Source organism: Myxine glutinosa, chromosome 13 (genome assembly GCF_964187855.1).
Source record: "Myxine glutinosa chromosome 13, kmMyxGlut1.1, whole genome shotgun sequence".
NCBI lineage: Eukaryota > Metazoa > Chordata > Myxini > Myxiniformes > Myxinidae > Myxine > Myxine glutinosa.
The window spans coordinates 49,756,698-49,817,645 of NC_136273.1; the positions used below are offsets into that span (position 1 = coordinate 49,756,698).

Sequence of the window (60,948 nt, forward strand, 5' to 3'; positions counted from 1 at the left end):
CGTCCACTAATGGAACGCCTCTCGCTTCCCAGATCGAGGGCCACGTGGTCAGGAGAACCTCGTCCCTTCCGGTCACACTTTGCCTATCGGCCGGCCTCGAAGACCGAAATTGTGACGGTGTCACCCGAAAAATTTGAAATTACGAAATTTGAAAAAATTTGAAAAAAAAAATTACGGAATTTCAAGTGGCCCAATATCTGAAAATGTTCGCAACATATTAATGTACATTTGTGCCAAATTTGGTGCTTGTTTCACAAAATGCACAATTCTTTTGAATATTTGGGCTAAGCCGCCCCACTATACATCAATAGTCCAGTTGCCAGGACATGAAACCTGGAAATTGTCAGTACTAAAATGTTTTTTGGTGGATTCGTATAAATGGTTAAGGGCAGGGGCGCCGTAAGGGGGGGATAAGTTAGGATGATTCCAAGGGCCCTGCACTGACAGGGGCCGTAAAAATTATTGGAACATTAGAGAAAAATTCTCAATATTAAATTATTAACCTATCATCTTTAATAGAATAATAGACCCATAAAACTAACAGTTCTTTTTCTTTTCTTGTTTTTGGTAAAAAGTAAACATCCAGAGAGCCTCTGTATTGCCCAACTCCCCCCCTCTATTTACATGAAATGGTTTGGTCCTGCCCCCAAACCAGACCCGAACGGCTTGCTAGCAGACAGTGAATTGAGCGTGAGAAGTGCCGGTTCAGGAGCGTCAGGTCTCAGCTAAAAAACAAATCTCGGTGTCAAAAAAGAAAAGAAAGACAGGAGAGAGAAAACGATTTATATAAACGATTATATTATTTAAACGATTTATATAAACATCCGTTCAATCATATCACACGCAAATCATCAAAATCTAAACAGTATCTTTAGAATTTCAATAAAAGCCACATCACTGTGCTGGTGTGCACCTGTGTCACGTCCTTGTTCACCAGATCTGTATTCCGCGGACTGCCTCCGAGACTGGTGTGCAGCTGTGTCACATGTCCTTGTTCACCAGATCTGTATTCCTCAGACTGCCTCCGAGACTGGTGTGCAGCTGTGTCACGTCCTTGTTCACCAGATCTGTATTCCTCAGACTGCCTCCGAGTCCGAGGCTGGTGTGCAGCTGTGCCACGTCCTTGTTCACCAGATCTGTATTCCTCGGACTGCCTCCGAGACTGGTGTGCAGCTGTGTCACGTCCTTGTTCACCAGATCTGTATTCCTCGGACTGCCTCCGAGACTGGTGTGCAGCTGTGTCACGTCCTTGTTCACCAGATCTGTATTCCTCGGACTGCCTCCGAGACTGATGTGCAGCTGTGTCACGTCCTTGTTCACCAGATCTGTATTCCTCGGACTGCCTCCGAGACTGGTGTGCAGCTGTGTCACGTCCTTGTTCACCAGATCTGTATTCCTCGGACTGCCTCCGAGACTGGTGTGCAGCTGTGGCACGTCCTTGTTCACCAGATCTGTATTCCTCAGACTGCCTCCAAGACTGGTGTGCAGCTGTGTCACGTCCTTGTTCACCAGATCTGTATTCCTCAGACTGCCTCCGAGTCCGAGGCTGGTGTGCAGCTGTGCCACGTCCTTGTTCACCAGATCTGTATTCCTCGGACTGCCTCCGAGACTGGTGTGCAGCTGTGTCACGTCCTTGTTCACCAGATCTGTATTCCTCGGACTGCCTCCGAGACTGGTGTGCAGCTGTGTCACGTCCTTGTTCACCAGATCTGTATTCCTCGGACTGCCTCCGAGACTGGTGTGCAGCTGTGTCACGTCCTTGTTCACCAGATCTGTATTTCTCGGACTGCCTCTGAGACTGGTGTGCAGCTGTGTCACGTCCTTGTTCACCAGATCTGTATTCCTCGGACTGCCTCCAAGACTGGTGTGCAGCTGTGTCCCATCCTTGTTCACCAGATCTGTATTCCTCGGACTGCCTCCGAGACTGGTGTGCAGCTGTGTCACGTCCTTGTTCACCAGATCTGTATTCCGCAGACTGCCTCCGAGTCCGAGACTGGTGTGCAGCTGTGCCACGTCCTTGTTCACCAGATGTGTATTCCTCGGACTGCCTCCAAGACTGGTGTGCAGCTGTGTCCCATCCTTGTTCACCAGATCTGTATTCCTCGGACTGCCTCCGAGACTGGTGTGCAGCTGTGCCACGTCCTTGTTCACCAGATCTGTATTCCTCGGACTGCCTCCGAGACTGGTGTGCAGCTGTCACGTCCTTGTTCACCAGATCTGGATTCCTCGGACTGCCTCCGAGTCCGAGACTGGTGTGCAGCTGTGTCACGTCCTTGTTCACCAGATCTGTATTCCGAGACTGGTGTGCAGCTGTGTTACGTCCTTGTTCCTGCTTCCGATAGTCCTCGTCTAGGCGAGCCTTCTTTCTTGCAACAGCTTCCTTGGACGTTTTCGTTTATTAGGATATCCGTTTGGGAGGCATTTTACCGGTTTATCTGAAACGGTACCCGCCCAGAAACATGTACCAGAGAAAACAAATCGTTTGGGCAATGGCCTCTCCGATATTTGATGTGTTCATGGTTTGAATTACGTAACGTAACGTTTGTGACGATGTTTGTGTTCTCGTTTTTATTTTCGTAATCGTTTAATGTACGTTTAATGTTTAATGAACGTTTCATGTTTAATGAACGTTTAATGAGCGTAAGAATAATGTTTAATGATCATTAAATGAATGAATGAATGTAATGAATAATGCCATGGCGTCGCGTTGGCAGCAGTGACAAGTATAATGGCGATACAACAATTTTTACCGCTTTGCTATGAAGAACGGAAATGAAGGGGGAGGAGCGTGTTAATATGTCTGGTTGAAGGCTTTGGGTGGTGAGGGGGCTTTAAGCCAGATTTTAGTCTTACTGCCGCCATGTTGGTGCTCGCCGTCATGGCGATGCAAAGCGAAAGACGCCTCAGAGCTGTCACATTCACAATCGCTATGTCGTATGTACTCCCGATACGTGTTTCCTTCATTATAAAAACTACCAAGTCAACAGTTAAAAGGATTTTGAGTCGATAAGCCTAGTAAGTTTAGATAGGTCTACTGACTACTGATCTGGTATTGATAACAATGTCGCGAACTGACTTAAGATGCTAAATTGGACACTATTGTGTAAATTGGTACAGCCGAATAGTTGACACTATTGTGAGCAGCATTGAGCAGCGGTTTGACAGATCAGCAACATCAACATTGTATGCTGATCTCTCACTTCTTCACCCAAGGAACTTTGATCAAGTGCCATCGGGAGCTATGGAAGAGCTGCATAAACATTTGCTGAGATTTGATGATGGTGTCACTGCGGAACAACCACGAAAAGAACTGCGAAGCCTTGGAGAACAATGATCAACACTGAAACAATCAGTAGCAGATGCTTATACAGTGCAGGAGGACAGTGAGTCTGAACAGGACAGTAAGACTCTGCCAAGTACTTGTAAGTCATGTAAAGCCTGTCCTCTCTGCTGATACAAGGTGCTCCTCAAGTTGAACCTCTTCACTGATGCATACAAGAGCATTGGGCTTGCCTACAAGCTGCTGCTAATGCTGCCTGTGTCACAAGTGGCATGTGAACGGTCTTTCTCTGCTTTGAAGAGAATCAAAAGCCTTCTGCGAAGTACAATGACACAAGAACATCTTGAGGCGTTCATGTTGATGTCTGTGGAAAAAGGGATCCTGGCCAAACTTGAAACTAAGGATATCATTAATGGTGTGGCTGCCAGAAGCAGCGAACTGCGCAGGCACCTACTCTCTTAGACATGACATGTGCTTGTGTTACTGAAAATAAATTTAATTTTTCGAGGATTTTATTTAGTTTTTTTTTTCAAGCATTTTGTCTATTTTCTCAGATAAGCAACATATTAATGAATAATGGGCCGACCTAGGTGAAGGATGTGTGGAAGTGTAACTCAGTGTAACTTATTGATTGGCACTGGTAACTCATTGATTAAGACTGGTAACGAAGCAGATAGACGATTTCGTAAATGAATGCCAAGAATGTGCACGAACATGGTAATCTCTTGTCCACCTGGTCACAGCCCCAGGCTGGAGCACCCCCCTATTGTTTGGTAAATGGAACTCGCAGCAGGAGGGGAGCGAGCTGGTGCCAGTGGGGCGAGCATGCATGACCTCGGGGCATTTGCGGAGAAGGGATTAGCGCGACAAGGCCCATATAAACCAGAGCAAACTATGAGTCAAGAGACTTGTCACCAGAAGCTCTGACCTACGGAACGGAACCCTGTGAACAGCGCTGAGAGAGGACCGGCCAAAGAAGAAGAACCAACGACTTGAATTAACAATCCGTTTAGCTATTGTAGTCTTTATTGAATTGAAACAAGTGACTTACCAAATTATAATAAATCCTTACTTTATAAAGCTGTTTCGGTCATATTGGAGTCTCCTGAGTCTTAACACATTCTCCGACAACTTGGTGGCTACCGTACGTGGATCAAGTGGACATCGACAAGGTCGCCAAGGTAAGCATGGCTTCTTGTGGATTGACCATTATGATATACGAACCTGTGTATAGTTATTTTGTATGTATATGGAGAAAGTGGTGTTTGGGCTTCTCCACGCACTATTGGTGCAGGAGAGCCCTCAGAAGGAAGATATAGATGAGACCTTTTGGCTCCGGTGATGTGCTCGCGACACAGAGATCCATTTGAGTTGGTCTAGGGTGCTGGGTAGTGGATCACAAAGAACCATTGCTGAGCTGGTACTCCCGGGTGCTGTGGCTACTACCCAAAGAACCATTTTTTGTATGATTAAGATGTAACGATTTTAACGATCGTCCGAGGTAACGTCCTACAAAATGTCTGCTCGTTCTTTTTCCTTTGAGTCGTAATCCTGTTGAAATCTCATTTACAAAAGCGGAAGTTAGTACGCCGGGGAATGATCGAGGTCCTTGATGGCAAATCAGGAATAGTGAATAAGCGGACAAAGTCACGGATGGAACGTTTTAAACGATTGTAGCTATTATTCGTGTTTTTCTAAATGATTTCTGTAAATACTTATTTTTGCGCTGTCTAAATAAAATGCGCCAGGTCGACGCTGGTCATTAAGGGCCTTACTGTGACCTGGGAGCAAACGGGGCATGAGTGCACCATGCGACCATTTGCTCCCAAGTCTTGTAAGGCCGGTACATTTGTTTAGCACTTGAAAACGTACCCCTGAGCTGTCCGCTCAAGGTGTGCGATTAAGACGACAGGTCCACAGAATGTTTTTTTAGATAAATTAAACGAAATTGTGTAGGACCAAAGCTGTGGGTACAAGGTTTCCCGCCATTTTCTAAAACACCTAAAACTCGTTCGATCAACAAATAAATTCATGACAGACAACCCCATCTCATACCGGTCCAGAATTATTATGAAAGATGGCGATTGGATGAAAATTGCATCAAATTTTGTCCAGGTCCATCACTAAGCCTTTGAGACATGCTTCACGGTTGAATGAAAGACAATAATTAAGTGCTTTTGTGGAAAAGCAATGGCAAACCACCCAATGTCACCACTTTCATGAGCTCAGAGAAATAATAATTCCAAATTCCACTCTGATGGCTCAGTGGAAATCGGCAGCAGAATGAAAATCAACAGACAATGGAACAGCTAGCGACGAGTGTTTGTGAGTAACAACCACCCTCTGGTCGAGGCTCATAGGAAAAGTGATACTTATTTATTCGGCACGCTTACAATAGATATTAATGGTGAAGGTTGTGGTTGGTTCGATTTTGCGAAATGAACGTTCTTTGAACAAGTTAAATGGAAAAATAATGAAAAAGTATATAATTGTTTACTCTCTGAAACTGGGTATTGTATAGAACTCTGGGTATAGTTCTCAAATCACTCTGGGTTGTTCCTTGAAGAATGAATTGGAGTTGTGACAAGGTATAGACAGATGGGAGGTTGCGATGCTGGTACTGTGGATTCTATGAGACAAAGTACAGACAAATTTTGTTTCACTTCTAAAAAGATTTGTGGACAAAAGTGGGTGTAAGGATGTAAGGATGTAAGGATGTAACGATGTGAGGTAATATTGAGTTATGGAATTAATTGCTTTCAACAATGCAAAGGGTGACAAGATATGGGATTTTAATGGGATTTTAATGGGATAAATATAGAAGATGTTTGTTTTTATCAAGAGAAAGTGACAATTGGCTGAGAAGTCACAGAGGCCGGGTTTTGGGCCTTTGACAGCAGAGAAATTGTGTTTTGACAGCAAAAGACCCAAATAATGTTGTTGTAAGACGTTTCCACAACGTCGCTACAACGTTTCACTTTCGTTGTTGCAACGTTTTGCTCCAACGTTTTGGGAACATTCAAATGTTGTGGTTTGCTGACGTTTCCACAACGTCGCTACAACGTTTCACTTTCGTTGTTGCAACGTTTTGCTCCAACGTTTTGGGAACATTCAAATGTTGTGGTTTGCTGACGTTTCCACAACGTCGCTACAACGTTTCACTTTCGTTGTTGCAACGTTTTGCTCCAACGTTTTGGGAACATTCAAATGTTGTGGTTTGCTGACGTTTCCACAACGTCGCTACAACGTTTCACTTTCGTTGTTGCAACGTTCTGCTCCAACGTTTTGGGAACATTCAAATGTTGTGGTTTGCTGACGTTTCCACAACGTCGCTACAACGTTTCACTTTCGTTGTTGCAACGTTTTGCTCCAACGTTTTGGGAACATTCAAATGTTGTGTTTTGCTGACGTTTCCACAACGTCGCTACAACGTTTCACTTTCGTTGTTGCAACGTTTTGCTCCAACGTTTTGGGAACATTCAAATGTTGTGGTTTGCTGACGTTTCCACAACGTCGCTACAACGTTTCACTTTCGTTGTTGCAACGTTTTGCTCCAACGTTTTGGGAACATTCAAATGTTGTGGTTTGCTGACGTTTCCACAACGTCGCTACAACGTTTCACTTTCGTTGTTGCAACGTTTTGCTCCAACGTTTTGGGAACATTCAAATGTTGTGTTTTGCTGACGTTTCCACAACGTCGCTACAACGTTTCACTTTCGTTGTTGCAACGTTTTGCTCCAACGTTTTGGGGACACTAAAATGTTAAGTAAATCGGATAAGAATTCACGAGTTATTTAATTATTAGCGATTAATGAAGTACTTATTTAATTAATTACATTTCTTATTAAATTACAGTAATTACATTACAGTAATTACCTGAGGTAATTACAGTAATTACAGTTCCGGTAATTACAGTAATTACAGTAATCATTACAGTAATTGCAGTAATCTTATTACAGTAATTACATTACATTAACTCAGGCACCTTTTGAGTAAGGAAGCTGATATTTGGACATGACACTGACCAAGTGATGTGGCTGTCAAGGAAAATTTTGATTTATTGATTAATCATTTAATAAATTAACTCGTTGATTTATAAATGACTTATTTAATTAAAAGTCCTCAGAGATACATCTTCGGATGAAATACTTGCAGATTGGTTATGCTATGAGCCAATTGATTAAGGAAAATATTTTGTGATGGCCATATTGGCAATTTCGTGGCCATATTCGTGGCAACTCAGTTAGTGCCACTGCACCTTTAAAATGCATCCCTGCGTTCATTTTTCGATCGATTGAGTTGAAATTTCGAACAACCGGATCTGGACTGTCGTTATTAACGACTCTAGCACGCACCCGTCCAATCAGGATGGAGCGGTATGGTCCCCGGATTATCACTGCCAGCAGTTTTAATTAGTTTTACTTTTTCTCTTGGTCATATAATTTTGAAGACATGCATGTCATGATATAGGAAATGTTTGTTCTGTTGAACGGAATAAATGTTGTTTATTTTTGTGGGTGTGTATTTTTGTGTATTTTGGATATATTTTCACGACTAATTCCAGTTAACATCCTGCAAAATTTGCTCGTTTGCTGGCCGAGTCGAAATTGCGTTGAGTTCCTATGGCATGCGCCATTAAAAGCGCTGTGTAATGGTTGAGCTCCCTTTATTTCGTTTTGGTCATGCGGATGAGCAGACAAAGTGACGAATGCTGCGGCTGGAGCAGTAGAAGCGATGTTTTTAATTGAAACGATGTAATGAGTAATTAAAAGTGGGAGGGGGCAACACCACGCATACCTCTTTTAAGGTGTGTATAAACCCTGGAATAAACGTGGGAGGGGGCAACACCACGCATACCTCTTTTAAGGTGTGTATAAACCCTGGAATATTTCAGCAATCAATACAATGCTGAAACTATGTAAGTTAAGATAATGAGTAATTTAATGAGTAATTTAATGAGTAATTTAATGAGTAATTTAATGAGTAATTTAATGAGTAATTTAATAAGTAATTTAATGAGTAATTTAATAAGTAATTTAATGAGTAATTTAATGAGTAATTTAATGAGTAATTTAATGAGTAATTTAATGAGTAATTTAATAAGTAATTTAATGAGTAATTTAATAAGTAATTTAATGAGTAATTTAATGAGTAATTTAATGAGTAATTTAATGAGTAATTTAATGAGTAATCTAATGAGGAATTTAATGAGGAATTAAAAGTGGGAGGGGGCAACACCACGCATACCTCTTTTAAGGTGTGTATAAACCCTGGAATAAACGTGGGAGGGGGCAACACCACGCATACCTCTTTTAAGGTGTGTATAAACCCTGGAATATTTCAGCAATCGATACGATGCTGAAATGATGTAATTTACTGTGTAAGATGGTCGACCTTGGGTTTGTTTGGGTTTTGTTGTTTATTTTTGTGGGTGTGTATTTTTGTATATTTTGGATATATTTTCACGACTAATTCCAGTTAACATCCTGCAAAATTTGCTCGTTTTCTGGCCGAGTCGAAATTGCGTTGAGTTCCTATGGCATGCGCCATTAAAAGCGCTGTGTAATGGTTGAGCTCCCTTTATTTCGTTTTGGTCACGCGGATGAGCAGACAAAATGACGAATGCTGCGGCTGAAGCAGTGGAAGCGATTTTTTAATTGTTCAATGATTATTCGATATTGTTATGACTTATTGTCAATAGGTATACTAAGTGGCCATGAGGTAGCCTGTTGCTATGTACAGTTTTATTCTATTGTTGATTATACCACATAGCTGTGGTGATAAAGGAAATGTTCGTTTTAAATAGATGATTATGATAGGACCATGACTATAAAATCATGATGATTATTATGAATGATATCATAGGGTTCAAATGCAGAATGATTGCATTAACTTGGGAAAGAACTTTCAAGCCCTATGGGATAAATTGGGTGTTACAAGCGATGGAGTTTCAAAATTTAGCATGATTGAAGGAATTTTACAGTCTTATTTCAGGAGTTTTACGAAATTTATATTGCCAAGAGATTTGGGTACTATTAAAAGAAAAATGATGAGATATTTTTCCCAAAGAACTTTAATATCTGCCATCCATTTTGGCGGTCTCAAGAATGAAGGATGAGTTGCCTTTAGTGGTTGCAAAGAAAATTTGTGAAGACCAGGCAAAATGGAAAAAATAGGTCAGATATGACCCTAGGACAGAACAGTGATTCGTCAATTGACATGAGGTATGAACCAGAGGTGACGACCGATGAGCTTCGATCTCAGTCAATAGATGGACCTGTCCTGACATCATTGGGGAAAGGGCTTATGCAAGGAGTCATCCAAAATGATTAATTTGATTTATTGATGAATATTGATGAATTAATTGAAATTGAATAATTGATTGAATTGTTGATTGATTGAATCTAATTGAATAAATTTAATTGAATAAATTTAACTGAATAAATTGAACTGAATAAATTGAATTGAATATATTGATTGTTTGATTGATGAAAATGCGGTCTCAAGAAAGAAGCTTTGATATCTTTGTGAGATATTATCAATGTGAAGACAACCTTGGAAAATTGAGCAAGGTGGTGAGTTTATATATAGATATATATGTGCGGTTACCATTGTGTGATTTCCCCTTCAACAGAGCGGACACCGGAGGATTCACCCATTTCATACTGACCCTCTGGCTCATCTGCAAATACTGATCTATGAGATTGGATTGTGCAAAAGCCACAGGTGAGAGAGATTCTCTGGAAATCACCGTTTGAACAGGTGGAGAGATCCTTCCTGGAGGTACGAGTGAAGCTTTAGAGGAACAAACTACAACACATCCAACGCTACTTTGATAAAAGGCAGAATGGGAAATGGAGCCTGCAAGAATACACAAGGACAACCAGAGATTCCACAAAAAGGTACTTGTACACATCATATGTACGACCGTTATGGTGCCGAAGCTATAAGGCAGGTCGAGAATTGGTATTTGTGGACAAAGGGACATGATGAGGAGTTTCCAAGAGATGGTACATTTGAGCGAAGTCGATTGGAAAGATTGGAACAAAGATTGAAAGCCAGGAAGAGACAGAATCTAACGGTAGACTGGCTTGCATTCCATCTTTGGGATGGTGAATCCAGACAACGGGAACAGCAAGAACGGATAACGGATCTAGAACTTAAAATAAAAAGGATACAGAATACAGTGGAGGAGACAAATGCACAACTGCCCTCGAAATTAGGAATGAAAGGGACAGTTGTCCCATCTGATTTGCAGTTGTCTCCCCAAAAAGGACGGTACAGAGAATTTTTTCGTGTTTCGGGAGATAACGAGAGATTGCAGTGGCAACTCAGGGATGTAGAGATGCAGCCCAGCAATACAAGTGCACAGGTGCACAGACCAGGCAACGACAGAAACCGGTGTTTCAAGTGTGGACGGATGGGACATTGGAAAAGAGGATGTCCGTATACCAAAAGGAAGACAAGTTCATAGGGTAAACTAAGATCAAGGGTACCAGTGCTGACCGATACCTCAGACAATGATTAGGCGTTCATTGCGGCAGGTCCCAAATGACGATTGGCCTCAACAGATTAGATTACTGGACAAACATGAATAACTGTCGATGATTCTTGTGTCTGAAAAGGTTTTCGGAGCAAGAATTATTCATTTTTTCTTTTGCTTGTAAGCAAATTAGTAATTAATTGATCAAATGCCGAAATTGGATCTTTTATGTTGGGCACAAAATTTTAAATTTACAAAGTTGGAACAATTGCTTTGCAAAATTTTGAAACCAAGTGACAAGAGTCACATGATGATCAGGTGGGAATTTCGGACTAGTGTTCCGCATGATTGATAGGTCAGTGGTCGACTGACATGCAAATGGGTGTGTAGTCAAATTTGGATAAATTATGGTGGGAACTGAAAGGGTAATTTCAATGTGACATCATAGGGGTTTTCTAAAAATAAACTTTTTGGTCCATTTGCGTATTAGCATTTATAAAATTGAAGGACAAATTTTATGAAAATGAAATAAAACTGACACCCAACCTGATCTGTAAATAATGGTTCCAACGCAAACAAATATGCATAATGCATGCGTGTGTGTGTGTTTTGTGTATCAATGTTTGTGTTTGTTGTTTTTGTTTTTGTGTATCAATCTTACAAGATTGTTGACACCGACAGTGTGCCTTGTCTGAAAAATAGATAGTTCCATGGGGATGGGATCGCATATCGAGAGAATTCATAAAAATAAAAATAAAAAATAGAAATATAATTTGATTATGAAAATTATCACTTTTGTCAAGGGAGATGGAGAATAAAGATTTGATTTGCTGAGTTATGAGCAGCTATTCATTAATAGTAAAAAATTGGAAGTAATCTTGGGATTCCATTGTGATCGAATTTATATGAGAATCAAAGCTATTTATGGATATGAGCTTCATAAAAATGTGGGAGTACAAAATGAGCCAAATTTTGGAGAGGTCTTACACTGACTTCCCAGAGTACTCTGCTCATGGATTTTTATATATATAAACTTGAATTTTATCAGCATATAAATTGTGCTGTATGTATGGATGTGGTTTAGGCATAGATGATATGGGAAAATAGTAAAGAAAATTTTGCTGGTTTGAACTATTGTGGGTTTTCAGTTCTGGAGTTCAAACAAAGTCACTGGTTAACAGATGAGAAAGGATAGTAAATAAATTATTCGATGCTGGGCAAATTAAGTACGATATTACTAAGACTTATGAGAGCTATTGTTCTTCCTTACAGCAGTGGAAAATTATTGGAAAAAAATTAGATCCAACATAATGAATCTATAAAAGAATGTGATAGGGATAATATCCTCAATTTGTACTAATTATTTGATTGTGGGTAAAGGAATTAATTTATCGTAGTGGATTGTTAACAGCAGCCTGAAAATGTCCTGAGAGTGTGCATCCATGTAATCAGAAATCCCAGATTTGTTTTTACAAACAACATTTTGGTCGAGATCTTGTGTGGACGAGCACTTCCTTGGTAGATAAAGAACGGTACTGCATGCTGGCAGCCACTTTTGCGGCCAGCTAGGCCAAACAAATTGAGAGGAAATTGTAGTTAAATAGGTAAGTTACACATGGCTATTTGTAAAAAGGAAATTTGTTGAGATGGGAAACATTTTTCGAAGGTTTATTAAAGTGTTATAATATGACATGTGGCAAGGCAAACTATTGGATGGGAAAATTAGATCTGGCTATAGAATAAATTTATTGACCCCTTGAAGTTAATTCTTCGAATCATTGTTTCACTGGCATTTTTTTGTTCAAATTGGAAATAGTTTGGTAGAGCTTTGGTTAAAACCTTTGGTTGCGGTATCTTGGAACGAAATGATAAACCATAGGAGATTGATAAGAATAGAAACAAATATGGACCCAAAATAGAAAGTTGGATTCATGCCTCTCATTGCAAGCAAGCACATGGGGCTAAGGTGGACGATCCCACAGAAAATGAGGCTGCACCTAGCAGCCCAGCAGAACATTCAGTGGCAGATAAATGATAGTCGTGATTTACAGTCATTTGAATTACATTTTAACACCCCTTGCATTGATAAACATTACATTTTCAACATGTGATATTCCTACTTGGGATAGTGACATTTATTTGCCTACATGACATACAATTACCTGCTGATATTAATACAACATGAGTAAAAAATGTATCACAACTACACTCATGATCAGGGGATTGAGTTCAACCCCGGGAGATAGGGGGATCAGGGTAAGACAAATAATCTGATTTATGTTACATATTAAGGGATTTTCTTTATTTACCTTTTAGGAAGCTTGTTAGTTTGGTATATAATGTTGAATGTCATCGACATATAATTATGTCATAGGTATGAATATATACAAGGAGTAGCAGACTTGTTTGTTGGTTTAGTAGTTATATTGGCAATTGTTTTAGTGGTGGCTTGCTTGAAAGCCTTAGTGACGGTGTGTTTTAATAAGGTAACCAACAACACGATGATAACGCATGAAGTGACAAATGAGGAAAGAAATGTGGAACCAGAAAAGGAAGACTTTAATGGCGCCATAAATACTGAGATTAAAAGATTAAATCAAGTGATGTTGCAAATGAATACAGTAGAATTAAGATAATGGCATAACGACAATGTTATGAGTTGTGTCAATTACAATATCAGTGAACTCATATCACCACGAGTGACACACTGTTAAAAAAAAAAAAAAAAAAAAGGGGAAAAGAAAAAGTGGAGAGGAATTATGGTAATAATACATTATGCTTAATTTGTTGGTTTGGGAAAATTTTTGTTTGGAATTAGATATTCCTGTTTGTGATTGTAATCATATACAATTTATTTTCTTAGAGTAGTGCTAAAATACCTGCACAAGTTAATTTTTGAACTATATTAACCTGAAAGCAATTGTGGATGCTATTCTTAGTTTAGTAGTAAAATACATACCTGATTGAATATTATTTGTGTGACGCATATAAATGATTATAACTTTTTGAATGTTGTAAGGGAAAACAACAAATTGTTGAATGTGAAACTGTCGGAAGATATACATGATTATGCTGATTTCATGGTAAGATGTACCCTATCTGATTCAGTGTGTGTGGAAAGCAGATTCAGATGTGACTGAGCATAAGGATAAGATGAGATCACATTTTGAAGGGAGTGCTAACGGAATTGGGAAGAAGTTCGAGAAAGAAAATTTGTGGCTAAAAAAATGAAGTTAATCGTGGCATACACCCTCTTTCTCAAAGAATGATGAAGACATTCTCCCGTGTAACTTGGAGATGAATGCTTACCTTCACCAAGGAAATTTATGTGACCATTTGCCTGGATCACACTGCAACATATGAAAGAAAGGCGATCACTTACTCTTGTCCGAAGGCTTCGAACATTCATCACATCAGAAGTTGCAGGACAACGACATTTTACCTGCAACCTCTGTGAAATGCGGGGACATATGTTATTACTTCACCAACGTCCGGGGAACCAGCATGGAGCTGCAAAAAACGGCTGTGCCCTTGTCACAACAGCTGTGCACGATTCTGCTGGTTGCTCCTGGTAAGGACCATGAATGACCTGAACACCATGGTCCCAACATCATTGTGGATGCATCCGGCATCCCTGTTCCACATCTTGCTGGCCAATCAACATTACACCAACACTTGCTGCCCACTCATAATGAGGGAGGAGGCAAGTCGACTAAAACTGGGCGAAGGCCTTGTTCAAGGAATCATTATGGTTCACAGCAAGAGTGGCAAGAATGCTACATGGAGAGCAGGGTCAGTCTATGACTCCGCACCGTTACCACAACAGCGAAATCCTACACGAAGTAGTGCAGGTGTTCATAAAGACAGAAGAAAATGTTTCATACCTGAATTCAAACACAAGTGATCAGCCCTTCCTTTCAAACAAAGTCAACATTTGTGTGGAGGCAAACGTTTTTGCCAGATGGTGCAGATGCTTTACAAAACTTGAAAATGAAGAGAAATTGTTGTATCTTGGTGATGGTGAAGTGTTGTTTTGAAAAGATATTTGTGATGCAAATGCAATAGATTGAACAATATGGAAGGAGCCATGACCAACGAAATGTTTTGTGATTCTTGCAGGATGACGGTGTATGCCTAAGGGAATTTGATTACCAAAGTTATGATTATTTACTTATACTTGTAATGATGTTTACTTGCAGTGATTGATTATTTACTTATACTTGTATTGATGTGTACTTGTAGTGATTGATTGTTTACTTATATTGATGTTTAGATTAATGGTTAATATAAACAAAAACAAAAAGATGAGGGAATTGTGGAAGTGTAACTCAGTGTAACTTATTGATTGGCACTGGTAACTCATTGATTAAGACTGGTAACGAAGCAGATAGACGATTTCGTAAATGAATGCCAAGAATGTGCACGAACATGGTAATCTCTTGTCCACCTGGTCACAGCCCCAGGCTGGAGCACCCCCCTATTGTTTGGTAAATGGAACTCGCAGCAGGAGGGGAGCGAGCTGGTGCCAGTGGGGCAAGCATGCATGACCTCGGGGCATTTGCGGAGAAGGGATTAGCGCGACAAGGCCCATATAAACCAGAGCAAACTATGAGTCAAGAGACTTGTCACCAGAAGCTCTGACCTACGGAACGGAACGGAACCCTGTGAACAGCGCTGAGAGAGGACCGGCCGAAGAAGAAGAACCAACGACTTGAATTAACAATCCGTTTAGCTATTGTAGTCTTTATTGAATTGAAACAAGTGACTTACCAAATTATAATAAATCCTTACTTTATAAAGCTGTTTCGGTCATATTGGAGTCTCCTGAGTCTTAACACATTCTCCGACAGATGCCCGGGCCGGTTTTAAGACCCAGTCCGCTACTGCTTGTGTGGGTATCAGTCTTGCATCAAATAGTGAATTCCATGCTGTATGCAGAAATATAAGCATTGTTTCAACCTCCTAGCAAAAATGTCGTGGAAAAAATGTGTGCGCGTGCTTCATAGGGTCCCATTGTGATATCTTTTCATGGGGCCCAAAATCCCTGGCGGCGCCCCTGCCAGCAGTAGGCAGATTCATCCACATCACTTCCCATTCCGCCGAATCGTTCTTTCGTGTCCAACCGAAATTTGCTGGGCTGGGCAGGTGTGGCGCTTTTAGCAGGGTCTGACCCCATACGTGGCCAGCCTGATATCCCACTCGAAGCAGATGTTGAAATAGAACATCCTGTGTTGGTGGTATATTTTCTATGTTCCTGGCTTTTTGTATGAACAGTCTGTCTGGCCGTGTTTACAATTGTCATCGGAGCTTCCACGGAGTTGATTTCCATGGAGCAGAGTTGCCTAGGTCTGCAGACATGCCGAGCACACGGTCATGTGAAACAGGCAATCCCAGCCTATAAAGTGTATCAACTAGATCTCGAGATCTTGTCCTTGAGTAGATCAATGCTCCGAGAAAGAGTGGAAGTGGCGTCTCACGCTGTTCGGTATGTCTGGTTTCCTGTGATGTTTGTTGTCGTCGATGCACACAGCTGTTATATGTCATCAATTGTGATAGGGACAAAGCTGGCTGCGCCAAATAGTTTTCTTGGTTCTTATTATTTGGCCCATACATGATCATTGTGACCAGCATCAGCAATGAGTGAGGCATGGAATTTTCTTGACAATCTTCTTTGAATGAACCACTGAACGGTAAGCATTTCATTGTCAACATGTCTCTGCGAACAATTTTGCAGCACGGGAGAGGAACACTGCTTCACTGTCACCATCGTGCTGGCACGAACTTTTTAGTGATTTACCGATATTTGCATTGGCCACAAGAAGCACAACCTGGCCTTCAGTGTGCGCCTCCAACTCAGGAAAGTAGCTTAGAACTTTGTTTTTGAATCTTGTGGAGTGAACTACAGAGGAGCCCTCTCCCAGCTGATCAACTCTATCAGTATAAAGTTCTTTTCAATACAGATAGTTGGAATACAGGGGCAATGTCTTCATTCTCAAGAACACCTTGCATGTATGAAATACGTTCAGCAAATGCAGTGCTATGAGCAATGTTTGTGTTGCATTCGTCATGTGATGCTGTGGGTTTATCTCGATATTTGTTGTACAACGACGCAAGGCATTTGATGTGGTACTCAGCCTTTGTCGCGATTAAGTCTCCTTCACTGAGCTTAGCTAACAAACGTTCATCTTGTAGCTTAATAGCACACTGCCGCACACGAGTGTCAAGGCCAAACGTTGGGGCTTTACGGAGAGGTAGGGCATCAGATGCGGGCTTCTCACAAAAGAAAGAATTGCCAACAGCATCATCAGTTCAGAAGACCTTTTGACGTGTGAACTTTTCCTTCGTACTAGAAGAGGAACTCCCATCCGTGACACACATCTCCCGCTTAGCTGCACGTTTGAGTTCGTTTTGGTTGAATTTAAGACTGTATGTTTTATGGAATTTTGCTTTCCTATTGAAGAATATTTTCTCCAGTCCATCACCATCGTCCATTCGAGTCAGCTTTCGCTTTGATGGCAAGCAACCGAAGTCGTGGAATGCTGATAAAGTTTGAACAATAGACGTATAACCAGCTCCTTGGAACCTATCCGCAAAGTCTGCTGGGCACGTGAGTTTCTCACTGGTGTCTTCCTGGCAGAAGATACACTTATTCCAGTCCATGTGTGTCTTGTCCTCCTTCACGGACTTTGTGATGTCACTGCTTTCAACTAGCGTGAACACTTTCTTCATTGTGATAAGCAGTCGATTATATTAACACTCGCCACAATCTGAAACAAGCTACAATAACAAGCATTCTGAGTATTGCGCTGCAATACATGTCTCCTACCGGCAGTCTGTCGTCCGGAAAACTGTTGGGGAAATTCCCAAAGTTCAAAGTGCCATAACTTTGTCAAAAATGATCGAAACGTCGTGAAGTTCGAACTTGATCTGTAACTTATCATGAGGAAACCATGTGCGAAGTTTGAAATCATTAGCATGAAGAGTTTAGAAAAAGAAAGTCCGGAAAACTGTTCTTTGCGTGACGGACTGACAGACGGAGGGACAGAGTGCAAACCTATAGGTGCCTCCGGTGTACACCGGTAGGGGATGTAATGAAATTGTACCTAAGTTGAACCCAGGTGTTATGCTCTCTCTAACCACTGAGAGGCGTCTATAATAACCCAGACTGCCATCACTCCGGATCATTCCTGAGACATGTAATCAGTGACAGCGTAGACTTGAATGGTGCGTATATTCAGATGATCATGGCTTGCTTGCTCTGATTGATAATTGCTTGACTTCTCCTTTATTATAATCCTGATATATTGCATGATCGTATTTTACAGGTGTTGCCAGAGTTCGAATTTGTATTAAACCTATCATTGGGCAATGTTGTGGATTTGACTTCTTACGACAATTAATACATTCGTCTCATCGTCTTGAACGAGAACGGAACCCGAACGAGAACGACATGACTCACAAGATGATCCAAGTGCCACTCTTTGCCGCGGACCCTTAGGCGGCGGACGCAGCCGCAGAACTGACACATTGGCTGAAAGTCTTGGAAAACCAGTTCAAGGCTCAGGAGGCCGTCACCAACGTAACAAAACTCGAAGTGCTGCAAGCAAAGGTGCACCATAACGTGTACATGGCAATTGAACACTGTGAGACGTTTGATGCAGCTGTGGCGGAGCTGAAGCGTATTTACATAAAAAAACGAAGCGTGGTCTATGCACGACATTTGCTTGCGACGCGACGTCAACAGCCCACGGAGACTCGAGACCAATTTGCTCGAGACCTCCAACGCCTACTGAAGGAGAGTACCCCGGAGGTACGCACTCGTGCACAAGTCTGTGATGACCTTGTACGCGATTCTTTCGTTGCAGGATTTAGGTCTCCTGTCGTCAGACAGAGACTGCTTGAAGAAGCCGATTTGACACTAGCCGAAGCACTCCAGCTATCTCACGTGTATACCGAAGCACGGGAACAACTCGACGCGTATGAACGCCAATACGTCACTGCGGGGACATCTCAACAGATTTGACCCGAGAGAGCTACCGCCGAGGCCGAGGATGCAGCCTCGTCACCTCCGCCGAAGTTGGAGACCCCAGCCACTCTCGAAGATCCCGATCCGGGCTTGCGGCTGGACCGCTGCGGCTGGACCCAAGTCCGGAAGTGAAGCTACGTGCTATTTCTGCGGGAATCGGAATCATACCAAGTCAGTTTGCCCTGCTAAAGATGCGAAGTGTCATTTGTGCTCAAAGCTGGGACATTTTGCCGAGCGTTGCGGAGCAAACGAGCCCGTTCGACGATGAATGTGTTTATCGCCGGGCTGGTGGCACGAACGGCGCGCAGTGCACCTCACCCGACTTTGATGGAGATCGCCCCTTTCCGTGGGCCCCGAGCTGCAAGCTCGACCTTGGTGAGACACGCCGCGCCGACTAAACAAGTGGCGCAAACACTTCAGTACGTGGGGCGATCGTCCTTGACAGGCATTCTTTCGACGCCCTGCCAACTTTCGCGATCGACCACCCGATCGGCTAATGCTGGCTTTGAAAATCCACATGCGGCTCGAGCACCCTACGGAGGCTGCATGTATGATCTACAAGCTACTTTCACGGCACGAAAGCAGGGAACTTCACGCGTGGCACGTGCGCCCTCTGGAGGCGGCACGACTGGCCTACAAAGGACTTCAACGGCATGAAAGAATTTAGCTGGCGTTGGATCCACACACGAGGCACGAGCGCCTCGCCTTGACGACTCAATAACTACAGGTCCACCTGGCCTGGCTCGTGCTATAATCCCACTCATGATCGAGGGTATTTTTGCTGATGCTTTGATCGACACGGGATCCACGGATAGTTATGTTGATTTTCGACTTGTGCAGAAACATGGATGGCCGATTCTTGGGACAAGACGCCGAATCTTTATGGCGTCTCAGGGGCTATGGCTTAGCACAAAAGGGGAATGTCGACTGAAGCTTGTGATTAAGGGTCGAATGTTTCCGGATGTGCATCTGATGGTCTTACAAGCATTATGTGCAGAAGTTTTGCTTGAACATGATTTCCTCAAGCGACATGGACGTTTGGAAATGGAGTTTGGTGGTACTGATACACTTGCTGTGTGTGCTCTTGCAGGGATGGAAAGTGAGCCACTGTCGCTGTTCCCAAATATGACAACGGACTGTACACCTGTCACGATTAAATCGCGACGCTACTCACGAGCTGACGCACAATTCATTGCGGAAGAAATGGCCCAGCTACTAAAGGAAGGTGTCATAAAACCTAGTCAGTCGCAATGGCGAGCCCAAGTTCTGGTGGTACGAAGCGAATCGCATCGCAAACGCATGGTAATCGACTACTCGCAGACTAAAAATCGGTTTACACAGCTGGACACCTACCCACTCCCGGGAATGGACTCCCTGGTTCGACAGGTGGCCCAGTATTCGGTCTATAGCACTCTCGATCTGCGTAGTGCGTATCATCAAATCCCCATCTCTGAGGCAGATCGCATCTATACAGCGTTTGAATCGAGTCAGAGGTTATACCAGTTCACCCGGCTTCCTTTTGGGGTAACGAACGGGGTCGCCTGTTTTCAGAGGGCTATGGATGACTTCATCGCTAAGGAGAACTTGATCGATGTCTTTGTTTATCTGGATAATCTTACGGTTTGCGGGTATGACCAGGAACATCATGATGCTAATCTGAAACGCTTCCTCAAGGTCGCGCAGAGGTATCGCTTAACTATGAATGAGGCTAAATGTCGTTACTCTGCTCGCACAATAGACCTTTTGGGGTACACCGTGACCCACGGCTCTGTTGCTCCGGATAAGGAGCATCTGCGACCCTTGCTCGACATGGCCCCGCCCTGCGATCGTGCTTCGTTGAAGCGTGACCTCGGGCTGTTCGCTCATTATTCTAAGTGGGTGCAAAATTTCTCCGTGAAACTCCCGCCCACTTGTGGACTGCGACACGTTCCCCATGAGGCTTGCCGCCAAGGCCGCCTTCCATAACTTTAAGTCTGACATCGCTGGCACCGCTGTGGCGACGATTGATGAAAATAAATCTTTTGTTTTGGAAAGTGATGCGTCGGATCATGCGATAGCTGCAACTCTCTCCCAAGGGGGGTGCCCTGTGGCCTTCTTTTCGCGAACTCTCTCCTCCGCTGAGCGGAGACATTCATCTGTCGAAAAGGAGGCGTATGCCATCGTCGAGTCGATTCGGCGTTGGCGTCCCTATTTTCTCGGACGATGCTTCCAAATTATCATGGACCAACTGAGCGTTGCGTTTATGTACGACACCCAGCATGCTCAAAGCATTAAGAATGAGAAAATCACTCGCTGGCGGATCGAACTCGCAGATTTCTGCTACACAATCAAATATCGCCCTGGGAGGGATAACCTAGTTGCCGACGCCTTATCGCGGCCGGTGACGTGTGCGGGTCTCATATCTTTTGAGGATCTGCACACTTTGCACGACACCTTGTGCCATCCCGGGGTGACGCGTTTCGCTCATTTTGTGCGTAGTCGTAACTTGCCCTACTCGGTTGAGGATGTTCGTCAAATCTGTCGCACTTGTTCTGTATGTGCTGAACTCAAACCGTGCTTCGACAACCCTCCTATGGGAACGCTAGTCCGAGCGACTAGGCCGTGGGAGAGATTGGCGATGGATTTCAAAGGGCCACTGCTGGCATCACCGGCTTTGAGTAACTCTCGTTACCTGCTCACAATTGTTGATGAGTTCTCGAGATTCCCTTTTGCTTTCCCGTGCGTAGATATGACAGCCGCCACGGTTATCCGGTGCCTGCAGAACTTGTTTTCTATGTTTGGGAATCCAGCCTACGTGCATACCGATCGAGGCGCGGTGTTCCTGTCCCAGGAAGTGAGGAACTTCTTACTCCATCATAATGTCGCTTCTAGCTATACCACTCCGTATAGGCCGCAGGCGAATGGACAGGTCGAACGCTTCAATGGAATTATATGGAGAGCCGTTACACTGAGCCTTAAGTCCCTCAGCCGAGGCCTAGACAAATGGGCCTGCTCGCTGCCTGCGGCACTGAACTCGATCAGGACTTTACTGTGTACGGCTACCAATCAAACTCCCCACGAACGGATGTTTCTTCACCCGAGGAGTTCAGGTAGTATCCGATCTTTACCTCGTTGTCTTGTAGAGCCGGGTCCGGCTTACCTCAAACGGGCTGTCCGCATGAGTAAGTATGATCCGCTAGTGGATAAGGTGCAGGTACTCCAAGCTAATCCCGAACATGCTCGAGTGCTGATGTCAGATGGACGCGAGTCAACAGTCTCCGTACGCCACCTGGCCCCTTGCGGGGAAATTGATGAACCAATTTACGAGTCCATTAACTCTCCCATTGCTCCGCCTGTGGAGTATCTGCCGGCCATCTCACCACTAAGCAAACCCCAACCTGTAGACTCTGTAGTGCCACCTCCGTCACCTGACTTAGGCGGCTACTCCGACGCAGGGGACTCCGGCCTTGGGGACGTAGCACCCGGTAGTTTCCGGACCCGTGCCGGAAGGGAGATTCGTCGCCCCGATCGCTACGGATGGACCGACTGACATGGACTGACCATTGCTGCCCCTACTATTATTATGGCTGCATGCTTGATTCCTGCCTTAGCGGAAGTGTAGTTTTAACGGCGGGGAGAATGTAATGAAATTGTACCTAAGTTGAACCCAGGTGTTATGCTCTCTCTAACCACTGAGAGGCGTCTATAAGAACCCGGACTGCCATTGCTCCGGATCATTCCTGAGACATGCAATCAGTGACAGTGTAGACTTGAATGGTGCGTATATTCAGATGATCACGGCTTGCTTGCTCTGATTGATAATTGCTTGACTTCTCCTTTATTATAATCCTGATATATTGCATGATCGTATTTTACAGGTGTTGCCAGAGTTCGAATTTGTATTAAACCTATCATTGGGCAATGTTGTGGATTTGACTTCTTACGACAGGGGACTAACAAGCATTCTGAGTATTGCGCTGCAATACATGTCCCCTTCCGGCAGTCTGTCGTCCGGAAAACTGTTGGGGAAATTACCAAAGTTCAAAGAGCCTGGTGTTGGGCTAGCGGCTAGGGTGCCGCCTTAGGATCCTAGAATCCTGGGTTCGAATCCTGGTTGATCGCTGAATTAACGCCAGGGGGGTTGACTCAGCCTGTCATCCTTCCGAGGTCGGCTAATTGAGTACCAGTTCACTGGTAATTCCCTGTTTGTCGTTAAAGGCGGCAAAATGGGTTGGCGTCAGGAAGGGCATCGGCCGTAAAACATTGCTTCAAAAAGGGGACCGAAAAACAACAACAACCACGGTTCCCGAAAAAGGCCAACCCCCGCTTCGCGGGGACAAATGGCCTCTAAAGGTGGTTATCTATATGATATAAAGTGCCATAACTTTGTCAAAAATGATCAAAACGTCGTGAAGTTCGAACTTGATCTGTAATCTATCATGAGGAAACCATGTACCAAGTTTGATATCATTAGCATTAAGAGTTTAGAAAAAAAAGTCCGGAAAACTGTTCTTTGCGTGACGGACTGACAGACGGAGGGACGGAGTGCAAACTTATAGTCCCTCCGGTGTTACACTGGTAGTGGACTAATAAGAAGCACGAGCACGCTAAAACTCGATATTATGGGGAATATTTTTAAGATTGGAGGCATTCTGGATATGTTCTGCAAAAAACACCTGTTTCTAATTAATCAGCTGAATAATTTGATACATTTTGTAATACTTATAACAATAACTCATAACACAACATGTGTAGGTCAATATTTTATTGTAAGATTTGACTTAAACGTTTCCAAAAAACTTCTGTCATAGAATGTAAGGAAGTGGAAGATACAAATCAAATGAAACATATTATCATAGTGCTGTTGTGTAGGTAGTAAAAGTTTATATCCAAAAATCAAAAATATAAACACACCTGAAATAGCTGTTGATGTTGGTTTCTTGATAGGGGAACATTATAGAATATTTTGATATATATATCACTATGTGTGTGTCTGTGGATATATCCATCCATGGTGTGTGTTTCGTGAATGTACTATTCAGGAAAATATATGTTGTGATACCGAAAGGATCGTGAATCATTATCATGATTATTAAGCCTTTTGTTCAAATTTTATTTATTTTGACCATCAAAGGACCTATATTGGTCATATGATACATTAAATATATATATATAGGACATATTTATAATCAGTGGGATTGAGTACGTTGCTATATAGCATGGACATATTAACAATATGTTATTAAAAGTGATTTTTGTCATTCACTTCCACTGGTCAACAAAATTTTAAAGGTTTTATGGTTCTAGTATATTTTAAGGTGATTCTAACCAACATGAACCTGTAGATTTCGATTTTGATATCCAATTTTCACTAGCACATGCAGTTTTTGAGAACCAGTATACCATAGGAACACAACTTCATTTGAAATTCACAAACCTCTTGTTGACCCTGAGAAGGTATTCTTACCACCATTTCATTTGAAACTTGGTTTGATGAAGAACATTATGAAGGCCATGGATCAAGATGGTGCTAGCTTCCACGACTTGCTAATGAAGGTCCAAGGCATTGTATCTGAGGCCAAAGTAAAGGCGGGTGTTTTCAATGGTCCTCAAATTCGTCTTGTACTCACTAATCAGGACGTTGTAACGAGACTATCTGAGCTGGAAAGCGTTGCTTGGGATAGCTTTGTGGCTCTTGCTAACAATTACCTTGGACATTTTCGAGCACCAAATTATGAAGAGCTTGTGGACAAGATGTTGAAGAGTTACCAGGCGCTTGGTGCTCGAATGTCACAAAAGATACCTTTTTCTTTTTCTTTTTTTTTGTATACTGAATCGAGGCTCGTGAAAGAGCTGACATTTACTTCACAAACAAATCAACCAGACAAACAAAATATATAAAAAGAGGGAGCGGAAGACAAGAAAATGGGAAGCACACAAACACTTGAGAGCACACAACATTTAAGAGCAGGGAGATGTGTGGGAGGTAGAGGGCTTGGGGGGAGGAGGCGTGGGAAGGGGGGGGGGGGGGGTGGGAGAAGTATAAAACACAAGGACACCAAGGACTTCCAGGACAGAAGTTGGTATTTCAAAAAGTGGTATTGGGGTGAAATTATCGGGGATAGAAAATATCAAGGTTTTGGATGGGGGAAGATAAGAGATGGTGGTGAACAGCTGTTTTAAAGACCTGGAGGGTGGAGTGGGATTGAAGAGAGTGAGGGAGTTTGTTCCAGAGGCGGGAGAAAAGAGGAATGAAGGAGTGAAGGTGAGCAGAGAGTCTTGATTTTGGCAGTTTAACCATAAGAGGGTTGCAGGCAGATCTTGTGCGACCTGTAGGAATATTTGCGGGACAGAGCCCAGAGAGAGCTGGGGGGTCAAGGCCAGAGAGGAGTCGGTAGAAGACGGAAAGACCACCAACCTGCCTGCGGTGAGTGAGTGAGAGGCCCTTGGAGTTAGCTTCATCGCGGGAGATTCCAATGATTCTGAATGCTTTGCTTTCAACAGCGTGAAGATGAACTAGGTGTGAGGCAGGAGCACCAGCCCAGAGGGGAGAGCAGTATTCCATTGAGCTGCGGATGAAAGCCTTGTACGTGGTGAGGAGCTCAGGTGTGCCAAGGAAGGACTTTGCATGACGGAGGATGCCCAGTCGGCGACTGGCTTTGGAGGCCAGATTTGAAATGTGGTTTTCCCAGGAAAGATCATGGCAGATAGTGAGACCCAAAAGTTTGAGTGACAGAACTTCTTGGAGAGGATTATTCAGAAAGTAGATGGGAGGGTTGTCCAGTCGGTCTTTTCGGAGAGACATCGTAAGAGTGTGAGATTTGTCAGGATTGAAAGACATGTTCCACTTGTTTGCCCAGTCTGTGATTTTGTCCAGGTCTGCAGAGAGTGAGGAGGCTGCAGACTGCCGATCTGAGGGATGAAGAATGGAGCGACAGAGAGTAGAGTCATCAGCAAATAGATTGAGAGGATTTTCAAGAGAGTCGGAGAGATCATTGATGAAGACCAGAAAAAGCACAGGGCCCAGAACACTGCCTTGGGGAACTCCAGCCTGAACAGGAAGAGGAGATGAGAGAAACCCATTCAGGGCCACACGTTGACTACGACTAGAAAGGACGTCCGCCAGCCATGCATGGAGATTTCCATGGATACCAACAGAGGAGAGTTTGGTGAGCAGAGCGGGGTGCCAGACCGTATCGAAGGCACGTGATATGTCAAGGGAGACAGCTCTAATTTCCTGTTTGGCATTGAGGACCTCCATCCATTGCTGAGAAAGCAGTAGCAGCATGTCCAGAGTAGAGTGACCAGGTCTGAAACCAAATTGATGATCAGAGATCAAGCCAATGGAGAAGAGGAAAGATTTCATATCTGAAGCAATGATGGATTCCATGACTTTACTGATAATTGAGAGAAGGCTGATTGGTCTGTAGTTGCTGGGATCTGTTTTTGCACCTTTTTTGTGCAAAGCGGTGATGTTGACAGATTTCCAAGCAGATGGCAGATGACCTTGAGCAAAAGAGAGTGTGAAGAGAACAGAGAGAGGGAGTGAAAGAGCGGAAGAACAAGATTTTAGGACCCGTGGGCTGATGCCGTCAGGTCCAGTTGCAGAATCAGAGTCGAGGGTTGACAGAAACTTTTCCACCTTGTCAGGAGGAAAGGGAACAGAGTCCAGGAGCAGCTGGGTACGACTGGGTACGGTGGGTACAGAGAGGGATGGGTTTGGGACACAAGATTTAGAGGCAAACACAGAGTTGAGGCATTCAGCATTCAGCTTTTTCACGCGCGGATTCAGCCGTGGCGCCGTTTGAGGTGAGGGAGGGGATGGAGGGGGAACAAACACCAGAAACAGATTTGACCAGATGCCACCAGGATTTGGAAGAGGGAGTCAGATAAGAGAGTTCTGTCCTGAGAACGGAGAGATATTGTTTCCTGGCTCTCCTGAGGGTGGACACACACTTGTTTCGGGCTTTGTGAAAGGAAATGAGATTTCCTTCCATTGGATTTGCTTTCCAGGAGACGAAAGCAAGTTGTTTCTGGGCAACAGCCTCACCACAAGATTCCATGTACCATGGACGGGAGGAAGGGTATGACAACTGAAGACGAGATGGGATAAATCTGTGCATGAGAGAGAGCAGTTTACTTTGGAAGAATTCCCAGGATGAGTTGATGTCAGAGGCGGTAGAGATGGGAGACCAGTCCAGATGATTGATGGCTGCTTGAAGACCATGCCAGTTGGCCTGAGTGAAATGCCAGACTCGTCGACGCTGAGGAGGCTCTCTGAGAATGGTCAGAGAGATGTCCACTTTAACAAGCACATGATCAGTTGAGCCGATTGGAGCAGAGGAAGAGCAGCAGACATTTTCAGGGAAGTTAGTCATAACCAAGTCCAGAAGAGAAGATGCTCCGTTGATTGAGATCCGGGTCGGGAAATTGACAGATTGTGTCAGTCCCAGTGAGTCACAGAAGTCCTTTGCTGAAGAGCCATGGCTGGTGAGAGAGGTACCCACACCCAGCCAAATGGCATGGTGACAAATGAAATCACCACATATGAGGAAGAGAGAGTTGGGATGGGTAGATAGAAGTTGGTCCATGTTATCAGACAGCGAGATGTAGATGGAGTCATCACTGTTTCGTGGACGGTACAACACACATATGAACAAAAGGTGGGAGCGAAGGGGAAGCCGTAGCCAAAGGTATTCCTGGGGGTGAGGTGGAGAGAGGGCAGTGCAGGGCGAGTGAGGAAGAGAGTTTTTTTATAAAGATAGCAACCCCCCCCCCCCCCCCCCCCTCCAGGACGAGGCTCAGGTCTATCATACCGGAGGAGGGAGTAACCTGAGAGAGATACCAAGAAATCAGGGACATCATGAAGGAGGAAAGTTTCTGTGAAACAGATCACGTCTGGTTTGTCAGAAGCAACCTGTATGGAGAGATCAGTCAAGTTTGAGCGAAGGCCCCAGAAGAGGAAGGGGGAGCATCGGATACAGAACGGGGGGGGGGGCGGTAGGGTATGATGTGGAAGAGGTAGGGAGAGCTGTTGAAGGTGTGTCAGAGATTTCAGAACAGCTTGGAGAAATCGAAGAATGGGGCGGACAAAAGGTTTGATGGTGATTGGGTGAGGCGCAGTGAGGTGTTGTTTGAGGAGGGGGAAGAGTGAGGCAGAAGGTTGAGGGAGATGAAGGTGAGAGTTGAAAGGGGGAAGAAGCGGGGAGGACGCTTTGAGGAGGAGGGGTGAGAGGGGAGTCTAGGAGGGGAGGAGTGAGGGAGGGTCTCAGAGGGGAGGGGTGTGGGGGGAGTTTAGGAGGGAAGGGGCAAGGGGGGAGATCTGAAAGGGATGGGTGATGGGGAAGATTTGGAAGGGAAGGGCAAGGGGGAAGATTTGAAAGGGATGGGTGATGGGGAAGATTTGGAGGGGAGGGGTGAGATTGGATTTTGAAAAATGTACGATTAATGGGAAACGAACATTTCTTGCAAAATGAGTTTCTTGCGACCTTCGAGTCAAAAGTCTTCCATTCTCGTCTGGACTTCTTTCCACAAAATCTTGGCGATGTCAGTGATGAACATGGAGAAAGGTTTCACCAGGAAATTGCCATCATGGAGACTCGATATCGAGGCCGATTCAATCCAAACATGATGGGCGACTACTGTTGGACTTTACAGCGTGAAAGTGATTGCTCCTACAAACGCAAAAGTAAAGTTCAGAAGCACTTTTAATGTGATGTAAATAAAAACTTAAAGTTCATATTATTTTTTGTGATATTTTATAAAGATCATATTATTTTTGGAGATTTACATTTTTTTATGTGATGTAAATAAAAACTTAAAGTTCATATTATTAGTCCCCTACCGGATGGGACTATAGGTTTACACGCCGTCCCTCCGTCTGTCAGTCCGTCAGTCCGTCACGCAAAGAACAGTTTTCCGGACCTTTTTTCTAAACTCTTAATGCTAATGATTTCAAACTTGTTGCATGGTTTCCTCATGATAGGTTACAGAGCAAGTTCGAGCTTCACGACGTTTCGATCATTTTTGACAAAGTTATGGCACTTTGAACTTTGGTAATTTCCCTAACAGTTTTCCGGACTATAATTTGGAGTGCGGTAAGTAAAAGCTGTTAATATTCCTTGTTTTAACTCCAATTTACATTCTGTTTCCACTTTTAGTGAGAAGTAGGGGTCTGTGCAACCATTCATAAAATTTATTTGGTGCAAATTGGATAATTTTTAGCCGAGTTACCTCAGACCGTGAGTTGGTAATTATATAATTCACACATCGTGCAATATGTGCAGGCTGCTCCACGGAGCAACCTTGCGGGCTTATTTTAACTCCAATTTACATTCTGTTTCCACTTTTAGTGAGAAGTAGGGGTCTGTGCAACCATTCATAAAATTTATTTGGTGCAAATTGGATAAATTTTAGCCGAGCTACCTCAGACCGTGAGTTGGTAATTATATAATTCCCCAACAGTTTTCCGTCTGACAGACTGCCGGTAGGGGACATGTATTGCAGCGCAATACTCAGAATGCTTGTTTTTTTGTGATATTTTATGAAGTTCATATTATTTTTGTAGATTTACATTTTTTTATGTGATGTAAATAAAAACTTTAACTACATATTATTTTTTGTGACAATAAATAGACTTATTGAGACTTAATCAAGAAATTCGAATGCTCTAAATATTTTTTTCCACACTTATGATGAACTACGTCAAGGTTACGTGATCGCGAAATTTTAAGGTCAGATTCGGATTAGTGGGCACCAAATTAGTTAAAAACAGTTCAAAATAAGTCAGAACCAATTTGGCTGTTGACCAGTGTTATCGGCAGAAATTTTTCGATGGCAGGCATCTTGGAAAAATGGCTGCCTCGGTTGACACAGGATAGATCCAGAATGCCTCCAATCTTTAAAATGTTCCCTATGATGTCTAGTACGAGTCTGCCAAGTTTCATGCTTTTATCATAAAATGCACAATACGCTCATTTTTTAGTACCTATCCGCTGGACTATCGGGTATGTGTGGGAGCGCGCCAATTAGGAATATAGTTTTATCGTGCATTATTTTGTGACCGGCATTTTAAAAAAATTAATCCGGTATTTTTGTCCATTTTAATTCCGTGACAGTTTAATTAATTATTGCAGGTTTGAAGACTGCCGGTGAGAGCCGTGAAGGTAAGCGCTTACGGCTTCTCCCTCACTTGCTCCCCGCGGGTATAACGAAGGTCTTCCATTGAATTGAACGCCTCCGAGTTAAAGCTCGTTTGGTCCTCCTTGTCAACCTGCGGTGTTAACCGCAGGGCAGGCACATGACAATATATAATCAAGCACACAGCCATGCAATCTCCATAGACAAACATTGGCAGTAGAATGGGCCATACTGAAGAGCTCAGTGACTTTCAACGTGGCACCGTCATGGGATGCCACCTTTACAACAAGTCAATTCGTCAAATTTCTGCCCTGCGAGAGCTGCCCCGGTCAACTGTAAGTGCTGTTATTGTGAAGTGCAAACGTCTAGAAGCAACAACAGCTCAGCCATGAAGTGGTAGGCCACACAAGCTCACAGAACGGGACCACCGAGTGCTGAAGCACGTTGCGTGTAAAAATCCTTCTGTTCTCGGTTGCAACACTCACTACCGAGTTCTAAACTGCCTCTGGAAGCAACGTTAGCACAACAACTGTCCGTCGGGAGCGTCATGAAATGGGCTTCCATGGCCGAGGAGCCGCACACAAACATAAGATCACCATGCACAATGCCAATCGTCAGCTGGAGTGGTGTAAAGCTTGCTGCCATTGGACTCCAGCAGTGGAAACGCGTTCTCTGGAGTGATGAATCACGCTTCACCATCTGGCAGTCCGATGGACAGGTCTGGGTTTGGCGGATGCAAGGAGAACGCTACCTGCCCGAATGCAAAGTGCCAACTGTAATGTTTGGGGGGGGGAGGAATAATGGTCAGGGGCTGTTTTTCATGGTTCGGGCTCGGCCCTTTAGTTCCAGTGAAGGGAAATCTTAACGCTACAGCATAAAATGACATTCTAGACGATTGTGTGCTTCCAACTTTGTGGCAACAGTTTGGGGAAGGCCCTTTCCTGTTTCAGCATGACAATGCGCCCGTGCACAAAGCGAAGTCCATACAGAAATGGTTTGTCGAGATCGGTGTGGAAGAACTTGATTTGCCTGCACAGAGCCCTGACCTCAACCCCATCAAACACCTTTGGGATGAATTGGAACACAGACTGCGAGGCAGGCCTAATCTCCCAACATCAGTGCTTGACTTCACTAATGCTCTTGTGGCTGAATGGAAGCAAATCCCCGCAGCAATGTTCCAACATCTAGTGGAAAGTCTTCCCAGAAGAGTGGAGGCTGTTAGAGGGGGAGAGGGGGACCAACTCCGTATTAATGGCCATGATTTTGGAAAGAGATGTTCGACGAGCACATACGGGTGTGATGTTCGGGTGTCCACATACGTTTGGCCATGTAGTGTATATAGTTAAGAGAGATTGCTGTCCATTCGGGGTTCGAGCCCCGACGCAGTTATAAACTGTCATCCCGGTGTTTTACAGGTATGAGGGTGATTCCTCAGTGTGTGTGCCGTCCCTCCGATGGACATCGAACTGGCATCTTGTCTGCCAGCCTTAGTTGGTGGACGTTAAAGATCCCACGGCGTGTTTGCGAAAAGAAGGCAAGCTATCACCGGCACCATTTCCAAATTTCTGACAAAGTCGAATGTCAGGCCTGGCCAGACAGTTTGTGAAGACTAGCCAAGCTTCCCCCGGCCGACCCAGGTCGAAAAGGTGGGATAATGGTGCAGGTCATCAAAGAATAAGAAGAACACACAAATTATATTCAATTACATGAAGAACGAAGGGAGTTGATGTCTCTTGACAATTCGTTTCCTATTTAGAAGGTAATAATATGATAATCTTCATATCTCGTGTTTCATTGTTGATCAAATTACAGTACAGTAGTTGTAAACTTACAATTGTGACGAATATACGATTACCTGTAATGAAGCAAGTTTTAAGTTAATATCAATTTTGAATTTGTACATGTGTATAATATTGTGACAAAGTGCAACAATTTTTCAAAACGAAGGCATCTTGGACAAAACACAGAGTGAAGATATTTTGAAATTGGGGGGGAAAAAAGGAAGCAAACCCATCGACGTCACTGATGAGAAATGATTCGCATGGTCCTGGGGTGTGGCCGCCCATGCATTTGACTTGTTTTTTGGTCATCACGTCACGACTCAAAGTCACAAAATAAGCAATTTCCTGGAAACACCTAATCGTCCCCTCTGGTTTCTTCGGACGTCCAGATACCTGGTTGCTCCGTACATGGTCGTCGCAACATGAACTGTGAGTGTGAGAGAAAAAAAAGATCCTTGAAACGGATTGTGATGATAGTCGACGCTGAAAAATATGTTTGATGGTGCCCGTACGTTGTGCGTACGTGTATGGTGTATGTACGTACGTTCATGATGTACGTACGTTGTAGTTACTACAACGTACATGATCTTGTACGTTGTAGTTAATTTAAGTGTTTAAAACTTTAAAATACGATAAAATGTTGGGTTTTTATTAATAGTTTAAATATTAGTTTCATTTTCTCATCATTCGTCCACCATTTTTTTATACGTCATGCTACATAACGTTTCTGCTGACCCTTTCACTCAATGGTGAAGAATCACTTTTAAAATTCTCGTGTACGGATTCTAATTCAAATCTTCACCAAAACGGAGTCAATTCTTCCTTGTCACACACACAACATGTTCGTTAAGTTTCGGCGGAATCCGTCCATAACTTTTTGAGATATCGTGCTATCTATAGTTTTTGTCCCTATCTCTCCATGGTGAAGATTCGTTGACAAAATTATAGTATCCGGATTTGGATCTTCACCAAAATCTAATGATTTCGTCCTTGTCACACACCAAAACTGTCAAGCAAATTTCATCCCCATTGTCCATAACTTTTTGAGATATCCTGCAAACAAAAAGTTGGTGTGCGGCGTATCTTGAGTAAATAGGTGGTAAATCAGGTACCGTGAAATGGGGTTAATAGGGACAGCAAGGTGAATGGGGACACAAACTGAAAAAAAGTTCGGAAACGTTTTTCGCTGAAAATTGATAACCATACCGATTTGTTGATATTTGGGTTGAAAGTGTTCTCTTGTTTTTTAAAAAAGCAATTTATAGTCCCTATTAACCCCATATATGGGTTAAATAGGAATAAATAGGATTTTTATGACTGTCCCTATTCACCCCGTTTTACGGGTGAATAGGGACGGTCACTAATACAAAAAAATAACAATCAAGAAACAATCCTGAGTTTCCAACTTATTGCTAAATTGATAGCTCAGATGGATGCACATAATATGCACCCATAATATAAACCACGGTGCCAATGAAAAAAATATGGGATAAAACGTTTCTCCAAACTGTCCCTATTTCTTGATTATTATTTTATTGTATTAGTGACTGTCCCTGTTCATCCGTAAAACGGGGTGAATAGGGACAGCTATAAAAATCCTATTTAACCCATATATGGGGTTAATAGGGACTATAAGTTGCTTTTTAAAAAAACAAGAGAACACTTTCAACCCAAATATCAACAAATCAGTATGGTTATCAATTTTCAGCGAAAAAAGTTTCCGAACTTTTTTCAGTTTGTGTCCCCATTCACCTTGCTGTCCCTATTAACCCCATTTCACGGTATCCAATTACAGAGAATCAAGGAGTGTTTATTGACAGTTGGTAAAGCTTTAGCAAAGGAGATGGGTGCGGAGTACTGTTATCTTGGCATGCAGACAGACATAGCTCAAACCCACACCCCCCATGACCAGCACCAGCACCAGTACCCCTAAAATGTATGTGTATGTGTGTGTGTGTGTGTGTGTGTGTGTGTGTGTGTGTGTACACGTGTGTGTGTATGTGCGTGTGTGCACGTGTGTGTGTGTGCGTGCACGTGTGTGTGTGCACGTGTGTGTGTGCGCGCGTGTGTGTGTGCACGTGTGTGTGTGCACGTGTGTGTGTGCGCGCGTGTGTGTGTGTGCACGTGTGTGTGTGTGTGTGTGTGCGTGCACGTGTGTGTGTGCAACGACCTATTCACCCCATTTCACGGTATCCAATTACAGAGAATCAAGGAGTGTTTATTGACAGTTGGTAAAGCTTTAGCAAAGGAGATGGGTGCGAAGTACTGTTATCTTGGCATGCAGACACATCGCTCAAACCCATACGCCCCGTGACCAGCACCAGTTCCCCTAAAATGTATTTGTGTGTGCGTGAGTGTGTGTGTGTACGTATGTGTGTGTGTGTGTGTGTGTGTGTGTGTGTATGTACGTGTATGTATGTATGTGTGTGTGTGTGTGTGTACGTGTATGTATGTACGTGTGTGTGTGTGTGTATGTGTGTGTATGTGCGTGTGCACACGCGTGTTTGTGCATGTGTGTACGTGTATGTATGTACGTGCGTGTGTGTGTGTGTACGTGTGTGTGTGTGTATGTGTGTGTGTGTGTGTGTGTGTGTGTGTGTGTGTGTGTGTGTGTGTGTGTGTGTGTGTGTGTTTGTGCATGTGTGTGTATGTGCGGGTGCACACGCGTGTTTGTCTATGTGCGCGTGCACACGTGTGTTTGTGTATGTGCACGTGCATACGCGTGTTTGTGCATGTGTGTATGCGCGTGTGTGTGTGTATGTGTGTGTGCGCGTGTGTGTTTTTCGTTCAGTAACAAGAGGAACTTTTTTTCCCCCAAATTGTCCAGTCCCCCCTCACTCTTCCCCCCCCAATCGTGCAAATAAATCTCCGCCGGCTGCTGAGTGAGCCTTTGGTTCGTACTCCCGCTATGCCCGGAACGAACGAGGTGCAATTTTTACATTGCAGTGATTTCTGATAAATACATCGCGAGGTCCCGTGCTCGTGGCGTCTCTCTCGGCGTTTTCGGGTCGGCGCGCACTCTGTCGTACGGTGTGTCCGGGTTTTTCTATCGACGTTTATAGTTGCTGCATGTAGTGCAGAACGAACGATCGAAGGACCAGGTGCGATTCTTCTCACGACGGCTTGTACGGTGCACAAAGAGCGCGGGGACCAATTGTGCGTGTGTTGTAGAGCGAGGCGGCGCAAAGCGATACTCGCACAATTGCAAGCCATGTTGGAGCTGCAACTTTTGCCAGTAGAGCAGGACTCATATGGACAGTGTGTCGGGCGAATACTTGCGCATCAGGAAGAGCATGAGGACCCCTTTTGACCCCTTATTATACCGAGGAAGAGGTTTATTTGGAATCCTAGAGGATTATTCGGGCCACTCGATCTGGAGCCGGAATCCAAGTGCTGTCGTGGTCATCGTAGCACACCCCTAAGTCACAGACATCGGCTAACAAGTTCCCCCGGTTGGAAAACAGGGAAAATCCTCATAAACCTAAAAATAATTTTTAACTTAATTCCCACTTGCAGGGAATAGGGTGTCACTCCACTCCATCAGAGTCCACTGTACCTGCACCCACTGTAGAGGGAATTTTAAAATTCCCTCAAGATGATGGACCCAGCTTGCGTATATCATATTCCCGTCAGGAAACGACTCGTTACCCGACAACGCCGGTTACTTTTGCTAGTCTATAATAATAAAAGGCAGTGTCCGTCCGTCCGTCCGTCTCCTCCATAACTCCAAAATCATGAAACCTAGCGGCCCTAAACTTTGCATGCATACACCTGGACCTCCACCAGATTGCCAGGATGAAAACTGGGTGTTTGGGTGTGTTATAACACCCTTTTTAAAGATGATTCATGAGGTACTCATGAGAAAAAAAAACCGATGTGGTGGCTTACCAATGTGGCAGCCCACATTCTTGGTCATCCCATTGCACCTCGCTGAGTTCTTAAGCCGCCATTTTGTTTCGGCCCACTCAAACATGCCTTGCCTTGCCTTGCCTTGCCTTATCATTCCATAATTGAAGCATATTGTCACGTGACTACCCTTGGTGAACACCTTTGGGTCGCACGGAAGGCCAAACGAGCTTTAACTCCGAAGCGTTCCGTCCAATGGCGGATAATAAGCGTGGGGGGAAGCAAGACGGAGGGGAGACCGGAGCGCTTACCATCACGGATCACACCGCCAGTCCCCAAACCTGCAAAACATAACTCAAACGAAAACGGATTTAAAATGTCAAAAAATAACAGCTTTATTTAAATAAATGCCGGTACAAAGAAAATGCACAATAAACTAAATTCCTATACGGGACGTCCCCACAAACAGACTTGAAAACAGACGAAGGATAAAATAACTGGAAATAAATATGCGTCTGTGTGCACTTAACTCACTGATGGGTGCGTCTTGCCAGGAATCGTCAAAGTCGTCTCAGGCCTTCGTGGTAAAATGCGCTCTCTTTTCCGCACAGTGCGTGGGCAGTAAAAACCAGGCCTTGAGGTGTGTCGCGCTCACTCCGGGCCTCGCGCGCGAAACAAACAGGAATTGTCGCGCAGCTCGTCGTTCTTGCTTGGGGAAAACCGCAGCTCTCCGTCCGTGGCTCTTCCGCCTCACGAACACCAGCCCGATGCCGGAACACGGCGCTCGCGATGAAGCCTCCCCGTGCAGAGACCGAAGCACAACCGTCCACTATCTCTTTTTGGAACTAGATGGTATTCATAGAATACTTACCCTGCGCAGTCAACTTGTTGCGAGCCAACTCTTCTGTTTTTGAACATTTTTTGGCTTTGATCCAATATGGCTGCAAGACCACGTGAGCGATGACATCATAAATTTATATTCTCAAATATAATTGTTGCAGAGATCACGCTCAATACATTTCAATCTGATCACAATAAGCGTTTTCCCTGTCGAATTATGACGTCATAATTATGGAACCAATGATGTCATCGTTAACAACACCTATTTCCCATTCTTTACAATGAGCCATGTTTAAATTTTTTCCATGCAGCGGTTTTGGAGATATAGAGGTGCAACATTTTTCGGTTTTTCCAAGATGGCGCCTGCACCACATGACCTATGACGTCATGATTATCGTTCCAATATTCTAAAGGAGGAGGTGCTCCTATGGTGAAATTTTCGTGTCTATTAGACCAACAGTTGCTGAATTTTTTTTTATAATGATCGGATAGATAAGTGTTGTATTTGTCAAATTATGATGTCATAACGAAGGCACCGATGACATCATCATTACATATCTTATTCCCCATGCGGAGTAGTTGACAATGAGCCAGGTCTCAATTTTTCCATGGAGTGGTTTCAGAGATATAGAGGTGCGAAGTTTTTCCAAGATAACGCCTGTACCACATGAGATATGACGCCATAATAATCATTAAAATATTCTACAGGAGGAGGCCCTCCTATGGTGAAACTTTCATGTCAATCGGACCAACGGTTGCCGAGAAAATGAATTTTTAAAATGCAGACACGGCACACGTACGCACTTGAATGCTTAACTCCGCTTTTTGCTTCGTGAGCACTGGGTAACAAGAGGCTCAAGAGGGAACGTTCGCTCTCAATGCCCAGACGCCAGACGAACAAGGGGACGAGGAGAAGTTGCAGGCACACAACCGTCACTGCCAGACCCAAATCCGAGAAGGGGGAGGAGAGGAGCAACAACGACCGTTCGCTATGGCATCCAGACGAGAAGGGAAAATGTCCGCCGCTCCAACTACTTTGTACACACTGCTCTGACGCCATCTTTTGTGCTTCACCAATCAGTGTGTGCTTATTACCAGTCCTTCCCGTCAATCAAAAACCCCGCCCAATCACGGCTCCTCGTGGCGTGGCCTCGGCCTGCCCAACCTGTGCGCTTCCCAAGTCGGGGTTGTCAGTGGTAGGGCTTGATGTATGACTTCTGGTATGTTTTTATTAGGGTGTTTAAATGTGGGCGATTGCGTGGCTACGTGTCTATGGTGTGGTGCCAAAACGGGACATATGAAATAAAGTACAGAGGTAACGACGTACAAGGGATAATTACCCATAATCCCTGAGCTAATTAACATACCCCACTCCTCGTAATGGGGACGAAAATACAAACTTAACCCGACAGTCTGGTCTAATACAAAGTCCCTACCAAAAGTACATCGAGGTGGTTCTTTTTCTTCGCGACAGTCGGAGCACACCAATCTATGCAAATCTACCTGGACTAAAGTAATCACTGCCTACCCCCTACAAACGTAACAATATCATCAAAATCTGGATTCGGATATGAGGATTGGATGCTGTAAACGAAATAATCTCCAAATCTGGAATTATATCTGACAAGATGTACTACATGTTGTGATTTTACAAGAAGTGTATATATACATTTATTTAAGTGACGCTGTAATTCTCATTCTGGGGTTGTTTTTTTAAATTTAACTTTATAATAGTTTTGAACTGAATTCCTATTTCCATGGGAACTGGTCGGAGACACGTTTTTTGAATGAAATGTTTTTAACAACAGACATTTTAAGTCTATTTTCCCTGCTAGAGTGGGGGTTAGCCTTGTGGCCCCATGACAATCTTCTCCATTTTGTCCTATTTTCTGCATCTCCCCTTGTTAACCCCTGCCCGCATTTCCTCTTCCACCACCTTTACTCAAGTCCTTCTCGGTCTTTCCCGTCCTCTACTTCCTTCTACATTCATTTCCATCACTCTTCTCAACCAGTCACTTTCATCCTTCCTCAACACATGACCAAACCATCTCAACCTGTTTCCCTTCACAGCATCCACAACAGGTTCTATTCCCATCATCTTTCGCAATTCATCATTTGTCTTCCTCTCTCTCAACGATACACCGCACATCCATCGAACCATTCGCATTTCCACCCGTCCAGCATTCGTTGCTGCTCTACATTCATTACCCATGTCTCGCTTTCATAAATCATAACACTTCTCACACATGCAGCATACACCTTTCCCTTCAGCTTCAACGACACTCACCTCCTCGTCAGCATGCCACTCAGTTCCCGAAACTTCTTGCATGCACATCTCACTCCAGCAAGCATTGCTGAATCTGATCCACCTTCTCCATTCAGCATGTCTCCTCGGTAGCAAAATGTTTTCACACCTTCCAGCTTCACGCTGTCTCCAAGATCCAACTCAACATTTCCTCCATCTGCAGCTCCCTCTGTGCACACCCTACATTTGAATGTAGCTGCCACACTGGTTAATGACCCTCTCAGACCACTACATTTTTGATGAACCCACTCAGCGCACATTGTACATTGAATGGAGTTCACTCCGACACCCTTCCTGCACACAGTACGAGGTCACTTCCCAGTTCTTTCCACTTCACCACATGCTTTACCGCTTGCCATCACCTTCGTTTTTCTTATATTCACCTTCAGACATTTTGTCTCCATACATTCCTTCTACTTGTTCATCTTCTCCTTCAGTCCATCCATACTTTCCGCCATCAACACCAGATCATCTGCATACAACAACTCCCACGGCAAACCCTGGTCTACATTCAGAGCCAGCACCTCCATCACAGCTACAAATAGTAGTGGACTTAGTACCGAGCCCTGATGCACTCCCACATTCACCTCAAACTCACCACTGTCCCGTCCTTTATCCTTACAGCTGTGCACGCTCTCTCGTACATTGCCATCACCACTCTGATCAACCATTCCTCCACTCCTAACTTCCTCAATGCCCATGTCACTACTTCACGTGGAACCCTATTGAATGCTTTCTCCAGATCAACAAGCCCAAGAAACAACTTCTTCCTCTTCTCCATGTACTTTTCCTGCAACTGCCTTACAATAAAAAGCACGTCTGTCGGTCCTCTTCCTGGCATAAAACCAAACTGCATTTCGTCGATCTTCACTTTCTTCCTTATCCTCCTCTCCAACACCCTTTCCATTACCTTCATTCCATGCTCCAATAACTTTATCGCTCGATACGAGCCACAGTCCAGAGGGTCACCTTTCCCCTTGTATAGAGGGACGAGGGTACTCAGTTCCCAATCCACTGGAATGCGGCCTTCTTTCACCACCAGTTTACAGATCTCTGTTATTCTCTTCACACCCCAACTTCCTGCTGCCTTCAACATATCTCCCACAACTCCCGTCGGCCCTCCTGCTTTTCTACTCTTCATTGCTTTTATCGCTTGCTCAACTTCCTTCTCCGTTATCTTCTCTGCCGGTCCAAAAACTGGATTACTCTTGATGTTGCCGTCCCATTCATTCTCTGCATTCAACAGCATTTCCATATATCTCTTCCATCTCCCTTTAATTCCATCTGGGTCCACAACGATTTGTCCCACTTCATCCTTCAAGCAACCCACCCCCATCACATCACACCTCTCTTTTGCTATCTGCTTTGCAATCCTGAATACCGCTCTCTGACCCTCTTCCGAATCCAAGCGTTTTCTGAACATTTTCCTACATGCCTCCTGCGCCTTTGCTACCTCTTTCTTTACAGCCTTCTTGGCTGCCTGATAACTTTCATGCTCTGCCTTTTCTTCCCCCGTACCCTTCGCCTTCTGCCACTCCTTGAACTTCTTCCTCTTCTCGTCAATCCTCTTTCCAACTTCATCATCACACCACAATGTTTCCGAGTGCCTCGTTGGTTCTTTTGTCCATCCACATACCTCCCCAACGGCTCTCAACAGACTATCTTTCATTGACATCCAACCACTTTCAAGCTCAACCACATCAGCCTCTACCCTACTCACCCTCTCTTTTAATGCCTCCCTTACTGTCACCTCTTTCAACCTCCACACCTTCATTCTCGGTTGGTACTTCACCCGCCGAGCTCTCCTCGCACCTTTCACCCTTATGTCGCAGACAACGAAGTGGTGCTGTGAAACAGCCTCCTCCCCCGGGATCACCTTTGTGTCCCAGAGGTGCTCCCTATCTCGCCTACGCACCATCAGGTAGTCAACGGTTGTCGTCGACCCACCTGACGTGTATGTAACAAGCTTATTCTCCTCTTTCTGGAACTGAGTATTACAAAACAACAAATTATCTCCATCAGCAAACTCCAAAATCCTTTCACCTTCTCCATTCCTCACACCATAACCGTAACCCCCATGAACTCCCTCAAAACCGTCCATACTCCTTCCCACATGTCCATTTAGGTCTCGACCTACCACATCAATTTCCTCATCTTTCACGTTTTCCATCAGCTTCTCTATCACACACCAGAACTTGTCCTTCTCTTCATTGCTCCGACCAACCTGCAGAGCATATCCTGAGATGACGTTCACCAAGAGCTTTCCAATCGTTATTTTCACCATCATCAACCTTTCACTTACTCTATTCACACTGACCACACTGTCTAAAAACCCCTCAGAAAACAGGACACCAACACCATTCACGACTTCCGGGCACCCTTGTCACACACACTTGTATTTCTGTCCCTGCCTACCCTTCACTATTCTCACACCACTTCCCTTCCATCTCGTCTCCTGCACACAACATGTGTCCACTCTTCTTCTGACCAATACTTCCACCACTTCTCCTGATCTCCCTGTCATTGTTCCCACATTCTATGTCCCAAACCTCAGAAACCGATCTCCACGTGGAGCATCAGACGTTTCGTCGTCATAATTGGAGTGATTTCCACCCTTGCTTCGATTGGGTTCCCCACCTTGCTTTTTGACAAGAGGGGGTGAGGACCCCCATGGGGTACTTCGGGCTGTACCCTGCCCATATGTAATTGTAATTGTCATGGTTCCCTTTTTGAGGCAATGTTTTATGGCCGGATGCCCTTCCTGACGCCAATCCTTTTAGTCGCCTATTACGACACGCGGGGATACGGTGTACCTATTCTAAACTGTGGTACACACTGGGAAAATTAATAACAGGGATACAATACAACAACCAAAAGACCCAGAAGACCCAAAAGTCCCTGAAGACCTGTAAGACCCAAAAGACCCTTTAGACCCATTAAACCCCAAGATCCTCAAGACCCTAAAGATCCTCAAGACCACTTTTACTTTGAAGACCCTTTCAATACTTTAGACACCTTGAGATCCCTTCACCATTCCAACCTTATATACCCTTTAAGCCTTTACACCCCTTAAGTCCCTTTCGACCACTTAGACCTCAACACCATTTAGACCCCCTGCACCCATCAGACCGATTAGACAGCTTGGACCCTTGGCCATCTGGACGTTGGAGCTTTGCACCACTTGGACTTTTTTGATTGCAAATAAATTACAAATAAAGAATATCACCAATATTACAAATACATTCATACAAAACAAATGTTTGTATTATGATTGGTGTAAATCATAGCAACTCAAGTTCAATAAAGTCATTATCCTCAGATTAAACAAGTCCGTGCCTCTGCAGCAACGTGTGGTGGTTCGAGCGTAGCGAGCTGAACCTTGCTAGTATATACAGTACATATAAATTTAGGTAGCCTGATTGTTTTTGCATCTCCATTCCTTGTATAACTATTTCGATCGGACGCAATTCCTGACCCGATTATATCATTTTGGATTGGTGCTTAACGGGCACATTGTTGTATTCCAAAGTGCAGCATTGAGCTGTGTGTCTCATCTGCCATTCGCGAAAACTGGTCGAGTTATTACCAGCACCAAGAAGGAATCAAAATTCTTACTCAAACATCAGGCCTGGCCAGCAAGGTTGTGAAAGACTTCGGCCAAGCTTGTGGATTATATTTTGGCCGTTAAAGGCTTCGACTTCGTAGTTTTGTTTGGACACGTTTGTGGTATCTAAATTAAAGACTTTTAAAAACTCTTTTAATGTCAATTATTTTATAATTCTGATAAATATTACCATTATGAATCTGAATTACGCCACACAACACCAAATTATTTCACAAAAGAAAAATTAAAAAAATTTAAAATGTTTAAAATAATTGCGGAGGATTAATACAATTTGGTGGTGTGTTTTTGTCCTTTATTTCCTAGACTTGAGGATGTCGCAACACAATGTCCACCTGCAAGGTGGTGCCAATGCAAAGCCTGCAACCACTGTTGGTGCCAATTAAGTAGGCCTGGAGGGTGGCTCAATCGGAACGACGAGTACTCCTCCTTTACTGGCTGCTGAAGCAAAAAAGGTGGATTATCTTCAGGTGAAGAAAAGAGTTTTAACCAAGTAATCCAGTATCAATGGCCGGCAAAGCAGGTGGCCCACCATCTGTGGCTGGAGAAGCAGGGGCTGGCAATGCCCTGTCTGTGGCTGGGAAATCCACGCCTGTGGTCGGCAAAGATGCGGCCTCTCGCCCAACTCCTGTGGGCGGCAAATCTGTGTCTATGGCCGGCAAATCTGTGGCTGCTGGCTCAACTCCTGTGACCGGAAAATCCACGTATATGGCCGGCAAAGCTGTGGCCTCTGGCCCAGCATCTGTGGCCGGCAAATCAACAGCTGGTGGCGCAGAATCTGTGCCTGGCAAGGCAACGGTCAGAGAAACAGTGTCTCTGGCCAGCAAAGCAGGGACCGGTGGAACGGTGTCTCTGGCCAGCAAAGCAGGGACCGGTGGAACGGTGTCTCTGGCCAGCAAAGTAGGGACCGGTGGAACGGTCTCTCTGGCCAGCAAAGTAGGGACCGGTGGAACGGTGTCTCTGGCCAGCAAAGCAGATACCGGTGGAACGGTGTCTCTGGCCAGCAAAGCAGGGGCTGGTGGAACGGTCTCTCTGGCCAGCAAAGCAGGGGCTGGTGGAACGGTCTCTCTGGCCAGCAAAGCAGGGGCTGTAGGAACGGTCTCTCTGGTCATCAAAGCAGGGGCTGGTGGAACGGTCTCTCTGGCCAGCAAAGAAACAGCTGTTGGAACAGTGTCTCTGGCCAGAAAAGCAGGGGCTGGTGAACAGGCGTCTGTGTCCGACAAAGCAGCAGCCGATAGCCGAGCATCTGTGACCAGCAAAGCAGCGACCAGTACCCTGGCCCGAGCATCTGTGACCAGCAAAGCAGCGACCAGTACCCTGGCACCAGTGGCCGTTATAACACCAACCAATGGCCCTGCATCTATGGCTGGCAAATCAACAGCTGCAAGGCCAGCATCGTTGAGCAACAAAGCAGTGGCCAGTAGCCCGTCATCGGTGGTGAACAATGCAGCGACCGGTGGTCCGACATCAATGGCTAACAAAGCGGCAAACGGTGACCCAGCATTGATGGGGAAAAAAGGAGTTCCAAGTGGTCCAGCATCGATGGCTGGGAAACCTGCAACAAATAGACTGGCCACAGAAGTAGGCACAGAAGTAGCAGGTAGAGCACCCAACACCTCTTTCCAAGATAAACTTTGTCGTGATGTATATAAAAAGTTGAGCTGAGAATATAAAAAGACCATATATAATCTGCCTTGTCGTGATTTTTTTTTTTTGTATACATAATCGAGGCTCGTGAAATAGCTAACACTTATCACACAAACACATCAAACAGACAAACAACCAAAGTATATAAAAAGGGGAGCGGTGGACGAGATGGGGAGAGAAGGGGAAGCACATAAACACAACATTTGTGAGGGACATCGGGAATGTGTGGGAGGGAGAGGGCTTGGGGGGAGGTGGCGTGGGAAGGGGTGGGGTGGGAGTCGTGATGTATATTTTATTCAGACAATGAGAGTCATCAGCTTTTCCAAACATTTTTTTAAATGAAAAATTGACTGTAATAAGTAACAGCTATGATATTTTTTACCCCCATTAACCTTCCACAAATCCACCGCTTTCCAAATTTCCAGCTTTTCCTTCCATTCTGTGATAGAATGTTTGTGGCTGTTTCCATCTTGTTCACCCACTGTGTCCCTCCCACCCCTCCCCCATATCATGCCAATAGTATCTATATATTTTCAGGTTATAACCCAATAAACTTTTCTGTATATTTTCAGGTTAGGCATATGTTACTGCAGGCATCATGAATATGTGAGGCTGTGTGAATCACCCTGATAACTTTTTTTTATATCTGTGGGAAATACACTCCACGTAGCCAGTGCAAGAACCTTACCAAGAGGGTGAAAGCTGCTTACAAGTATTATTTTGAATGTAAAGTTGGAGACCAAGACAAGAGCTGAGCACCTCATGTTTTCTGCACCGTGTGTAACTCGGGGCTTACACAGTGGTTCAGTGGAAAAAGGAAGTGAATGCCTTTTGCTGTGCCAATGATATGGAGTGAGCCAACGAATCATCACTCTGAATGCTACTTTTGTATGATAAATATTGCTGCTTTCTCAACGAAAACAACAACAACAACAACAACAGGCATTTAAAGGACATTTTCCCTGCAAGAGCGCGGGTTAGCCTTGCGGTCCCCATGACAATCTTCTCCATTTTGCCCTATTTTCTGCATCTCCCCTTGTTAACCCCCTTGCCCGCATTTCTTCTTCGACCATCTTTAGCCAAGTCTTTCTCGGTCTTCCCCGTCCTCTACTTCCTTCTACATTCATTTCCATCACTCTTCTCAACCAGTCGCTTCCATCCTTCCTCAACACATGACCAAACCATCTCAACCTGTTCCTCTTCACAGCATCCATCACAGGCTCTATTCCCATCATCTTTCGCAATTCATCATTTGTCTTCCTCTCTGTCAACGATACTCCACACATCCACCGAACCATTCGCATTTCCACCCTTTCCAGCCTTCGTTGTTGCTCTACGTTCATTACCCATATCTCGCTCCCATAAATCATAACACTTCTCACACAGGCAGCATACACCTTTCCCTTCAGCTTCAACGACACTCCCCTCCTCGTCAGCCCGCCACTCAGATCCCGAAACTTCTTCCATGCACATCTCACTCGAGCAACCGTTGCCGAGTCTGATCCACCTTCTCCATTCAGCATGTCTCCGAGGTAGCAAAATGTGTTCACACCTTCCAGCTTCACGCCGTCTCCAAGATCCAACTCAACATTTCCTCCATCTGCAGCTCCCTCTGTGCACACCTTACATTTGAATGTAGCTGCCACACTGGTTAATGACCCTCTCAAACCACGACATTTTTGATGAACCCACTCAGGGCACATTGGACATTGAATGGAATTCACTCCGACACCCTTCCTGCACACAGCACACGGCCACTTCCCAGTTCTTTCCACCTCACCACATGCTTTACCACTTGCCATCACCTTCGTTTTTCCGATATTCACCTTCAGACCTTTTGTCTCCATACATTCCTTCCACTTGTTCATCTTCTCCTTCAGTCCATCCACACTTTCTGCAATCAACACCAGATCATCTGCATGCAACAACTCCCACGGTAAACGCTCCTTTACGTTCCGAGCCAGCACCTCCATCACAGCTACAAATAGTAGTGGACTTAGTACCGACCCCTGATGCACTCCCACCTTCACCTCAAACTCACGACTGTTCCCGTTCTTCGTTCTTACAGCTGTGTCTCTGTAAGCTCTCTCTTTTGCACATTGCCATCACGACTCTGATCAACCATTCCTCCACTCCTAACTTCCTCAATGCCCATGTCACTACTTCACATGGAACCCTATGGAATGCTTTCTCCAGATCAACAAACCCAAGAAACAACTTCTTCCTCTTCTCCCTATACTTCTCCTGCAACTGCCTCACAATAAAAAGCGCATCTGTCATTCCTCTTCATGGCATAAATCCAAACTGCATTTCGTCAATCTTCACTTTCTTCCTTACCCTCCTCTCCAACACCCTTTCCAATACCTTCATTCCATGCTCTAATAACTTTATCGCTCGATACGAGCCGCAGTCCAGAGGGTCACCTTTGCCCTTGTATAGAGGGACGAGGGTACTCAGTTCCCAATCCACTGGAATGCGGCCTTCTTTCACCACCAGATTACAGATCTCTGTCATTCTCTTCACACCCCAATTTCCCCCTGCCTTCAACATATCTCCCACAAATCCCGACGGCCCTCCCACCTTTCTACTCTTCATTGCTTTTATCGCTTCCTCAACTTCCTTCTCGGTTATCTTCTCTGCTGGTCCTAAAACTGGGTTTCTCTCTATGTTGCCATCCCATTCATTCTCTGCTTTCAACAATATTTCCATATATCTCTTCCATCTTCCTTTAATTCCATCTGGGTCCACAACGATTTGGCCCACTTCATCCTTCAAGCAACTCACCCCCATCACATCACACCTCTCTTTCGCTATCTGCTTTGCAATCCTGAAAACCGCTCTCTGACCCTCTTCCAAATCCAAGCATTCTCCGAACTTTTTCCTACATACCTCCTGTGCCTTTGCTATCTCTTTCTTTGCAGCCTTCTTGGCTGCCTTATAACTTTCATGCTATGCCTTTTCTGCACCCATACCCTTTGCCTTCTGCCACTCCTTGAACTTCTTCCTCTTCTCATCACATCCTCTTTCCAACTTCATCACCCCACCACCATGTTTCCAAGTGCCTCGGTGGTCCTTTTGTCCATCCACATACCTCACCAACGGCTCCCAACAGACTATCTTTCATTGACATCCAACCACTTTCAAGCTCAACCACCAGATCCTCTTCCATATTCAGCCTATCTTTTAATGCCTCCCTGACTGTCACCTCTTTCAACCTCCACACCTTCATTCTCGGTTGGTACTTCACCCGCCGAGCTCTCCTCGCACCTTTCAACCTTATGTCGCAGACAACCAAGTGGTGCTGTGAAACACCCTCCTCCCCCGGGATCACCTTTGTGTCCCGGAGGTGCCCCCTATCTCGCCTACGCACCATCAGGTAGTCAACGGTTGTCGTCGACCCACCTGACGTGCATGTAACAAGCTTATTATCCTCTTTCTGGAGCTGAGTATTACAAATCAACAAATCAGCTCCATCAGCAAATTCCAAAATCCTTTCACCTTCTCCATTTCTCACACCATATCCGTATGTCCACTCTTCTTCTGACCAATACTTCCACCACTTCTCCTGATCTCCCTGTCATTGTCCCTGCATTCCATGTCCCAAACCTCAGAAACCGATCTCCACGTCGGACTAAAAAGTTTAAATATCTGAAAGGTCGACAGTCAAAGGTTTGTAAAGATCCAAAGGGTGTAAGGGGTCTGAGAGTTCAAAGGGTCTCACGTCGAAGGTCTAAAATACAAGGTCTGTAACGTCTAAGGGATCTAAAAGTCCTTAAGGTCTCAATGGTACATGCCAGGAGATCGTAATTCACGCACTTAACATGGTGCCTGTTGTTAAGTTCAGAAACTCTAGTATTCTATATGGCACTGGGGTTTAAAACAAATAGGTAGGCCTGCATGAATTCCATCTCGCCTTAAGACTCGTGGGCCTTGTCAACAGGTTCTTTGCCAGAGAGCCAGGCTGACCTCAAGGAGAAGACACCAATGAGTCTGCTGAACGAACTTGCTCATTTCAACAATCTGAAGCCACAGTACAAGGTCATCAAGGAAGAGGGTCCTCCTCATGCCAAGGTCAGCAATGAAAGTTGGCCCACGTGATCCATATGAATTGAAAGTCCTTTATAAATAAATATATGGTGCCTCAAAACAGTTTACTGAGAAAATGCGTCATCGATTATTTTGTTCCAGTTGCGTATTGTTTCAATTTTTTTTTTGAAGCAGTCATTGTGATAATTTATTTCATTTTGCTTTTAGGTTGCTGGCCAAGTTTATCTTCATGTTGTCTCATGTGCAAATATTTCCATGATATTATAAATTCGTATCTCATGTAATAGTTTTGTTGATTTGTAATACTCAGTTCCAGAAAGAGGATAATAAGCTTGTTACATACACGTCAGGTGGGTCGACGACAACCGTTGACTACCTGATGGTGCGTAGGCGAGATAGGGGGCACCTCCGGGACACAAAGGTGATCCCGGGGGAAGAGGCTGTTTCACAGCACCACTTGGTTGTCTGTGACATAAGGGTGAAAGGTGCGAGGAGAGCTCGGCGGGTGAAGTACCAACCGAGAATGAAGGTGTGGAGGTTGAAAGAGGTGACAGTGAGGGAGGCATTAAAAGAGAGGCTGAGTATGGTCGAGGATGATGTGGTTGAGCTTGAAAGTGGTTGGATGTCAATGAAAGATAGTCTGTTTGGAGCCGTTGGTGAGGTATGTGGATGGACAAAAGGACCACCGAGGCACTCGGAAACATGGTGGTGGGATGATGAAGTTGGAAAGAAGATCGACGAGAAGAGCAAGAAGTTCAAGGAGTAGCAGAAGGCAAAGGGTACGGGGGCAGAAAAGGCAGAGCATGAAAGTTATAAGGCAGCCAAGAAGGCTGCAAAGAAAGAGGTAGCAAAGGCACAGGAGGCATGTAGGAAAATGTTCGAAGAACGCTTGGATTCGGAAGAGGGTCAGAGAGCGGTATTCAGGATTGCAAAGCAGATAGCGAAAGAGAGGTGTGATGTGATGGGGGTGAGTTGCTTGAAGGATGAAGTGGGACAAATCGTTGTGGACCCAGATGGAATTAAAGGAAGATGGAAGAGATATATGGAAATACTGTTGAATACAGAGAATGAATGGGATGGCAACATAGAGAGTAACCCAGTTTTAGGACCGGCAGAGAAGATAACCGAGAAGGAAGTTGAGGAAGCGATAAAAGCAATGAAGAGTAGAAAAGCGGGAGGGCCGACGGGAGTTGTGGGAGATATGTTGAAGGCAGCAGGAAATTGGGGTGTGAAGAGAATGGCAGAGATCTGTAATCTGGTGGTGAAAGAAGGCCGCATTCCAGTGGATTGGGAATTGAGTACCTTCGTCCCTCTATACAAGGGGAAAGGTGACCCTCTGGACTGTGGCTCGTATCGAGCGATAAAGTTATTGGAGCATGGAATGAAGGTATTGGAAAGGGTGTTGGAGAGGAGGATAAGGAAGAAAGTGGAGATTGACGAAATGCAGTTTGGATTTATGCCAGGAAGAGGAACGACAGATGCGCTTTTTATTGTGAGGCAGTTGCAGGAGAAGTACATGGAGAAGAGGAGGAAGTTATTTCTTGGGTTTGTTGATCTGGAGAAAGCATTCGATAGGGTTCCACGTGAAGTCGTGACATGGGCATTGAGGAAGTTATGAATGGAGGAATGGTTGATCAGAGTGGTGATCGCAATGTACAAAAGAGCACGCACAGCTGTAAGGACGAAGGACGGGAACAGTGGTGAGTTTGAGATGAAGGTGGGAGTGCATCAGGGGTCGGTACTAAGTCCACTACTATTTGTAGCTGTGATGGAGGTACTGGCTCGGAACGTAAAGGAGGGTTTACCGTGGGAGTTGTTGTATGCAGATGATCTGGTGTTGATTGCAGAAAGTATGGATGGACTGAAGGAGAAGATGAACAAGTGGAAGGAATGTATGGAGACAAAAGGTCTGAAGGTGAATATCGGAAAAACGAAGGTGATGGCAAGTGGAAAAGCATGTGGTGAGGTGGAAAGAACTGGGAAGTGGCCGTGTGCTGTGTGCAGGAAGGGTGTCGGAGTGAATTCCATTCAATGTACAATGTGCTCTGAGTGGGTTCATCAAAAATGTTGTGGTCTGAGAGGGTCATTAACCAGTGTGGCCGCTACATTCAAGTGTAAGGTGTGCACAGAGGGAGCTGCAGATGGAGGAAATGTTGAGTTGGATCTTGGAGACGGCGTGAAGCTGGAAGGTGTGAAAACATTTTGTTACCTAGGAGACATGCTGAATGGAGAAGGTGGATCAGACTCAGCAGCGGTTGCTCGAGTGAGATGTGCATGGAAGAAGTTTCGGGAACTGAGTGGCGTGCTGACGAAGAGGGGAGTGTCGTTGAAGCTGAAGGGAAAGGTGTATGCTGCATGTGTGAGAAGTGTTATGATTTATGGGAGCGAGACATGGGTAATGAACGTAGAGCAGCAACGAAGGCTGGAAAGGGTGGAAATGCGAATGGTTCGGTGGAAGTGCAGAGTATCGTTGAGAGAGAGGAAGACAAATTATGAATTGCGAAAGATGATGGGAATAGAGCCTGTGATGGATGCTGTGAAGAGAAACAGGTTGAGATGGTTTGGTCATGTGTTGAGGAAGGATGAAAGTGACTGGTTGAGAAGAGTGATGGAAATGAATGTAGAAGGAAGTAGAGGATGGGGAAGACCGAGAAAGACTTGGCTGAAGATGGTCGAAGAAGAAATGCAGGCAAGGGGGTTAACAAGGGGAGATGCAGAAAATAGGGCAATATGGAGAAGATTGTCATGGGGACCGCAAGGCTAACCCCCGCTCTAGCAGGGAAAATGGCCTTTAAATGCCTGTTGTTGTTTTGTTGTATCTCATGTAATACCTTTTGGGCCACTCTGTATTTCAATGCATCAACGGTCCATTTTATGGTCTGGCATCCATTTACTATACCCCCTTGATAACACTCTTTATTGTCGTCTTCCCTGATGTAGCTCTTCACAGTGCAGCTGGTGCTAGGTGAGCAATGCTGCGAGAAAACAACAAACACCGTTAAGAAAGCCAAGCACATGGCAGCTCAAGAAATCCTTAACAAGACGACGCTCAGCAAGCCTGTCCCCCGCCATCTGAAGCACACCACAAGCAGCCACTTGACCACGTCGACGAGCACAGGTATTTAGATTTCCTGTTATTATCGAAGGTGGCCAGAGGTTATGTTTTCATCCCAGTCTGTTTGTCTGTGAGCAGGATATCTCAAAAAGTTATGGACGGATTGGGATGAAATTTGGTGGACAATTGGGTGGGTATGTGACAAAGACGAATTGATCAGATTTTTGGGAAGATCTGGATCCAGATACGATAATATTTGAAGTGATCCTTCACTCTTAGAGATGGGTACAAAAACAATACATAGCATGATATCTCAATAAGTTGTGGATAGGTTTTGACAAAACTTGGTGGATGACCATGGTAGGTGACAAGCCGATTAGAGTTTGGTTCAGTTCCGGTTCCAAATCTGGCCTATCAGTGGCATACAAAACATAAACTGTTCAGTCTGGCAGAGGTATGCGCTATACCGAGTGCCGTTCAAGTTTATATTGTGATGGATGTCATCACAGATAACTCTAAAAGGCCACCGCATCTATAAAAAGATCACAGCCGCCATCTACAACACTCACCTCTAACCGGATGCTCATGCCCTGTGTCAGCTTACCGTACCTGTGAGATCACTGAAGCAGATGGGGAACCATGCCGGCAGCCACGCAACAGATGTGAATTAGCCCACAAACCAACATTACGTGCTGCACCATGTCTTATATCAGAGAGGAATAAACCGCTTCGGCTAATTACCCCCAGGATAAGTTACCCAAACCCAAACAGGACATGTCAAGATGGCGTTCTTTATACCACACAGGTTTAATTGCAGCTAGCAAGTCAAGAAGTTGTGAGAAAACAAGCAATTATAACCAAACAATAAATTGAGGGTCTTTCTCTCTCATAGAGCAGGCAGGTTGGTGGTCTTTCTGTCTTCCACCGACTCCTCTCCGGCCTAGCTCCCCCAGCTCTGTCTGTGATCTGTCCCTCAAATATTCCTGCAGGACGCACAAGATCTGCCAGTAACCCTCTTCTGGTGAAATTACCAAAAAGAGGACTTTCTGCTCACCTTCACTCTCTCATTCCTCTTTTTTCCATACGCGGTTTGACTTTTTTATTTGTGTGGGGGTGGGGGTGGGGGGAGGTGGGAGGGGGGCAAGGGCTTTATATTAATAATGGGTAGCAAGGTCTGACTTCCAAAATTAATGTGTTCTTACATTACATTACTTCGTTAGTGTACTTACAGTGTACGTAAAATCCCAAATACAGTTACGTTCATTATTGTTACTCGCGTTTAAATACGGGATGTTTTTTTCTTAATTATAAACTACTGAAAAAAACGAAGGTGGGGGCACTGCCCCTCTTCCCAATTTTCGCTGGTGCTTTTTTCGTTCCTCTGGAACAAACTCCCGCACTCTCTTCAATCCCACACCTACCTCCAGGTCTTTAAAACAGCTATTCATCACCATCTCTTATCTTCCCCCATTCAAAACCATGAGTGTTTCTACCCCCGTTAATATACCCCAAATCCACCTCCTTCAAATTCCGTTTTCTTTCCTGAAAGTCCTTGTGGTGTCCATCTTGTTTATCCCATGTACCCCACCCCAAGCCCACTCCCTTCCACAGATCTTCCGATGTCCCTGTTCTCCACTGTTGTTGTGCTTCCCTCTCTCTCCCCCTCTTGTCTCCCGCCACTTTTATTGTCCGTTCTATGTGTTAGCTCTTACACGAGCCTCGACTTGGTGTACCAAAACCAAAAAAAACCCATCGTGCTTTCATGGTTCAGCTGGTACAGTCGTGGCCAAAAATATTGGCACCCGTGCACTTTTTTCAAATCCCTCACAATTTTTATGAAAAATAAGTTGAAAGTATTTGGTCTCCACAATTCCTTATTTCATTGTTAATATTACTGAACTTTTGTTTTGATTCAGAGCTTAATATATCCTTTTAAATCAGAAAATAAAAAGAAATGGCATTGACAAAATTATTGACACCCTCGACTTAATATTGGGCAGCACGCATGGCCTTTGGACAAAATAACTGCAGTCAAGGGCTTCCTCTAGCCATGATGAGCTTCCTACACGTCTCTACTGGCAGTTTGGCCCACTCTTCTTGTGCAAACTGCTCCAGTTCTCCCAGATTTTAGGGGTGCCTTCTCCCAACTGCTGTTTTCAGATCTCCCCACAGGTGTTCAATCCTCTTGATAAGTGTGACGTGACGCGCGCGTTTGGATCCGGAAACAGAACTAAGACGCGGCGCGTTACATCATGGCTTACCAAGAGGATAGCACAATCGATATGCTCTACCTTTAAGTTTTTCATTCAGTGTGAAAAACAAACAAACCAATTGTTAAAATGATTATCAAATATCGAACACATCGGCGTTACTGGTCTTCCAATGACACAGTACTTATAGGCCCGGCAGAAGGATCATGTTATTACCCAACCCTTGTGGGGTATATTCATCACAGTAGATCTTCGCTCAGTTCTGCAAGTAAAACTTACCTCACAGATTTCGGGATTCCTCCAAATTTCTTTGTTTAATGTTATAAACGGCATTAGCGACTATTTAAAAAGCTAATAATATGTTTATGGTTTATAATATTTTACAAGCCCGGCTTCGCCGCTGTTAGACTTCCTGTCTTGTTGTTATCCTCTTGGTAAGCCATGACGTAACGTGCCGCGTCATAATTCTGTTTCCGGGTCCAAACGCGCGCGTTACGTCACGGCTTACCAAGAGGATGGGATTCAGATCTGGACTTATTGCTGGCCACTTCAGAACAGTCCAGCGTTTTGTCTTGAACCATTCCTGGATGGTTTTTGAGGTATGTTTGGAGTCATCGTCCCACTGCAAGACCCATGACCTTGGATGGAGACTCAGCTTTCTGACACTGGGTTGAACATTGCGCAATAAAATGCCTTGGTTATCTCCTGATTTAATGATGCCATGCACACATTCAAGGCACCCAGTGCCAGAGGCAGCACAGCAGCCCCAAAACATCACTGAACCTCCTCCATGTTTGACTGTAGGGAAAGTGTTCTTCTCTTTGAAGGTTTCATTTTGTTTTCTGTAAACATAGAGATGATGTGCTTCACCAAAAAGCTCTAATTTGGTCTCAACTAAACTTGTGAACAGCTGGAAGGATTCAAATTAAAACTTGGTGCAGGTGTGTTTAATGATGTAAACATGAACTGATTCAATTTTGGGGTCAGGAGGTCATGTCAGGTAAAAATGTGATAACTTGAGAACAACTGAATGGATTTAAAGCAAACGTCGTGCAAGTATTATAATGACGTAATAATGTGGGCAGAGGCATATCAGTCGACATCGTGACGTCAAAGAGTGTCGTTCTAGTTTACGATATTATCTCGTTTGATTTTATTGTATGATTATTATTTGCAGTGGTCTTGTATATGCATAATATATTTTTTTGTACAATTTTATTGTATTTCACTTTGATGGAACTGAATTCTTTTCGTCCTTTAACTCTAGATCTTTTCAATTCAACTGAAATTTGATTTGATTGAGACTGAAGTCAGAAAACCACCAAAACAAACAACAACTGAAAATGAGACTGCAGTAAACGCTTGGCAAAACATCTTAAAGGAAGATACCAATAGTTTGGTGATGATATTGGGTCACAGGCTCGATGCAGTTATTGCATGCAAGCGATATGCAACCAAATACTAACTATTATACTACTTTATTTTACTTTAAGTTAATCTGTTCTAATACTTATGCCTGCCTAAAATGAGGGGACTGATCATAAAAAATGCTATTGTTCTACAATGGTAAACATGTAGGCATGAAAATACCGAGATAAATAAGCTGATCTTCTGTGCTATTGCCTCGTATTCATCTTTTGATCTCAAATCGAAATTTATTGAGTGCATAGCAATAACAAATTAGACTTCATTGTTCGAATACTTATGGAAGGCACTGTATTTAAAAATTAGGCTACTCACATTTAATTGAGAATGGAAATTACATGAATTTTCCGTGGGATATATCTCGCGAGGTTGTGAATGGGACTGAAGGAAGTTTGGATAATTGTTCTCGCGAGAGATTCTCGTTGCTACCTATATTGTGAATGGGGTGAAAGGAGATGTTGGGAATGTTGAAAAGCAGGTTATGAAGAGGTAGGAGTAGGTGAAATTGGTAATTCTAAAAAGATGTCGTACATTACAGTTTGGGAGATAGTTTGTTGTTCACCATAGGAGATGGCATCAAACGGCATGTGTAGCCATGGAGGCAGCCATTCCCTGACTCCCGACGATCACTGCAACCCATTTCTCCGCCCTTATAGCTATCCCTTTCGGAGAGATCTTGCTACAGAGCATGCGTTGCCTGCACAATCCCAGAAAACACCACTTAGTGTTTATAACATTAGATCTGAGCCTTGTCTGTTGGGTAGCTAATCTATACGAGTTGGTGGTTAATTTTGTTTTGAAAATGTTATGTGCCTCTGGTACTGGCATGATCAACCAAGCGTCTTTTTCTACATCTCAGCCTGTTTTCTTTGGCAGGGCAGAAAACAGGATCTGGAGCAGTAGGGGAATCATCAGCTGTTGCTGACCAATGGTTCCTGCCTGCAAACATGGAGAACTGGGACAAGAATGATGTGCAACATTGGCTGATGACTGAGGTGCCAATTGCCCAAGAGCACATCAATAAGTTATACAATGAAGAATGCCAAGGTTTATTACTAGAGGTTATGGACAAAGATGATCTGAAAGCGTTTGGACTTCCTCTTGGTCCAAGCTTGATTTTGATAAAAAAACGGGACATATTCCTGAAACAAATGGGAGCTAAAGAGAGAGAAAAAGCAAAAAAGAGTGGAAACAGTCACAAGATTAACAAGCCAGAGAAGTCAAAAACAAGGAAGTGTTATTCACGATTGAATGAGAGCGACAATGAACAAGAAGGATTGAATGAGAGCACAGATGACAAAAATGGAAGTGGTACCTCTTTAGTGGATTCTGAGATTCCAAGCTCTCATCATTTCTATTGTTCTCCTCACCCATTTGATAAAATGTATTCTCGACAAAGCTACATTCAGGGTGGTGTCCTGCCCCCAGAGTCTGGCAAATTTAATTACTTGGAGCCAGCACACGAATACAAGCTGTTTGAATGTCTTGATGCAGATGAAGAATCAGAAATGAAGAAATTTTGCAATGAGGTGTTCAGGTTTGCAGGAGGATGCATGAACAGACGCACAAATGGTACAATTCATTTTGGGGTGGGAGATAAGGTGCCTGGAAAGCAAACGTCACTATATGTACATGGGGAAGTGGTTGGTGTTCAGGATGATGGAAGCAGAGACAAGTTTGGAGACTGTTTGAAAAAGAACTTCACCAAATATTTTGATAAAAATGACATAGATGATGCCAAAGATTGTGTGAGGCCCCCAAGATTTGTTGAAGTGAACTCGCAAGCTTATGTGACCCTCAATAAACAAGTAATTGAGGTTGATATTGTCCCAAAAGGTACAACATGTGGAGATAAAGTATACAACACAAAGCAAATGGTCTTTGCAGGAGGAAAATGGGAAGCTGATAATGGTCATATCTATCTCAGAGATGGGGCTTCCACCACAGACATAAAGGCAAATCAGAATGAAAGAATTCGCATTGATAGCGTTATAAAGCTCAACAATGATGTTCAGAAATGGACAAAAGAAAGGCAAAGCAAGGAAGATATGCCAAAGGTTTCAGTAAAGGGGGAAGATGAAGGCAAAAAGTTGGAATTCCTGTTAACAGGAGGAAAAGGCACTTTGGACAATTCACCGTACAAAACACACATTTTGGTTGTAAATAAAGCAACCAAAGATCAGCTGAAAGATCTTGAATTTGTTCAGGATATTAATTGGCTCGCTGTGTTGGACTTTGATCCAGAATCAAATGCATCAGGTCTTTGCAGCATTGTTCGACCTGAGAAAGCTGTCAACCTTCACTTCCCTCGTCAATATGTCGAAAATAACAACAAAGACAAAGAAACTATGGTTACAGACTTGCATCTGTACAAGCAAACAAGTTGGATCTTTTGCAATGGACGGGCAGGCATGACTGACAAAAGAGACATGCCAATGGATCCAAGGGAGTTCTGGAAGAAACGCAGCATGGAGATCCGGAACCTCGTGCAGTTTCTTTGCCATGAAGATATTACACCACGTCGAAGAGTTATTGTGGTGTTTCTTGTCTTGCTTGAAATCCAGGACCCAATTAATCCTTTTATGGAAATATTTTTCAATTTCTACCAGGAATTGGGTGGCCTGGAAGATGTGCTGGTCATAACGGGGAGTGCTGAGACTTTTCAAAGTTGGACAAACATTGCAAAGCCTAGGTTGACCGAAGAAGAGTTACAAAGTAGGTCAATAAGCAGGTCAAGCTTGCAGCATGTGAACTGTACAATTCAGAAAATAAAGTCAGCCACAAGAAGTGACAAGCGTTACTTGCGCACATCTTCTGGAACCGATTGCACATTGAAAGCTGCAGATGAAGAGTTTTTATCAAGTATAAAAATCTTGTGTTCAAATGAGTGTGAAGGCACACCAGTAGAATTGCAGAAAGAACAATTTGATGAATCCAGAAAGATACGTGAAGAGGCCTTTTATCGAGGTGATAAGGTCAGTCCTTGGAATTTTTACTTTGCAGAGAAAACTGGAAATGCGTTCATTAAAAGAGACCAGTTTGATTCATTGGTGGAGTGTATTGAATCAGCAAAGACAGGTGATGTTGCAGTGAAGACGGTAAATCTTTTCCATCACCCAGGATGTGGGGGAACAACGCTGGCATGGCATGTTCTTTGGCATCTGAAAAAGAAGTACAGGTGCGCTGCTGTGAAAGACAATGAACATGATTACCAAGAGATCAGTACGCATGTGGTCAAATTGCTTACATTTGGGGAATCTCATCCAGATGTTTACACTCCAGTTGTGCTGCTCATTGATGACTTGGAAGAGTTGGAGAATGTCAATAATTTGGCCTATCACATTCGATCATCCGTTTACGAGAGCAAAGTCCATTTTGAGACTCCTGTGGTGATCATACTGAACTGCATGCGCTCACAGGACCCAATTGAAAGCAAAAAGAAAAGCATTTTGGAGAGCGTGCATTTGGAGCAGCAGCTGTCAGCAAATGAGAAACACCTTTTTGAAGAAAAACTGAAAGAAATCAAGAAGGAGCATAAAGAAATCGAAACGTTTCTATCTTTCATGATTATGAAAGAAAGTTTCAGAGAAGAGTACATTCGGAAGGCTGTTGGCAACATGTTGAAGGGAATTGAAAGAGAGACCAAAGACACAAAACTGATCAGTTACCTGGCTCTGTTAAACCACTTTGTGAAAAATTCCTGCATTTCAGTGTCCAAGTGTGAAGCTCTCCTTGGTGTATCAACAGTGAAGCAATCATTTTGGGGACGAGAAACTCTGGAAGAGGCTCTCAGTTCCCAGGCTAGGTTGCTGCTCATAAGGTTTCGGATGGATGAAGTGAACGGAACGTACGAGTCGATGAAAATAAATCATCCTTTGGTTGCATTGCAAATCCTGAAGATCCTCGAAGAAGATTTTGCGATTTCGCAAGATGATATTGCGAAAGATCTCTTGGAGGAAGATTGCCTGTTTGAATTAGGAATGGGACGAAGCCTGATTGAGCGTGACGTGAGATGCATGATGATAACAAAACAGCTAGGAGATGACAGAAACACTTTGTTCTCACCATTGATTGAGGAGGTGAAGAGCTACCAAGGACCAATTCATGAAAACAGAAGCAAAATTCTGCTCATTGCCACTACACACAGGTTTCCAAAAGATGCATTTCTTGCCCAAGCTCTTGCAAGATACTGTGACATTGAAGAAAATGATTTTGAAGAAGCCAAGCTTTGGGGCAAAAAAGCAATGGAATTGAGTCCACAAAATTCATACATTACGGACACCAATGGACAAACCTTCAAGCATCAGCTTCAGAAAACCTGCAACCTCGAAGAAATTGAACGTGAAGGACTGTCAGCACAGCAACTTCAAAGAGCACTGGAGTTGGCAAAGAAAGCATCACATTTCTTCAAAAAAGCCCAAGAACTGGCAAAGAAAGAGGATGATGATTTGAACACTTCTGGATTTTACGGTGAAGTTCAGACATCTTTGCATTTCATCGAATTGCTGAGTTGCAATAAAGTGTTTGACAAAACCAATCCAATTAAGAAGATGACATTGGTGAAGTATCTCAAAGGGGAATGTGATCTCTCAAGAATCCCTATGGGTCCTGATGAGGAGGAAGCAACGAAAGAAACTGTGCAGGTTCTGAAAAGACATGAATCATATCTGCGGAGCTTGCAGATGGGCCTGAAGGAAAACCTGGAGTTGCTGGAAAGCATTCATACATTTTCTAAGGCAAGGGAAAGTGAAAATGAATTGGAAGAAAACAAGAACTATCACACAACAACAAAGTACTTTCGTCGGTACCTGGACATTTTCATCAGTGACATTGACCTGTCTGAGGGAAAAGGCATTGCTGCCAAATACTCTTCCCACAACAAAATTGAGAAAATGAGTGGTGACAGATTTTCTGGTCTTTACAAGCTCTTGCTTTATGTGGATGCAACAGGTGTGGAGGCCATTGTAAAAGAGTATGAAAATATAGGCATAACTACTGCTTCAGCGATCCGTGAAAAACAAAACTACGTTTTTGCTTGTGTCATTCTTCACTGCTTGAATAAAAAATCAAAACACCTGCCTCCTTATCAGCAACTTGTGCTATTGGTGAAAAGCGTGGCGAGGGATGCAAAACAGAAAGACTGGAGTTATCCCGATCCATTTTTCCTTGGTTCCATGTTCTTTTCACCAGACAAACATCATCCCATAAACAAGGATGACATCATTCTCCTCAAAGACTGCACCGAGATGATGCGCCGTCTTTATCGTCTCAGGTTTGGCTCCAGATTGCACACCAGACAACCACTGGTCATGTTTTTTCTTGGAAAAGGAGAGGGCTTGAACAGAATCTTACCGCGGAGCAAAATTGACGAAGTTTCAGAGCTGAAAAAGTCAGGAAAGTCGCTGAAACAGCTGTGGCAAAGTGGAGAAATCTTGAAGGATAGCAAGGTTCAGGATCTCCTCCTCCGAGTTAATGGCGTAACCAGTGAGGAAGGGCAGCACATCTGTGTGAATTTTGGATTCCCCGCAGGTGAAGACCATCGGCTACAGATCCTAATTCACCCTGTCAGCAAAGGGCAACTTCGCAGAGGCCGGAGCATCGAGAGTTTCCTTTTTCATGGGATTTTCTATGGATGGATTTCTTGCTTATGATGTGCAGCCAATTGGTTAATCTCTGCTGGCAATGGCAGCTAAAACCCATTTCTGTTTCATTATTTCTACTTCTGAATCATCTGAAATTTTTTGTTTTGCAAATTCCATACATAATTATTTTTGTTTGTGAGGGCAGAATCTTTCTGTCATCTTTTTTTTTCTTTATTGTTGAGGTAGTGTGTACTTTAATAATCATGACAGTATATCTTTTCCATTTTAATCTTTCAAAAAGAGGAATTTTTCTTTGATAATTTGATCTGGTCTTGATTGGGAATGTCATGTTATGACTGATGTAACTGATGATATATTGATGCTGTTTTTTATTGTAGCTTAAAAAACTTTTCTCCACTCACGGAAGATCGAAGCTCATGGAAGAGTTAGGTGACAGAGGGTATGAACACAAAGTATGGCAGTGAGGAAGCAGTTGAACACAGAAAGACCATCGACCAGAGCGAGAATGAAAGAGGTGGTAAAAAGAGAGGCCACGGAATGTGGTTAAGACTGCCACTACTGCTCTATATGCCAAGATAATTTTCGTGAACTGTTGTGTATGTATATATATATATATATATTGTTACATATTTATGTGAATGTATGTGAATTACCATTCAG

General features: G+C 44.0%; 1 pseudogene across 1 annotated transcript; it reads left to right on the top strand.

The window, feature by feature from the left end:
* Positions 1–32,006: 32,006 nt before the first annotated feature.
* Positions 32,007–60,481, top strand: LOC144888674 (sterile alpha motif domain-containing protein 9-like; annotated as a pseudogene). Its single transcript, XR_013621208.1, has 5 exons — positions 32,007–32,117; positions 42,608–43,901; positions 47,889–48,019; positions 50,936–51,113; positions 55,562–60,481. The product of XR_013621208.1 is annotated as a sterile alpha motif domain-containing protein 9-like (transcript).
* Positions 60,482–60,948: the final 467 nt, after the last annotated feature.